Source organism: Phyllostomus hastatus, unplaced genomic scaffold, assembly GCF_019186645.2.
Source record: "Phyllostomus hastatus isolate PE091 unplaced genomic scaffold, TTU_PhHast_1.1 phas_contig_58, whole genome shotgun sequence".
In the NCBI taxonomy this organism is placed as follows: Eukaryota; Metazoa; Chordata; class Mammalia; order Chiroptera; family Phyllostomidae; genus Phyllostomus; species Phyllostomus hastatus.
In genome coordinates, this window is record NW_025333916.1 from 2,510,664 (window position 1) to 2,582,752 (window position 72,089).

General features: G+C 39.7%; 1 protein-coding gene and 2 pseudogenes across 3 annotated transcripts; 1 reads left to right on the forward strand and 2 right to left on the reverse strand.

Annotated features, from left to right (window-relative positions):
- Positions 1-2,379: 2,379 nt before the first annotated feature.
- On the reverse strand, positions 2,380-29,402 carry RGMB (repulsive guidance molecule BMP co-receptor b). 3 transcript variants are annotated; one of them, XM_045848049.1, is made up of 6 exons: positions 29,276-29,402; positions 28,907-29,147; positions 27,887-27,962; positions 24,521-24,780; positions 18,941-19,449; positions 2,380-5,468 (listed from the first exon to the last, which is right to left on the reverse strand). In XM_045848049.1, exons 3-6 carry the CDS (start codon positions 27,889-27,891, stop codon positions 4,800-4,802), a joined length of 1,443 nt encoding a protein of 480 aa, XP_045704005.1. In that variant the 5' UTR covers positions 27,892-27,962; positions 28,907-29,147; positions 29,276-29,402; the 3' UTR covers positions 2,380-4,799. The 3 variants fall into 3 exon arrangements, with proteins under 3 accessions (XP_045704005.1, XP_045704004.1, XP_045704006.1); XM_045848048.1 differs by lacking the exon at positions 29,276-29,402 and having other exon boundaries at positions 28,907-29,164; XM_045848050.1 differs by lacking the exons at positions 28,907-29,147; positions 29,276-29,402 and adding an exon at positions 28,274-28,439.
- A 24,687-nt stretch (positions 29,403-54,089) lies between these two features.
- Positions 54,090-54,402, forward strand: LOC123824986 (annotated as a pseudogene).
- A 15,505-nt stretch (positions 54,403-69,907) lies between these two features.
- Positions 69,908-70,601, reverse strand: LOC123824915 (annotated as a pseudogene).
- Between the last annotated feature and the right edge of the window lie 1,488 nt (positions 70,602-72,089).

Genomic DNA, 72,089 nt, shown 5'->3' on the forward strand with positions numbered 1-72,089 from the left:
AGGAGCGTGTGTTGAGCACTAGGTCTGTACTAGCTACTGTGCTAAGAACTCTAGATATAGTAACACATTTAACTCTCACAAGGAATGTTTGAGGTGTGAGGCTTTATTACTATTCTTGTTTTAAAGATGAGGATGTGTCTTGGCATGTCAAAGGCTGCACAGCTGGGAAAGTGGCTGGACTTAAACTCAGAGCTATGCAATTTCCCAGTCAGTAATCTTCACCACTATGCTGTGTTACCTCTTCTAAAGTATATAGAAAATGTAATATAAATATTCACGTACAAATCAACACTTAATACTGGCTTTATGGCCCCAAATTTAATCAGTCTGCATTCTGTATGTCATTCTGGTTTGTGAGCGCCCCCTGTCCTGTGCCACCCTTCCTCCCAGTCCACTCCCAGGTGGACTTTCACTTCTTTCCCAACCACTAAATGTTACCCCAGTTTCCAATTTGACTGGATGCTGAGCATCTTATACTTTGTGCCATCCCAAGTTATGTCACGACTCTTTCTTTTTCCTTCTTCTCAAGGAGGAAGATGAACTCTTATGGCGACTGTGGCTCAGAATCCTTCCCTTGTACTTAGAGCGAGCCAATCAATAACTCTCCCCACAGCCCTCGCTGTACTGATTGCCCATGATGAATTCGTTAATGGCGTTGCTCTTTGGCAGGTCAAAAGATGGTCTTTCTAGGAAATAAATTTATTACCCCTCTCCCCTCCCCCTCAGTGACTCCTACTTTACTGTTTCCCATAAAAGGCTCTGGAAGCCCTTAGCGCTGTCCAATAACAGCATGGAGATAATGCTGGTTTTTTAAAGTGTCATTTATGGAAAATGCAGTTTCTACTTGGTTAATTTACACATGGTCAGTCTTGTATATTCAATCTGGTAGCAAAATGCTTACATTTTTTCCTTCCTCTTAAGTTAAAATAAAAAGTGGGTCCTAGAACTATCACCCATGAAAAATGCCAAATTAGAAAATAAGTCTCTGTTGCTTTCTTCTTGCTGGAGTTTGATGGACTGACTTTAATATATTCTAGAGGACAGGACTGGTTTGTTCAATTGGTTTGAACACCATTCTGAGGAGGCCGAGTATATACTGCATCTCTGCAGGATGTGAGTACATGTCCTTGGGCACTGGATGTCCCAATCTCCCTGTAAATCTGCATAAGGGGGAGGAGACACAGACATTCCCGCTCCAACAGACATCATGTGCTGGGTAGAAGGCTACTGTATATTCTACTTTGTTGATAGTGTCACACATCTTGCTTATTGGAGGTACTTAGGGGAAGATCAGTCAATTCAAAGGAAAATACCATTTAAACAGTAATAGTATGAGTATGAGTCCACTTGGAAGACACACAGAAAACGCATGGAAGCAGAAACAGTATGGTGGGCAAGGCAGTGAAATACCAGTGAGCTGGCTCCTCTTTCTTCAATGTCTTGATTACATTTTCTGTGGGAAGAGGGATGTTCTTTGGTTCACAAATGAATGTAAGGGAATGAAGTTGGGGAGGGGGGCACTGTTCAAGCTCTCTTTGCTCAGGACTGAAGCAACTCAAGACTTATTACATCTGATTGCAGGCAACAGAATGCTGCTAGAGGCCTCCCTTTTAGGATTTTGGACAGTTGCTCAAGTTTCAATCTTTGAAATTCTGGACATAGAATATGTTAAAGAATATTTTCCATTAAGCATAGGCTTCATCATGTTATGTGTTATTCCTTAGTGTTCGCTCAGTGCAGACATACATATGAGGTTCTTAGTGGCTATGGCACCGTCATCTTTGTGTGGTTCAGCTGACGTAATTTTCCGGTTTCATTTCTTCTGGTCTGCATAGCTTTTCATTTAAGATATGATTACATTTATGTTTCCTCTAATCAAAATTTGCTCTACCTAGTAGCAGTAACAGGGCTTTCCTGTGTCTTCAGTTTGGGTTCCTTTTTCAAGCTTTTCTACCCTTTGGCATGTTTCTTAAACTTGTAATCTTGTGGTGTCTCTTTTTAGAACACCCAAGAAGCAGGGATTTCAAGTTCCAAAGCTAGGAAATCCTGCCCCCAAGGTCTTCCCCGCCAAGAGTATGTTGTTGCCTTCTTGCTGCCTTAAAAGAACCAAAGAGCAGGTCCCATGTCTCTGAGTCCCAAGACAGACCTTCAGGATAACACCAGTGGGCCAGGCTCACAGATTCTTATTTGCAGTTGCTTAACAAAAGGAAAACAAAACCCTACAGTAGTGATATAGTTGAGAAAATAAGTGAGTTTGTGGGCAGCTGGTACAACTCATTGTCAGTAACCACAGGATATTGCACAGTCTCACTTCCATCCTTCTGCTCGTTTCTCAGCTCTTCCAGCAGGTGTCACTATAATCACAGAACAAACATTCCATAGCATGGTATGTAACTTTATTTTTCTAGCATAATAATTTAAAGTATTTACACACTGCACACTCACAGTTTTACACAGATACTTATTCATATACCTATGAACCACATCTAAAGACTCAACACACTGGGATTTCCAAGCATAAAAAGGGGGCAAAAAATGTTTTTTAAGTCTTTTAGACAGCCATTTGGAGCATCTGTGAAAACCAGTGTTTTCCTCCAAGTTTTAAGCTCCCCAGGAGACCTTTGAACAGCTACAGCCTATCCATGTGTTGCTGTGACCCAAAACTCTTCTAGTTAAGGAAATTTTCAAGAACCAACATGTGCAAGTAGCATTTTCTCTAGAAATCCTAGAAAAGAAACAGGAGATAATAAAGCTGGCCCCTCTCCAGAGAAACACCTGCATTGCTGAAACAGTTACATGTGAGGACTCTAAGTATGTACAGAGACACTAGTTAAGGGAGAACAGCTAAACACACTAGTACCAATCCAGTGATGGAGGACGGTTTTAAGCATCCTTTCTAGCTAAATGATATGACAAAATGACCTGATTTTCTTTTCCCAACTATTAGTAGAGGTGGATGTTCTCCTTTCCCTACAAAGGCCAGAGGTAAGACCATACACTCTAAACCCAGATACTATAGAAATTTCTACCCTTGTATACTATTTGCACAATCTTTATTATTTTTTTAGACTGGGCAGAATATTCTCTTATATAGCAGAAGGTGGAAAGGTTTGCTACCTCTGGATGAATTGCAGTTGCATCCTATGACTGGATGATAGATCAGTTCACTAAGATAAAGAACTTCACCAAATGATGTCCTTTTGTCCTGCCAGCCTGGGCCTGTGGTAGTGCTACTAACCCATGGCACACGGCATGGGGAAGAGCTACCTGGCTAACTAAAACTTAGCACAATCTTCACCCAAATTACTATAGTATTTAAAGCTTACTCACTCTTGTTTACATTAATGTAAACTTAAGGCAAATAACAAATTCTACCACTTTTCTTGGAATCAAACACACTTTAGATATAACAATACAAACCTAGCTATCATGGAGTTGACTTTCTCAGTTACCATGCTTCATGTCATTGGCAGTGTTTTCCTTTTGCAGGGGTGCTAAGGGAATTAGGGAAGTAAGATTTTTTTTTACTTTATAGGGACTTGATGAAGTTACCTAAGTAGCTAAATAATATTCACCTACAGACATTGAGAGGGATAATAGCTGCTGATTAAAGAGAGACCACCTGGGGAGCAACACTACTTAAGGAAAATGTGTAGATTAAGTAGCACCCAGAGTTTAGCCAGGCTGAGGAAGTGTTTGTCATTGACACCCCGGTCCACTCCATCACACAGATAGACGTGTCCAAGATTGCCAATGCTGTGGAGTGGAAAACTTTGTGATGGGATCTGGGCCTCAGTACAGAATCTACAACCCCCGGTGCCCGAGGTGGAGGCGGGCGCACTGCGGGGGGAGACAGGGTCAGTGTTTCTGGGCCTGAAGAGTCAAGGAGGGAAGGCTAAGACTGTGGGCTCGCACAAATTAGAGACAACAGCAAGCATGATCACTAAAGTTACGTTTTTGTGTTTTGTTTGTTCAATGCAAGATAGTTAAAAGAGGAAAAAACTACAGTTTAAACAGGGGTATGGGGTGAGAAAAAGACTGAGAGCTGGCGGAGTCTAGCAAAATACCTGGTATTTACCTGTGAAATTGCCATCACTAGCCCCTTCTGACCTATATAAACAGCAGTTTCATATGGTTCAACTTAATGCACCAGAAGTGCTCAGATACAACAATCTTAGTTTAATAAGGATTGTGGTAGTATTCTCTCCACCCTTGGGAAAAGTGACAGCTGCTGAAGAGGGTAAAGGCTTCCTAGACATCAGTCTTTAACAGCCAAAAGCACCTGTAAGGTGGAGTGAGCTATCCTTCCGAATCAAGTGAGGACAGTGAGGACAGAAACACTGGGGAGGCTCCACCAGGAGGCAAGTGTAAGCTGCACACCGTGGGAATCAGTAGCAATGAAAGGGTGGAAGGGAACAGCCAGGAACAGCTACAGACATCACCACTGTTCACGTCCAAAGGGGACGCTGCATGTGCTGTCTGTGTATATGTACTATACATACTGAACAGGTACACACATAAATATTTAATATATAAAAAATAAAGTGCTTTCTAACAGGTCCCCTGGCACGGACATTATAAAACTTTTCACAAAACTGCAAAATAAAATTGATACAATCAAAGAACACTACATCCAACATATGTAAAAACAATCAAACACAATATGTACAATCTGGTGGGTGTCCCAGAACAAACATCCTGTCATATACATGGTATATACATATATACTCTTTTACTCAATATATTATGACAATATATATTTTAAAATTTTGTTATAGACAAAAAATAAAAGACAACCCCTACAAAAACACAATACAGATCAAGCATGTGAGCCCCAGGCTGAGAGACAGGTGGCTGCCTCCTTGGGGAGTCTCCTGACCGCTGCTTGGGAAAATGTGCCAGCGTTCCTTCCTCGGGTGCAGCGCCTCCACGTCCGCCAAGGCACTGTGGGCTGCTGCGGTGAAGTTGGCATCACCCGTGGTGAGCAGGTCGAAGACACAGGACTGGAAATAGATGTCCTTCACTGGCATCTTCTCGTGGCACTGAGCGTTGGCAGTCTCCAGTGTGTAGCCAGGCCAGGCCTGTGCCAGGGGGGTGTGAGGCAGGGTGTGCCCCAGGATGGCAGACACCTGGCCCTGCCCGTCATCGATGCGCTCGCTCAGGGGGCAGCCATTCACACACAGCTGCAGGTCCTGGCTCTCCTCGTAGGACATGGCCAGGTCCTCGGGCATGCGGACGGCGAGGGTCAGGTAGCGACCCAGCTGCCGCACAAACACTGTGGTCCCTATGTAGCGGGCGTGCATCTCCACATAGCGGCCACTCTCCCTTTCCACGATACGTAGGCTCTTGGCATCACTGTCCCCGCCGCTGGTACTGCCATCCACAAAGGCAGCAGGCAGGTCATCTGTCACAGCTTGGTACACTTTCTGATCTGTGCACTCACGGTGGGCTTTGAAGATGATCGTGATCTGTGGGAAGGAACGTGCATGAAGTTTAACACTGTGGGAGGGAAACAGGGCAGTGCCTCCCCCGAGAGCTGAATGGCTAGAGAAAGAATCTCCAAATTCAACCCCTTTGCTCCTGCTTCAGGAATGAATAGTGCTGCTGTGAGGGAAAATAAAACAGTCCTATGTATTGCCCTGACTAGCATGGCTCAGTTGGTCGGATATCATTTCACAACGCCAAAGGTTGCAAGTTCGATTCCCAGTCAGGGCACATGTCTGGGTTGTGGGTTCGGTTCCCCCGTTGGGGCATGTACCAGAGGCAACTGATCTATATTTCCCTCTTTTTCTCCTTCCCTTCCCCCTCTCTCTAAAAATAAATAAATAAAATCTTAATAAAAAAAAGTCCTATGTAATTAGAATGAAAATTCAACACAAGTCCAGGGAATGTTCATCAGAAAAAGAAAACGGTCTTTATTTTGCTAAGATCGGACATTGTTACTATTGAGATATAGGCAATTTTTATTGATCATTTATATCTTGTCTCATTCCAAAAACAGATGAGCAAGTGGTATAGCTCTGAGAAAAAAATATTTCTTTCTAAGTTATGCAGAAATTTTAAGGGGCTTAATTAACAACATACCTACCAGAATGCTGATTCCTAAAAAGTTCCTTCATTGGACTGTAAAAAAAAAATACCCCACGACTGGTCACGGCACACCTGTGAACACTGAGGCGGGGACGCAGCCGAGTTGAGAAGGGGGCCTTCCCGGGGCAGCTCCCAGTCATGTGCCTCAGGAAAGAGTTCTCTAAGTCTCTTAATCAAATGTTTCACATGACTGGCTAATCCCTGTGACAGGGAAATCACTTGGCAAATATAGCTCCCAAACACTGGCAGAGAATAAATACCCTAAACCTGGTTACAGCAAATGTTTTCTCCAAACAGCACATGGCCCTTCAGCTTCTCAGAATTTCTTTTCCCCAGACAACCCTCAACGCTCCACTCTCTAAATTAAGCAGATAATTCATGGAGAAACAAACTACTGACAATACAAAAGCTTGCTTTTAGTGAACCCACTTTCTTTTTTTTAATAATTAGAACAATTATTAAAAAAAAAAAACCAAATCCTGAAACTTTGAGCACCCTGGCCTCCAACACATTCAACATCTCTGGTGCAGGTGGTGGGAGGAAGGACTGTGAAGAGCCAGGGCCTCCTGGGTACACAAGGTGGGAAAACTGTCCCGAAGGAAAAAAAAAAAGACTACATTTTGAGATTTGTGTTATTGTCAGTAACTGAGGTAACAGCTTATTTTTCTTTCTTCTTGGAGGAAAAAAAAAAAGTATCAGGTGACTTCAGTCAAGGAGGAGGTAGACAGGCCAAACACTCTACAAATTACTCTGGATGGAGGAAACCACCTCCTGCAAGGGAGCTAATCAAAACAATAGACCCTTGTTAAGAAAGGCCAGAAAATGCCGTGGCCCCCCTCCCCACCCCTCTCTCTACAAGTCCTCACCACCACCCTGAAGTTTATGTCTGAAGTTTTTTCCCTCAGCTCGGCTAGTATTTGCTCACACTAATTCCACATGTTCCCACTGGTGTTACTTGACTGGAATTTTCCAGCCATTTCATTTTACTTCAGCCCGTTTTAAAGCCAGATCTGAACCAGCTGCACTGTGGCAACTGGTTAAATTCATATCCGTTGTTTGCAGCTGCAACCGAAGGCCAGACAATGTACTATGAAAATGCTAGGATTTCTCCTTTCCTAATTACCCTGAGCCACAATTTAATTTCACTACCAGCCTTCTCACATTTCAACACCTTCTTAACAACCCAGAGGAGGTGCACCAGAGATGATTTCAGGAAATTTGTTGTGCATCGAACCATAGGACCTTCCTGAGTGAATGGGATTTTGAGCTAGATTATCTAATGGGACTATAAAATAGATTTATTCAGTGGCTCTAAAGACAGCTTCACAAGTTTGTATATTTGTTTATTTTTAAAGAGAGCTGGGATTCCTTGGAGGTGAAGAGATTAATTCAAATAAATTCTGCACCTGAAAGAGTTGAAAGTTAGTACAAATGGCTAAAATAAGAGTTACTAACAGAATTTTCATATAATCACTATCCTCATTTTCAACTAGAACATTCCCAAAGATTCCACAAACTCTTCTATAACAGCTAAGTAATGAGATTTTTTAAGTCTAACAAACCTCAAATTTAAGCCCAGTTGGCATTATTTATAAGAATTAAGAACTTTTTTGTTCACCTTAGGAAAAACAAGGAGGAATTAGTTTTGTTGGGACAACAAAGAAGAGAGATCCAATTTCACACAGGTTTCCAAAAAGGCAAGCAAGGGTCAATATTCAGGTGCGTGGAGTCGTTGCACATGCCTCACCAAGTCCCTGCTGTTTTCACTGCGCACGCCAATTCCAACCCTGGACGCATTTCAAACCCTCACACATGGCCCTCCTCTTCCATGCTGGTGACACACCTTTACAAGATAAGTGCAACTCAAAGCCTGACCTCTGCACTGGCACCTACACTTACAAAGCAGTCCAGCTTATCCAACAGATTTTTATGTCTGTCCAATTTCCTGGGAGTGATTTTCTCTACAAGACAATGAGGCTGGTATTTCTCTTGTTGTTCCTCTTTTGGGTGAAATAATCCTCCCAGAGCTGATGTATAAAATTAGCCTAGGAAACAAAATGCTGAAGGTGATGAATTGATCTCAAAGCATGAGAGGGGTTTCCTGAGTGGTCCTCTGTAGTCTCAGTATGTATCTAGAGATACCATCGATGTAAATGCAGAAAGCGCTAGGTAACAGTGTCACATGACTGAAGTTTTGTAATGTAACTTCATTCCTCATATAATTACAACACATACTCTTAAACAGCAAACACTCAACCATAAAGGGCCAGAAATTCATTTTCAGATTCTATCTCCCACTTCAGAAAAACAAAATTTACCCATTCTTATTCTTACTAATTCTTACTTTTAGAACATTCAAAAATTAATCAGAATTTTTGGAAATTCCAAACATTTTTGTGTTTCCAACTAGCAGCTATTAGAGCTTTGTAAAAAGAGGATATTCAAAATTGTATTCTAAAGCTCTCAGACAATTCAAAAACACCAGCTATGCTGCTTTCTTTTCTCCCTCTATGAACAGATCCATATGCTGTAATAACTCAATTTGGCACATCTGCTCTATGCCACACCATTTATTATTGATGGATGGCATTTCTGTGCATTTAAAACATCAATGCCTTTTGTTAACCCTCCCCCACCCAGGCCCTCTCAAGCCCCACTTCAGACAAACTGCTCCAGTTCTCCTCATTCATTTTTAATGTTTCACTCCCTGAGATCTTTACTGCCCACAAGGTCTATTAGGAGGAGAAAGATAGCAGCTACAAATCAACCTTTCCACAAGTGAAAGACAATAGGATTTAAGGTTTGCTGTGAAATATCAAAATTTAGAGGCATCTGCTTCCTCTTTCCACCAGGAAGAAAAGAAAATACATGAGAAGAAAATGAGGTAGCCAACAAAAAGGAAAACCCAGGCACTGTCTTGCCAAGGTACAGACATTATCTCCCTGGAGCTCGATAGCCTTCTAAAGTGCTGTGCACAGGTTTTCAAACAGCAGAATTCCCCAAAGGCTGCGCACTTAACTATTTGTGCTTATTGCATTTTGGAAGAAACATTTATCAGTGTTTAATCAGGCCGTTTGGCACTACAAGTGCAGGACTTTACTGGAATCCTGGAATACCAGACCTGGACTTTTAGATCAAGGGACTCACACCTCTTGGATTAAGAGTAGCCAGCAAACTGAAATGAAATCGTACCAGAAATTAACTTGGAACATGGGGAAACAGTTTTGGTATGTACCTGGTTAAAATTCTGCTTGTGTTAAAGGGACCTAAATGCATTTTCTTTTATATAATTAGCTAATACATCCCCTTTGTCAGATCCGTTGGATGCATTACAAGGTGAAAAAGTAGGGGACTCAGGGAGGATAAGAGATCTCTGTGCTCACAGTCCCTTTTACTCTGACAGGTCAGTGGTATATAGCCTCTATATCTTGTCCTGTGCAGTGAACAAAAAAGAAACCATTCCAATAAGAGCACATGCTCCCAAGAAATACAAAGGCTCTATCTCCAGCTCTTAAACACCTAATCTTTACTTCAGAGGTCAAAGCCTAAGAAACTTGCAGGCACCAAAGGAAGTAGATGATTTTGAAGGCCCCTTCCTGCCCCACCACCTGACAGGGAAACCCAGTAGTGTGGATCCTGGCTGGAGCTGAGCCACCCATCTATGCTGTGAGGCAGGTGCCTCGCCTTTGGTTACAAAAAATTGAGAGAACTCTGTGTCTCCTCTATTTTTAGAAGTGAGGTGCGGTGGGGTGGAAGAGCATATTCATCTAGAATAACTTTCTGCTTGAACTGTTTCAAACAAAACGCAGGAGAGTATTTATATGTACCAAATTTAATTAAATGTTGGGTTGGTTAATAACTGATATCACTGACAATTTTGCTTAAAAGTAAAGAAAAAGAATTTTCTAGGAAGCTGTGAACTCAATGCACTGAAATGTACTTTTTACAATCACTAACTCAGCCTATTTATCAAATATCTACCTGTAGGAAGACTGAACGTAAGACCTACAAAAATATATTTTGTTAAATACTTTTATTGGATAGAACAAGATACTAAGAGAAGACAACACAATGTGTTTAAGAAGAGCTTACCCCTAGACTCATTTTAGGGCTTGAATGAGACTAAGAATCTGCTACCTTCAAAAGAAATATCAAAATAAGTTTCTCTGTCCTCACAGTCTCTTTCCACAGAGCTCTGTTCTAGGAACACTTACAGGAATCCAGAGAAATGGACTGGATCAGCCTTATTTATTCTTCAGTGTTGCCCCAGGTAATACATGCAGGAACAAGGGCTGCCTTGGCTGCTGGAGGGCGTCTTGGCAGCAGCAGGAGAAGGAAGAAACCAAATCAGAGGGAAGGACACCCACAGCTGAGGCTGCTAGGGTGGTCCAGGGGAGAAGCACGAGGCTCAGAGGCTGGAAAAGAGCTTGCCAGAGTGAAAGGGAAGCAGGCCCAGGGATGACACATAAAAGGGACAGGCACACAAAAGTCACCATCCAAAGAGTAATTTCTGTGCACTTAAAACAAGGAAGGCTGGAAGTATAAATAGGCTCAGTCAGAGACAGGGAAATTGGCTAGCTTCCTTGTACAGACCAGAGCAAGGCTGTGCTGGGCACGAGAAGGAAAGGCCTCTGGTTCTTCGAGTCCTAGCCACTCGCAGAACGCTCAGGGAATGTCAGACTTTGCATTACATGGAACCCAGCAAATGCAAGAATTTGCTGTGCCCTAGATGTGAAGGTACAGGTGTGGGAACAGAATTACAGGCCTAGGCTGCCCTTGTGCTTCAAGACTAGAGGCTAAAAGTATTTTGCAAGATGCCCTGTTACAGCCAAAGGCGTAGCTCTAGGGGCAGGAATCTGCCTTAGCAGATCTGGCCTTTGTCCTCATTGCCCTCCTCAGGTGGTGTGGGGGCAGGGTCACAGATCCTAGGTCCCTGTTGTCGCCGGGCAAATGCTCTGGGCCTAGGTTCAGCATAGCTGTTTCCGGAACCAATGGGGATTAGGAAATCACAGCCTCTTTCATCATTTTTTCAGTTTGGGGAGGTGATTTAAAAAAGTAAAAATGCTGGAAGGTCTTCACAATGCACTCACACTCTGTCACTTCTAGGTTCAAGTTCTCGAGGCTTAAATTTAAAAAAAGCCTACTCAGGAGCAAGGTGGTGAGAGGCCACGACCATTTAGTTCAAGAAGCCACTTCACTGGAATGCTACAAAAAACAATATCCTTCCGTTTTCATTTTCCTGAGGCAGGGAGAGGGGCAGACACAACACCACATAGCTGTGTGTGCACACATGTGCGTACACACACATCCTAAAATGGAAAGATTCAAATCTGACCCCCACTTCAGGGTTTGTGAAAGTGTTTAAATGCTGTCATATCAATTCTATCCACAGTGTATGTTCCGACACTGAAAGAACCCCCACAGAATTAGCCAAACATGCTTTTTGGCTCTCTAACTCTTTAAAGTAACCAGCTAACTGGGACATTAAAAAAACAAACTCCTATCTTCACAGAACCAGTTTCACCTTAAGTTCTTTCTGGACCCAACGGACCGTGTTTCACGGCAAGGCTGCCCTGTGAAATTCCGTGTCTCAGATGCGTGTGGCTATTCCTGCTGGTTATCACCCACTGACAAGTGGAGCAGTTTAAAAAGTCCTTTGAGTTACCCAACCCACAAGAACAAAAACTCAGAACAGTGGAAGAGCAAGTTCTACTGCAGTCAAAACAAATAAAGACAAAGTGGGTAAGGCAGCATTTTTCATTGTTCGATACTGTAGGTAAGCCTTTTTACTCGCCACATTCCGCACAGGCAGAACTGTTTGGTTAGCACTAACTGAAGCCAACAAAAAAAGGACCAACTATCCAATGTTTCCTTCTCGCCCCTTCCTCTCAAAATGTTGACTCAAAGAAAATTTCACAGGGCAGAGAGAGACATTTGGAAATGTGACAGAAAAACAAGTTCTAACTCTCAGCCGTGTATCAGACTTGGCCTTGTGCCTCTGCGTTTAAACTAGGGAGGCGTGTGGATTTGTTTCAAAGCAGCAGAGGCCGGCAGCCCCATATGGAACCCTCCCTGCCTGGCTAGGGCGAGGTAGGCATGGGGTTAATTTCACTTACAAATGGGGAATTTTGAAGGTCTCCTCCTCCTTCCAAATCATATCTGGGACACAGTGTCATAGTCTAGGAGATTCAACATAGAGGTCTTAAAAGATACACATACAGCTCTGCAGGGGAGGAGGTGGGGGAATCCAGCAAAAAAGAAAAAAAAAGAGAAAGAACTCATGGACACGACAAGTGTGGTGATTGTGGGTGGGGGGGTGTATGGGGGCAGGAGAAGGTATAAGGGTGATAAATGATAATGGAAAAATACAATGAAAAAAGATACGCAGATACAAACTTTATATGATTTTAGACAGTTTCTACTAACATCCTGCTCTGTCTCTTCATTCCAAATAGAAGATGGTGAAAGACTCATTCCCCAGAATATTTTAATGCATATGGACAATGTAAAGGTGAACCTTATTTGGAAAATGCAGCACAAATTCATGTTACAAAGTGATCTTTTATACTTACATGTACATCATGGAGCTAATCATTCCTGCTCCTTTCTCCTTCTTCCCCTACATATACTTGGAAATCCTTTTACCTACAGCAACGTGCTGCAACTGTGTACAGCAACGCTGAGTAGCTCCTGGGCCTGAGACCTTACAATCCAGCACACACAAGGCGTCCACAGGAAACAAAAACGGCCTAATACCAACCCCACCACCTGGAATTATAGCTGACTTCTGCTCTTCCAAGAAGGATTCTGTCATATTTCAATAATTTCTATAATAAATAAAAAATCAAGGAGGATATCTAAGACACGCTTTCATGAATTTTAAAGATGAGATGGGATCCTAAAAATTGAATTAAAAAACTGATGATTCTGATAGTCAAATTCTAGAAAGCTTTTTAGATTAAGTCAAAGACCAACAACCTTTCAGAAGTGGCAGCCAGGACTCTAGCTTGTCGTGGTGTGAGGAAATGTGGGTGTGAATGAGGGCTCCTTTGACCATGGCTGGTTGGAAAGGGAAACTCAAATTCCAGGAGTCAAAAAAGTGACCCGTGACAAGTGACCAGGGTGGAGGAGTGTGCCCTGTGTACAGAAACCCATCTCTCTGGCCCCTCTTGCCACCAGCAACAACTTGCTCAGTCTTAGCAATACTTGGAGCCAGTTTACAAATGCGGGTCACCAATGTTCAAAAACAGAACCCTGAAAATGGCCGGTTTTACACACAAACCCTACAATTCTCCACTGACTCCTGCAGATTTTAGTTACGTGCTTAGCATGAGGCAGAGAATGCATTCCTCTCTGCATCTCCCCCACACAGTAGGTCCTTTAATGCTTGCTGGTTGAAATGCAGCACTAAATCAGCCATACATTTTATCAGAGAAATGATTACACTGAGCAGGGAACTACAACTACAAACTTCTATCCCATCTGTTCCCTAATATACCACAACTAGCCTTGTAACTTTTGGGGGGTAATTTCTGCAAAACATGGAGGACCAAGACAAGGAGCAAATCTTTTCAAGATGGCAAGAATTACCTGCATAAGAGTTAAGTCATAACAAAATAAAGAGCAATCTCAGATTTTAAAGACTGGTTACAATGTATCTGCAAAGCAGTTGTGCTCTCTGGGAGGAAAGGGCCTTACACCCTCAAAGAAAATGCCATGCCTCCTCTAAATACGCTGCATCTGCATACTCAAGGCACAATCCTGCTAATGGGAGGGTGTGGCATCTTCCTTACCCCACAGTGTAGCTCACCCTGTCTCCATAAAGACACTAAAAGCATAATGGGTTACAAAAACTTGGCAACAACGGTAACAAAAAAAGTGTCCTAGGCCTGGGGTCAAGAGAGAACACAGATTTCCAAACCCTGATCCAAAGAGATGCTTAAAACGGCAGTTTAAGCCTTCACAATGCTGGCATGTCTGTCTCTGATTTTGTAACCAACAGAATGATTCACAACTTCAGTTTACCATTATGGAGTAATGGCTACATGCTAGGAGGTATCAGAGAGAAAGAGAAGGCATGGAGCATGCTCTAGGACCCTACAAGCAAATAAGGCAACACCCTGGGTTTACAGTTTGAGGAAGACAGTGAGCAACCATCAACCAAATGAACTATGTCTTCCTATAACTCTGGTATCATCATCTAGTGGAAGTTTTCAGGACTTTCCAGATAGTAGCTGGAGTTTAAGAATCAGGGATAATTATAAACTGTTAAGTATACATAGATACCTGTGGGTAGAGCCTCTTCCCAGGCTTGCACAGCTGAGTGCCACTGCCCTGGAATAACCTGGAGCTGGTGGCCCGTGGTGGCAGCAAGAACTTAAGAGGTACCTCAGAGTGTCCACTCACCTGCACAGTCATCTGGCTTGGTCAAGCACAAAGAACACACCCCTTTCCCAAATGTAAACTGCCCCGAGGTAAACCATGCTCTCTCACTGAAGGATGAAGCACATAAAAATCTGTAATAGAATATCTATAGAAGGACTCAGCCACCCCACGTTACCCTCCCACTTGTTATTCTGTCTCACAGACTGAAGGATAAGAAAGCTACAATGATGGGAAAGGCCCCTATTACATTAAAATAAAAGCAAAAATAAAGTGCCAATTACTTGTATAAATAATTTTTAAAATATTGCCATTACTTAGGTGTGTAATAAATGAATTCCTGAAATTTTTTGGAAAAAGGAATCATTTAAGTGCACCTCAGAAACTGGTGATTTTAATATATGCTATTAAAAATATAGCATATCTGCAAAGTTCAGAATCCTTTCATAAAATAATTTATTACCAAAATCACTTTCTATAGTAATGGCATATACAAATCCTTACTGAGTCCACATAAACAGAGATCCAAAGATACACAGAAATAGGTCCATAAGTTGAGAATGTGGGGCTGGCTAAGGAAACGTGGAAGAAAAAGTAGAGAAGTCACGCATTATCACAGATGATCTGGTTTATTTATTTGTGAGGCCTGGGAGAACTACTACTTGTGTCCTCTCTGGCCTGGTGAGAGCTACCTTCTCTCCTCAAACAAAAACTACTTTTCTTTCCCATGTAGCCAACCCTGCCAGTTCTAAGCCTGTCCTCTCACCTCCCCCCACTCTCACCCTAGTGCCTTCAGGTCTGAAGTGCCTCTCACAGCCAAAGGTGGGGAAGATGGCCCAGAGCTGATGTGGATCTCAGCCCAGGAGTGTAGGTGTGCCAGACACCCCTGCAGCCCCCGGGGGAGAGATGAAAAACCAGCCCTGGCCTCAGAACACATCTACCTGGCAAGGTGGCCAACTACACAGACTACTCCTAAGACAGGGAGCCTAACAGGCTGGCGGAGGGCATGACAAAAACCCAGAAGCCCGGAGAAAGCATGCGTGCACTCAGTATGACAAATGGAACACCACCCCATAGTTCCCAGGGATGGGGGACAGGAGGTAGCAAAGAGGAGATGGGGCCATGCTGTCCAGCACTGCAGGCCCAGTGGCCCTGAACTCACTGCCTGTGAGTGGATGCACACACAAAAAACATCTTCTGAGAAAACTTTTTAAAAAGTGTTGCATAGACATCAAGGAGAGAAAAATCAGATCTTTTTTTGTACTTTTTGCTTGATACTGTTTTTTATTTTCATTAACATCATTTTTTTATCGCTTAGAATTTTTTAAAGGTTTTATTTTGGCCCTGGGTAGGTACAAAAAAAGGAAATTGTACTGCAAAACAGGCTTAGCTAATAAATGGCCCCTTGAGTGCAAATGACTTCCCTTTCCTTTCATTGTTGTTTAGACACCCCCCCAACCCCGCCGCCCCCCGCCCCGCCTCAGTTATGTATTTTTCTGAGGACGGAAAGGTAGGTACTTAAGGCCAGGCAGAGCTCACAAAAGTCAGCTTGGAAGTGGCTAGCTCAAGAAGCCAGCTTCTCAGGATGAGTTGTTTTAGGGACCTCATGGACCAAAAGCCCAGGTCTAATGGTTAGTTCAGTGCTGAAGACATGTAAACAAATGGATGCTTAACTACAGTTTTAGCATTACAGTGGGCCAGCCTGTCAACACCACTGGGCAGTCTTTAAAGCTAGGGCACTGAGCACAGGCCATTAAAGGTGCTGGATCAAGAGGATGACAGTGTCTGCAATGTGCAGTGCTGGGTTACCCAATAGCTGGTCCACACATGCTCTAAGGTTTCAGGAGAGCTGGGATGCACACACAAAAAACATCTTCTGAGAAAACTTTTTAAAAAGTGTTGCATAGACATCAAGGAGAGAAAAATCAGATCTTTTTTTGTACTTTTTGCTTGATACTGTTTTTATTTTCATTAACATCATTTTTTTATCGCTTAGAATTTTTTAAAGGTTTTATTTTGGCCCTGCGTAGGTACAAAAAAAGGAAATTGTACTGCAAAACTTTAGGCCTTTTTTTGGTTTCATTAGCATAGGTCATACACCATCACTGAGACAGACCTTCAACGGTAACCTTCCAGATGCTTCTGGGGGCTTTGGAGAGAGTTACAAAAAGAAGGAAAAAAACTATTTGAGGTTGTGAAGCCATAGAGTACTTTGTTGCTGAACAGCATGGTCACCAGATGTGGAGAAATACTTTCCAACAGTGCAATTAAAGACCAAGCATTCTCATCGTCAGCTACAATTTATGTCAGAAGACAAGAGCTCTACCTCCCTTTTTGGAATAGGTAAAACCTTTGATCCTTAACAAACTGAGAAAGAAAACAAAGTTGTACCTTTTATTTACTAATTTGCTAAAAACTATGATAGTTTCAACCACAACTGAAATGGAATGATATAAATAAAGTACTTCAGTGTCTGTCAACTATTCCACCGAACCATTATTTTCCCACGCACACAGCACTTATTAATCTTGACAGTACGGTGGGAAGGCAACCCCTCTAAGCCCTCACGTTATTTGCACAATTGATGATGATTTTCTCCATTCCCAATGGAACTGCCTTCTTGAATTTCCACTGTCATGTTTTCCCAAAGACTATTCTGGGGTTCTGTGACCTGACTGCTGCGGTGATGGATTTTTGGCCATGGTTTGTCTTAAAACTTCATAATTACACAACTTAAGATCATAATATAGCATATATATATTTTAATATTCAGCTAGAAAAACTGTTGGCATACTTATAAAAGCCAGAGGAAGAAAAGTTTATGTGAGACGTAGGATCTGGAAAGGCCAGCTTGGGTCTGTGCTGGAACTGAAGTGCGAACATGTCTGAGTTGCCCTAAGACGGCTGCACTACTCTCACCTTCCTTGTTCAGAGCCATGACATCTAATCTCAGATCTGTGACACCGCTGGGTGACTCCAGGTGTCTCTGGAGGTGCTCTAAGACTCCCTCCACAAAATGCCAAGTGAAGTAATTTAAATTCCCTTTAGAAATATGCCACATGTGTTCAGAGGCAAGGGAGGGTGTCCTGGAATCGAAAGATCAGTCGTTAAGTATTACAAAAGTTTGATCTTTGTCAATTATATTTTAGTCTAAACCAACTAATGAATAGATAAAATAAAGAAAGAAATTTAAGCAAGGTGAAGTGGTCTGTAATATGTGAGTTTGTGGCTGGGGGAGACAGGGAAGGAGCAGTTACTTGGAACACTTACTGTGGAAAACCCTTTTGATCTCTTCACTCACTAATGAAAGAATTAGTGCTGACTGGCAACTGAAAACCCAGTTCATCGCTCCTGTCCACCCACTTGCACAAGACAGTCATTTTCAACCGGTGTGCCACAAGGATTTTTAAAACACGCAATACCTGGCTATTTAGTCAAGGGCACTGATCTCTTTTCCCTTTGATTGTCACACTAAAAAAATGACAACAGCCAACACAAGCGACATCTGGTATGAATGAATCAAAATTGTAACTATTTTTTTTTGTCAGACTGGCAAAAAAAAATACTACTGTTTTTTGATGTGGTGAAGAATTTTAGTAATTAGTTTATGTGTGCCATGAGATGAAAAAGGTTGAAAATCATTGCACTAAGACATTTGCATCTTAAAATTGACTGAAAGGATTCAGTATTAGTTTCTTGAAAACTAACCAACCAACTAACCAACCAACCAACCAACCAACCAACCAACCAAGAACCACAGACACTGGAAGCTAGGCAGGGTAAACCTAATTTTGTTAGTTTTTCCCTCAGCTTCTCATTGTTATCCTGAGATTACTTGGGGTTATACATCACTGCTCTGCAATATTCAATTCTAACTTCCTTGGTCACCACAAAGATAGTAACTGAAAGACTTTTTGCCACTGGGAAGCTGGCTTATAGTCATTGTCTCTTACTACAGATTGGAAATTTCCAATGAAATTTTTCCAGATGGGTTACTGCCCTCAGGTTCACAACTTTCTTTATTCAGACACCTGTCAGAACACTGTCAGAACACTGACACCTACTTATTAGATATCAGTCAAATCTAATAAATTGAAGCATGAATTTCCTGAAGAGTTACACACATATGCACTCCCCCCCCCAAAAAAACAAAAAACCCCACTAAAAAAAGTACAGTTTTTCATTAGATAGGGCTGCCTTTTCCCTAGAGAAGTCAACTTTACTGTTTACTTTTTATTTTTCATATCATTTCCTATTTAAATTTAGATGCACATTTTTCATGGGCCCTAGAATTCCAGCATGAAATTCCTTACTAATTCTCATTTAATCCTTCATCTACCCTGTTAACATTGCTTACTAAAACAGCCAAGCAAAGTTCCTTTTAAACTAGGTTTTTTGTATCACACTTCCAAAGTTTTCTGAAGCCTCAGACACCTGAAAGGTAGAAGAACAAAGAAAGTATTCTTGCCTTATTTGTAGCAGTAGCACTGGATCCAGGGACCACAGGCACATTCGTCACTTGAACTGAAAGATAATTATTATCTATGAGTGGCCAGGCCCCTTCCACTTTGCACGTCTGGAAGTGATCCTTGAAAGTTCTAAGGTGAGGATCTCCGAACAAGCCACAAAAAAGGTAATTAGGAGGGTTCTGGTCCCCTCCCCTGTGTTCTCTGGCTCCTGCATGGCTGTGATAGTTACAAGGGTCATGGGTCACTTCAGGGTTGGTAGAGGATGTGGGTCCATCCTTGGAACAGTTCCTCTGGCTCATGAGGTCGCTGATACCCAATACAGCAGAATGGTATACCAGGTTGCCACGGCAGGCTTTTGAAGTTCGCTGGGTGCAGCCAGCATAGGCACGCAGGGCCTTGCAAAACTCAGAGTCAAAGCCGTCAATGGCAGAGTTCAGGTGTGAAGTCAGGGACACAAAGTCCGTGGTACATTTCTGGATTCGACACTGGGCCGGTTGTTGGCAGTCACCTATGGGAAAGAAGATAAGACCACACATTTCTTAGACGCTTCATAACTTCCTGAGCTACATGAGAAAATGACATTCTCCTCTGGGGACTGTTTGTTCTATTTCATATACTCCTATTTTAGGAAGGCCTTCAGAAATAGGGCTGCATTGTGCTTCTGTGTCTCTACAAATTAAGACACTGGGAGAAAAAGTTGCATGCACTTAGCTTAAAACTTTAAAGCATGGGCCATTGTAAGTGAGTATGAATCTAGTGCAGTGTTCTTAAGTTAATACTACAGGGAATGGTAAATGACATATTTTATCAACTTTGCTATTGTTTATGGATTTTGAGAAAGATTCTTTTGCTCTAAAGCCAAGCAAAAGATGTGAATGTAGTTTTGATTTTGAAAACTGCGTAAGTAATTTGCTTTGGAAAGCACTGTCTATGCACAAAACCACAATTAAAGCATCCACAAATCAGGTAGGGGAAAGCCCCTAATTATAGCATGATTGGTTAAAACACCTTTACCTAATTCTAGCACAGCTAACAGAGGAAGAATAACAAGAAAAAAATCTAGGTATCTACCTTATTCTGCATTTGTGATGGATGTTTATCAACAAACTATACAAACTGACACTTAATCTCCTGGATTTTGTGAAGTATAAATGTTCTCTTAAAAAAATAAAGTGATTCATTTGACCAAGCTATGTATTCACTTCTCCTGTAACATCCATCACCCTAAGATTCCAACTCCCAAACAGTTCACCAGTGAAAGTGCACTAAAGCAAGAGGACATTGAAATTATGCTGCAGAAACAGATGATTCTAACTATGTTTTTCAGAAACAGAACAGAATTCTTAGAATGTATATAAATTATTTTTCCTTAAATCAACAATGCATATGAACTTAATGACCGAAGCAAAGTAATGAAATGAAGTAATGAAAAACCAGTGCCCCACTATTTAAAAACTCAATTTTCAAATGATGTTTTGCCACTAGCTTCTCACATAAAAATTTACTAAAACCTCTCAAAGTACAAAAATCATAAGAATTGCCAATACTAGGTCAGTCACCTGCACCAGTTTTTTTGTTTCTGTTCCATAAAGTGGGAACACCAGAATTACTAAAAGCAAAACCCTTTTATCATCCACCTCAACTTTTATAGACATGAACAGTAGCACGTATTTGAGTTACACATTCTTATAGGTCTCTAAACTATGAACGAAGGTCTCAATCTCTTCAAGTCTAAGGTTCTTCATCTGAGAAATGAGGAAGTTTTCCTAAAATAAACTTTCTAACATTTTTCATGCATAAAATATCTTATTCTAGGTGGGAGGAAAACAGGCAGTAAAGTACTATTAAATATGTAATTATTTAAAGATGTGGACATAAACTTCAGGATAAGATTTAGGACTTCATCTGATAAAGACTTATTAAAATGGTTTTTAAATAAAAATAATTTTAAAAGATATTTTAATCTTTTCAGTAGTAAACTGCTTTTAAATCTAAATTAAGTAGTCTGTAATCTCTGTCTTTGGCTTCAGTTGGGCAGAAAACGGTAGATGACCACTTCTCAGGACACCACCCCAACCACTTTTATATTTTTAAAGGCCAAAAAAAGAAAAAATGCTGTAGTCTTGATTGGATATTCACTTTAACTTGAGTAAAAGAAAAGATTAAAATATTAATCACAAAACCATCTTCATGTGTTTGGCCTCTTTTATGTTTGATCGTTGCAAAGTTAAAAGCAGCTCTGATATTTACAGAATTCCTCTTTCCAAAGTAGATCAAGTCATTTTCAACTATTTTTACTCAAAAAAGCTAAACAATATATACATAAAATCCAACCAATCAAGCAAAAAACAAAAACAAACAAACAAAAACAAACAAAAAAACACCTCAAAAGCCATTAAAGCCATTTAACAGATGGAAAAAAATCAAGGCAAAGGGATCTTTCAGGCCTTGTCCTGGCTGATCACACACAGCTAGTATGAAGCCCAGGAAGTGGTGCCTTTCCTCCAATCCCATTTTCCTTCCTCCACACATCACATCCCCTAAATTCCTGACTCTCAACATGGTACTTGATATCTCAACAAAAAGATTTAAGTAACTAATGTATCAATTTCCCCCTTTTAAGTCAGATTCACAGCAAGCAGAAAGCAAGGAAATAAAAACTGGGCCAAATCACTCAGTAATGAAAAGCCCTCAGACTACATATAAATGACAGCGTAAAAACTTTCTGCTAAACTTGTAGCGCCTATTTTGTTCTTTTTATGGTCTATAAAATCTATCTGAGCACACATTTTCTTATAATTATTTCAAATAGTCATAAAATATCAAAAGTAAGAACAGTATGGAAATACAGATGCAATTGTTCAGAAGGGAAGAGAAGCAGAATTTAGATGCCAGCTCCTTTTCTGTTCCTTCCTCGTTCTCCGCTCACCCTTCTTTTATTCATAGTAAGTACATGCTGATTCCTTTGAGAAAACAGAACTTCTTGGGTTGTTCTGCTTTGGAGGAGATTTCTAGCAGCCTTTTGGAGTAGAGATAATCGGAGGGAAGAAGGCTAATTAGAGAGAAAGTGCATTTGGGTCAGCAGTTTCAGCCCCTTTGCAGGCTCCTGTAGAATGACTAATTTGTAGCGTATACCCAGAAATATCCAGCCTTCATGAATTTATAATGACAGCACACACTTTGCCTGTTACAGGCGGTAAAGTAAGCCTCCTATCAAAATGCCAAGGCAATGAGGAGCGGAAACAATTTCAAGGATGTAGCCAAGTAGGCTATGAAGTGTACGAATAAGCAAGTAATCCCCATATTGCATCTCCAGCCAGGAACTGCAGAGGTTTGCTTAACAGAAAAAAAAAAAAAAAAAACAAACCAACAAGTACAAGTACTGTTTTCATTTCTCGAGAGCAGAATTAAAAATCTGCAGTTACAGATCTCTATTTTTTTAAGTCAGATTATCTGTGATTGGTGTGACAGTATTTTCATTCCATTTAATTTAAGTGCTAAAGGATTTTTGGGTCTAGAATTTTCCTTAATGATTGAGACGTAAAGATCTCACCATTTAAGACAGTTTCCTCAATGCCTAGACTGCAATGTGTGAATTTGCAGCATGGTCACCAGTTTATAATAAAAGAAACAAGATAAGCTGAATTAAACGAAATGTGAAGCCATATGGTTGCTGAGGGAAATTATATGGATCCAGGCATAAAACATATGGTAGCCCATCTGCAAAGGGCACTTTGCTAGGCTCCCTGCTCTGAGTAACAAGCCCTGAATTTCAATAGCACTGCTCTTCAAAGAAATCTCTCAAAAGGAGCTCTCTTTTCTGTAATGAGATTAATTGTTCCACTTCAATGAATTGTCCAGAGAAATCACCACAGCCACTCTAGGTAGAATCTGATGGTGACTCTAGTGAGGGCATATTAACATACTGAGAGGAGCTTCACATTCCAAGTTTTGAACTAAGTATGGCACCTTGATTTTCTAAACATTTAAACCAGCTTCTTAGGTGTTTCATGGGCCAGCAAAGAAATCTTCAGGGGCTACATTCCAATCCTGTCAGAGGAAACTATAGCAACTAAGGGAAACAATATCTAAGCAGTCAAGGACACAGTCCCACCTAGCCCTTCCATTTCCATTTCAAGAAACCCATACTTGGACATTATGGACACATTTTTCACACAAATCATCTGAGTATATCTTTTGATATGTCACAAACAATTTTCCATGTAACTGTAAGCAGACTGAAATTACTTTCTAAGGTTCTAAAGTCACTAACTGAAAACCTTAATCATTCTAAAACTTGCCATTACATTCCTTATTAAGACTTCAGTTTATGTTTTCCCAAGTGACAGTGTTAAAATGCAGCTGTTACATCACAACACAAAGTTACACAAGGTAAATGAAGCCCTTTTTTAAAATACTACATTTCCCCCCTTACTTAAAAAGAGCCTCAAATTTTGAGCAGGGGCTGGTATGACTCAATGAATAAAAATTACTCCTCACATTTGGATGACATTAAAGTCCAGGATTCTCCAGATCACAGCATGGTGACTTCTGTCATACTAATAAGGGACAAAAAGATCGGGAGAACAATTTATCTAACACTCTAGTTGTTCTCAAACTAAAAAAATAATTTAACTTTCATTTGGCATTTAAAAAGTTCTTTGTCTAACAAACTCCTTAGAAGTGGTCTTGTTTGTAAAGAGCATCCAATATTATCCTCCCATCTTAACAGCGATTGCATAGCTGACATTTAACATTGTATTAATGAAAGAATTTAAAACACAAAAACATAGTATTACAGTCTGGGTGGGTCATTTTCAGGCTTATTTTTCTAAGAACAGATTCCTCACTGCTGCTTCCATAGAGGAAGCGCCGACATCCAGAAAGCAGCATATCTGTCAATCCGTCCTGGAACACGCGGCTAGCCACAAAGCATGAGTTTTTCCAAAGTTGAAAGCTGAATTAAAAGCAGCTTTCGCAAATACGAAAGAAATCCCGATTTAAAGAAGTTTAGTTACTTCAAAATTAACCTCCCAGTTTACAAACTCTGGTGAAAGTCTTTCCATCTGGTGCGATTTCTTCACCTCACCACCACCCCCAACTCCAGAGTAGCAGCACAAGGCTCCTTGTCTCCTCTCCTAGTAGGCGGCGGCGGCAGAGGAAACCTGATCCCCGCCTGACTTGCAGTAAACACCAATGCAGAGAGCAATAAAGCATCCGGAACATTTGTCTCAGGCGCGCAGCTCCCGCCACCCCCCCCCCGCCCCCGCCCCGCTAAATCTTTGATAAGCGGCTGTTGGGGGTAAATTTATCAACGTTCCGAACCGAAGACGGAAGAAGGCCAAAGGGAGGGACGGGAAGAGGCCTGAGCCCTGTGTTCTGGGCACGCCGCAAGGTCGGCGGGTGTGTTCTTACTGGTGCCCTGTAAGCCCGACTAAGGTGCACGTCATGGGCTCAAGAGGCCTTTCCAGTCTCACCACGCAGCCCTTCCACCCTGGCCAGTGCCTTCGAAACCCTGGGGTGTTTGGGAACAAAGCGCAGGGCCCTGGGGCTGGCTCCCTCGCGCACGCGCCTCGTACCTGCGTGGAGCAGCCCAAGGCTGAGCAGCAGCAGCAAGAGCAGTGCCAGGGGAGGCGGGCAGAGCCTGGGGCGGCAGCGCTGCTCAGCCCCGGAGACGGCGGCGGAGGCGGCGGCGCAGGAAGGTGCTGCTCTTAAGCCCATGCCCGTCCATGCAGGTCGCGTGGGCTCCGGCGAGGGCTGAGGCACGGGCGCCGTGGCGGGTCCGGAGCCGTGACTGCTGCATGGGCCAGGGGACGCACCTCGCTTCCTCTTCTTCCTCCTTCAGGCCCACGTTGTAGACGGGCCGCAGCCACCGCCGCATCCAGCAGCGCGCCGCGGGCGGAGCGAGTCGGTGGAGGCAACCGCAACGGGGTGCAGCAGCATTGCAGCAGCCGGAGGTGGCGAGAGGGGGGAAGGGGCCGAGAGAGAAGACACAAAGACTGTGAGCGACTGCCGACTCTGGCCCCCAGGGCGGGCGCCCCTGCCCCGGCCAGCGTGGGCTCTACGGCCGTGGAGCACGGGCGTGGACCAACAGGAGGCGCACTCAACCCTGGTCTGCGCCTCGGAGATCTCTGCGAAGCGGCCCCCAGGTCAATCAATCTCAGCCCCACACTGCTGCCCCGCCCGCCCTTCATTCACCAATCCACGTTGTCCACACCCCTACCTTGCCCCGCCCTCCCGCTCCATTGGCTGCTAGAGTTAGTCCGCTGGGCCCTGCCGGCCACTAGCAGGGCCCAAAGCGCCTGATCCCCGCGTCTTCTATAGCCTTCTGCGTTTTCAGTGTAACTCGAGTTCCTGGTACTCTTACTTTGGGTTCTGTCCCAGGAGCCCGGGCCCAGACTCTCTCGCTCCCTCTTCTCTCCCCCGTCCACCCATTCCGGGATTTACTGTTTCTTTTAACCAAACTGAAACAGGCGGTGGCTGAGCCACCGGCCACCGTTACAAAGGAACTGGCCTTTGACCTCTCCTTGAATTTAATTAATGTTATTGGAATCAACTTCCCTCAAAGGCTTTTTTTTTTTTTTTAACGATCATTCCAATCTATGTCCCTTCACCTCCAGCTTTGGCTCCGGCTCTTTGGAGGAAGAGCCAACTCCCTTCGCAGCCAATCACATCTGCAGAACCGCATTTCGAGCCTAGAGCCTATTGCGGACGTTTGCTAAAGCTAGCATCCAGCCGCTTAAGAAATCGAATGTGACCCTTGGTCCGGAACAGATCAGTTAGGCTGGGAAGCTACCCGCCAGCTCTCTGCGGAATTCGCAGGCCCCTGTGCGAGGCTCTGGTGTTCTTGTTTCTTTGACATTTGCCTTCCTGAAAGCAGCTGGGAGGGGTCTGAGAGTGGGAGAACTTCAACGTGTTCAGTTACAGTGTAATTAGATTAATGAGGATAGTCGCCTTTTAATGCAGTGTAATTAAGGCATGATTTGTTATTGCTCAGTGGCTTTTGCACAAATTTTCATAGTCTAATAGCACATTAATTCAATGAAAGGTCAGTTTCTACCTTTGCGATTGGATGGGTCCAAAAATGGAGAAAAACTAATAGTCAGAAAGTAGGGTAATAATACGTTCCAATTTGTTATCAGTTAAGTGTGAAGTAGTATCTGATGTCTAGAATGGCGTCAAAGGCTGGGAGCCATTTCCTAATGCCCTCACCTTTGCCGTTACCCAAATAGCTCAAGGTCGCCATTTTTGGTTCACTTACAGCATACCGAAATCACAGTAGGCAGTTCTACCCGATGCATTATTCAGAATCTCTAATCAGGAATTTTGTATCAGCCGTGGACATGTAAATATTCCACAAGTTACAATGTGCTAATCAATGGACCAGGATAACTGAGGGCAAACCTATCACTCTAGCTTACTTATTAGATTCATTATGAATTGCACAAACCCTAGATCCTAATGAAGGATGCCTATTTTTTTACTGTAACTTTTCATTACTTACCACATACTGTGATGACACAAGTGGTAAACACACCTTTCACTGCCCATGATATAATTCAAGCCTTGGACATAATATGCATAATAATATCTTCAGTGTTGCCTGGAGAAGTGACTTTTTGCAGGCAGTTACCTGATACAAATTTTAGATAATACTATGGAGTAAATACTATGAGGCCAAAATTTACTTGCTTGCAATTACCACATACTAACAGTGAAATAATGATATATTGGTAAACGTCTTTTAAAACGTCTTTTAAACATCTTTTAATTAAATTGAACACTGTCAAAGTACAGTATTTTGCTAACAAAGACTACACTTTCCTTTTCTTTAACCCAAGATTTAATTCAAACGCTATGAAAGAAGCATCCTACTTAATTGAGCACACTTCAGAACACACCACCAGTTGATAAGGATCATATTCCGTTTAGTTTTTGCCTTTTCGCCCGTGACTTTCCACGATTTTCCCCGTCCTCTACTTCCCCCTTCCACCTCACCCCTATCCTGTTCCTGAGAACACCCGTGCTCTTGATTTTCTAATCAATAGAGGGCGCCCTCCAGTCGCTGCAAATCCTGGTGTGAAAGGGAACTGCTTGAGGAAAAACTTCATTTCTTCTAAGGTGCTTTATTGCTCCTCTGTTGTAAAATTTGACAAGCTCAAGATTTATAAGCCTAACAATTCACTTTTTATTGCTGCATAAGTGTTCAGCCGTCTAGAGGAAAATGTTAATTTTCACAATTAAACCGCAAGTTGGTTCCTACTTTCAAGATTTTAGGTCAGTTGACACACTCGCTAGGTAAATTTGGCCTGCTAAGCAGGTCCCGAATCCGCTTGGAAAGAGAGAGCGTGGTAAATGGTCGCTTACAGAGCATCCAGTCCTCTAGCTCCTATGCTGCAAGTTAAGCAGGATTTTAAGACTCCACAAAGAGAAATCTGGAGAGGGAGATGGGACATGAACACAAAATTGATGACTTAGAAAATTTTTACATTTTAATAAGAAAAAATATCGTGAAGTGACAGCTTGTACAACTCAAATTTACACACTTTCTTGCCACTTGTACTCTTTCTCCCTTTGTCTTTGTTTTCGAGAAAGAAAGATGAGGCCAAAACAGTACAATTAAGGGACTCGGCAAAGCAACGCTATGAATGTGCAAGTGGACAGAATTCAAACACATGCCAACAACATTATTGGATTCTAAACAAGATGCGTTTTCTTTTCCTGTCCTCTCGTTAATATATCTCCATTTCCAGAATTCTAACACGAAGGTCTCCGCTTAACAGCTCAACCGGGGTAGAGGAACCAGGAATCAGACCCGAGGTTGCGATTTGTGCAACCCATTGAAGAGTATGAGCTTCCCTGCCGCTCCCCAGGCTAAAAGCAGGGGCTGAAATAGCCTGGGAGTCGGATAGCCCAGAGGAAAGCTACTCACAGATTGTACTTACATCATTCTTAACCCTTCCTCTCCTGGATGGGGCTTGGCGGGATCAGGGGGCCGCCGAGCTCCGGAACTCGCAGGACCTGTATGTGAGAGAAGAGCCCCAGGGCTCGACGTGAGCGCAGCGCCCCCGGTAAGAGAGGGTCCGGGGCGTGCCTGAGGCTCATCACCCGAGCGTACACCACGGGCCCCGGCGATCCCTGCGGGCTCCGCCGAGGCTCGCACAGCTCAAAGCGGCAGGTGCAAAAAGCATTTGGGAGCCGCTTGCCAGCGCGCGGAGGTAATGCGCTTCCTGTCCATTTATCTCAGGAAACCAGCGCAGCCTTCCCTTCGAAACAAAATTAACCTCTCATTAGCCAGCCACTCACTCCCGAAAAGGCCTTAAAAGCTTTACCAGCTTGCTAATGTATTTAGGCTTTTCTTCCAGGCAAACGCAGCCACGACCGTGACTGCCATCAGCTCCTGGGTTCCTCTGGGTTCCTCCAGGAGCCAACTGCCGACCTCCCAAAAGCTTCAAGTGTGGGACACTCTGGCCAACCGGGATCCCTGTTTGCAGTACTGGGCAGATCCTGAACCGACTTCATGCCCAAAGCAGCCAAAACAAGTTTCCGCTAATTCCACTAGCTCTCCTCATATTAAAATCTCAGCTCCCCTGCCCTCAAGGGGAGGAACTTCCTTGGCCAGCTGTCCCTGATTCTTGACGGCTGATTGCCCTTAGGAGTGACAGACACCCCTGTCCGCAGCGGGTGAGGGAAGCTCTGACCTGGTACATGGGGTAGTTTAAACTAGGATCTAGCTGATTCCAGGAGTGGAGAATCAAATGTGGTTCTAGATCTGCAAGTGGCAAAAGGGGGCCTTTTGGAGCACCTGGGGTTTTCTCACCCAGGCCCCCTGCCGTCCTGAGGCTGGCTGATTTATACCACACAGGTGGACGGAGACCTAAACAAAATAGTCCCGGCCTCTGCCTGCCGCTCGCCCCCCACGTCCCCCTGGCCCACCGCAAACTTCAACAAAATAAACAACTCACCACAGGCATTCCCTTGTCTGCAGCGCGACGCTTGCCAGCTGGGAAAATAAGCCGCAAGCCACGCGGCTCGAGCGCACAGGGAGGGCTGCGCGGCGCCCGCCTCTCCGCTCCAGGTGGGGGCAGCGGTACGCTGGGGCAGGAGGGAGGGTCCGCTTTGGGAGCGGTTCTCCCCGCTCCCCAACACCAAGTGAGCACTGGGAGAGGGGCTGCACCCTTCCAGCCAGCGCGAACTCTCTGCCACCTAGGAGAGGGGTCGGGGAGGCAAATCTTACAATTCCATCCTACTTTCCCTTCCAATATCAAAGAAGACCAAACCCAGAGGCCTCCACCCCACCCCTCCAGCACCACACCGCCCCCTGCAGGCGCTACCCGGATTTTTCCAGCGCCGATGAGGATTGGCGAGTAACCGCGTTCCGGAGCCCCAGTTTCCAGGTCCCGGCTCCGGCCTTTCTCACCACCCCTTTACCCCACCAAGTCCCGCACAAAGACTCTTTTCACCCTGCGAGCGCCACCCTCCGAGCCGCGCTCCAGGCCAGCCTGTTGCCTTTGCCCACCCGCGACTCCACGGATTCCCGATTGGTGATCATGCCCGCCCTCGCCAGGGCAGGAAGGTAGCAGACGGAGGAGGGCTCTCTCCACTTCGTGCCTCCATACAGGCACAGATGCAAGCCCCCCTCCCCCTTTCCACCCTTTCTCTAGCTGTCCAGCGGCGGCCACAACATGCACCCCTTCCTCTCCATAAAGGATCTTTGAGGGTCTTCCCAGTGTGTCTAAATGGGGCTGGGTGGGTGGCAGGAATGATCCTCTGGACTTTCGCCGAAATAAGGAATCCAGTGATCTTTTCTGTCTACCTAAGTTACCAATGTGGCTTGAGTTTACAGGTTAAGAAAGCCCAGGATAACAATTTAGGAATTATGAGGAGAGAGGATTGAAAGACACCTAAAACACAGGTGAGGAAGTGTGTTAATAAAGAACAAGCCCACGAAATGTCCAAGGAACGACAGTCACTTGGATAAAAGTAGGCGTGGGGGGCAAGAGGAAAGCGTTTAGCTTTCTTCCCTAGGCTTATCTTCCAAAGTTGACAATAAGCATCCTGGGTTTTTAGAGGTAGCTATTGCTCCGTGAGCGCATTGCCTGGGACGAGCAGGCTGTTTCTCTTTATTCGGGCAACTGTTCAAGCACCCTGACTCAGGTTTTTCACTTTTTGCCCGCTGAAGAGAGTATCTCTGATGCTCTCCCACTGTTCCTTATGGTTTCTTGGCCTAACGCTAGAGGCAGCAGAGGGCAGTGTGAAGATGGCGCAGTGGGAGTCCAGCGAAGAAGGTCTCCTACTGACTTTCTGAGTAGGGGTCTGAGGCAACGGATTAAATGTCTTTGGACCTTGAGGTCACAGTCAAGAAAGAGTGTGCTACGGGCAGTGGCCGGGTTCCTTCTGGTTCTGAAATTCTGTGACAAGGGACGCCTCCTCTCACCCTTTGTAGATTCCCTTTTAAAATGTCTCCCCACTTGCTTTATCTTCTTCAAGTGCCAATCAAACTGAAAAAAAAAATAGTGGAGATGTTTTAGGACGACTGTAACACACGTTGAAAATGTTCTGTTTTTGCTACTGAGAATTAAAAAACAAAACAAAACCAAAAAACCCTCAGGTCCTGGTCCACAGAACAAGGGAATTGTAATGTTCCCACTTGCTTTTCCTTTGGAAAGCCACTCCAACAATCTGCAGAGCAGCTCTTTGATTTAGAACCCAAAGGCATTCTCTTGCTTTTCTTTTCCCTTCCACCAACACAAAGACAAGCTGCCACATAAAATAATGATGAACAGGAGTTCAAAGCAAGCCTAGAGTGCCAGCACAGAGGATGCTTTCTGAGGCAGCCCCAGTCCTTCCCCACTCCCCTGCTAAGCTGGCTTTGGACAGCACATCAATAGCAGGCACAGGCTCCCAGAACATCCTTTCTCCCTAGTGCTTCCCATAAAAATAGGGCTGTGGAACTTGGCTTATAACTTGCCAATCATCATGTAAATGAAATCGTCAGATCAATACATTTAATTTTTCCTTAGCATTAGGATGCTTTCCAGGATTTTTGATTCACCACTGGCTTTGGAAATTTGAGCCTTAGTTATCACTCTGGACAACCTTTCTGTTTTTTTGTGGAATGTTTTCTGAAATCAAGATAAAAAGACTGATATTTCATAGTGAAATATAAATTTTTAAACTACAAATGTCTTGCTTCTTCAGTTTCAACGAAAGAGTTTCAGAAATGCTTAGCTTTCACAGCAATTCACACTTTAAAATTTTGTCCATTAAGGAGAATTCTGAAGTAACACTTTCTTTGGGAAAGAAAACTTTCTTCAAAAAATAGTGGTAGAAAAATATTTTGAGCTTGTCTAATTCTGTTGTTTTTATTTGTATTAATCTGCACTCCTTCCCCACCCCACACAATGCTAAAAACATTTATATTTCTAATTGAGACTTCGATGTTCCAACTGTAAAAAAAACATGGTTTATATTTTTCTTCACAGTATTCTTTATATTGCTCAATGCTTCACAACTCTTTTCTTTTATCTCATTTTAATCTTTCTTTTTTCCCCATACCAACCAAAATAAACCAAAAAAATGGGAATAGAAAAGGAGCAAGAAATCACTTTTTCTGTAACATTGACTTAGCATTTCTCTGTTGACTACAAAGAAACCTTCTGATGATCCAATGTGTATTTATACCATCTTCTAAATTTCCACGGGAAGGTGATAGAACTTCAGCTTCTAAAATGTTCAGCTAATGTGTACATCCACCTCTTCAGTTGTCAAGGTCATAGTTTGCTTATGTTTGATGTTTCTAAGTTTCTCCTTTTGTAGATTGGGGGAGTCAACTCAATTTCAAGCAGCATATGGATCTGTTTTCTAGTATTACTTATTTTAATTTTCTTATATGTTCTGTTGAAATTCTTCTCTAGTTTCAGTGATGCCTAATTTAATAATTCCTTTATTTACTCATAATGTGAGAATAATTATTATTGCTAACAAATTACACTATTTTAAGTACTACTAGTACTAATAATAAGATTGGTAAGGAATAAAACATTTATAAAATAATACTAGGAGAAAATGCTACTTCCTTTTTTTTTGTTTTATAGGATCAGTATTTAAATTGAGTAAAAACATAAAGGACCTAAACCCTATTTCTATGTTTAAAAGGTTGAGAATTTGCTTTGCTTACTTTTCCTCTGGACAAAGATGTAAGGCAGTTAAATCATCAGCTCAGATAATGATTGAGGTAAAGAAATTTGATACATTGTAAATTTAAAAAATGATACCTCTAGACACATAGCTAACAACAAGGACAAATTTTTTAAAAAGCACTTCGTTTAGAAAATGAAAACTATTGCATTCTATCAGCAATGAAAGCCTAATTTTCTAGGGATGTCGTGCAATTTGTGCAACCCTAAAGTATTCCTATGCATGTACACAATAAAACAGGTAAATGAATGCATATTGAATAAATAAAGTCAATATAAAAATATGTGGTAAAAAAAGAAAATAAATAATAATCTCCTTGAAGGACCTAGGGGAAAGCAATTGTTTTGTTTTCTTGGTATTAGGAAAGTTCTTGTTGTGAACTTTTTAGCCATTCAGGACAGCATAAAATAGCAGAATGCAAAACACCAGGGACGGCCCTTTTCCCTATTGTATTTGTTGATTATTTTAGTTTCAGTCATTTTAGGTACACACACACACACTATCTTTTCTAGATCTTATAAGTTTTTTTTAAAGATTTTATTTATTTATTACTTTTAGAGAGGGAAGGGAGGGAGAAAGAGAGAGAGAGAGAAACATCAATGTACGGTTGCTGGGGGGTGTGGCCTTCCACCCAGGCATGTACCCTGGCTGGGAATCGAACCTGCGATACTTTGGTTCACAGCCCGCGCTCAATCCACTGAGCTACGCCAGCCAGGGCTTAGATCTTATAAGTTTTAAGAGGCAAAATATATATCCTAAAATAGTCACTCTTTTATATTACATTTGCTCTATGAAAAGTAAACTTCAGGAAACTGGAAAAGAACCTTTTTAAGGAGGTAAGTAACTGTGAAGTTACTCTTATGTGCAATAATTTAGACCTACCATGGTAACCTAGGGTTTTGCTTGGAGACAGAATCTCTGTCCTCACACTCATTTGTGTGCACAGTGGCAAGAACATGACAGAATGGAATACACCACAATCTTTAACATTCCATGAAATTTGTTTGAGAAATTGGATACCCTAGATTCTAATAGCAAAACTACCAATTAAGAGTTTTAAATAATAAAACTAGATGTATTCTAATATATAGATAGTATATGTCTATATTGGGTTGGCCAAATAGTTCATTTGTTTTTTTCCATGAGATGGCTCTAGTAGCGCTTAGTTGTCTTTAACTTCATTTAAAACAATTTTGTTAGATTGTGTTGTGACAGCTGTATTAAAAAAAAACTTACAAAAATTGCTGAAGTTTTTATATCCACTTACTATTAATGATGGAAGAAAATATGCAACATTTTCAGCATATTATGGTTTACCATTTCAAGAAAGGTAAAAACACAACTGAAACGTAAAAAAGAAAGATTTGTGCAGTGTATGGAGAAGGGGCTCTGACCGATTAGAATGTGTCAAAAGTGATTTGTGAAGTTTGATGCTGGAGATTTATTGCTGGATGATGTGGCATAGTCGGGTAGGCCAGTTGAAGTTGATAGTGATCAAATAGAGACATTGAGAACAATCAACATTATACCATGTAGGAGATAGCCAACATACTCAGACTATCCAAATCAATAAAGTTATTGGTGAAAATGAAAAATGTGTCCTTTATTTTATAGAATAAAACTAAATGGACTTTTTGGCCAACCCAGTATCTTACCAATATTAGAGAAAATTCCAAGGAGATATATTTTAACTCATCTTAATGAATTGAAACAATAATGGGACCAAAGAAATCAGTGTTAAAATAATCACAAGTACAAAAATAATAAGTATTCTCCTCTTTCTTCTCTTCTCTTGTTCCATCATCTGTGATTTCAAATTGTCCATGTCATGTACAGAAGCTCAGGTAGTGTTCATGCCAGAAGCAAGGTTAGATTCAAGCTTGAGAATGAACCCAGAGAGGAAAACAGTGCATGTTCATCAGAAGTTTGAGTGAAACAAATCTGGCTGACTTTGAGAGTGGGACTTTTTCAAAAGAAGAGTAATATAGTACAGGAATAGGAAAGGATTCTCAGAGGTCAGGCTCTGGCTGTTGAGTTGTTAATGTGCTCTTCAGCTGTCCCAGCTGGGACTGTCCATCAACAAAGAATTCGAGGAATGCATGACTGGTGCAGGGCTCTATGTGAAATAGATGAAGTTTCCTTTTCCTGTCCCCTGAGGGTCCCCTCAGGGATAGAGAGTACATGGCCCCCCAGACCCTTTGGCAAGCAATCAGCATCCAGGATACTTGCTCCTTGTTACAGAAAGGATCTGCTATTGACCTATTCTCAAATGCAAATCCTCTCCTTAATTCTTCCATTAAGCAAACTTTGAGCACCCACTAATGAGCCTGGCAATCTTCTAAGTCCTGGGGATACTGCTGTAAACGACTCAGACAAAGATTCTTAAGAATGTACATTCTGGTGGTAGGAGAATAAATAAGTCAACAAGTCAATAAACAAAATAACTCTAATGTTATAAAGTTTAAGGAATAGGAGCCTATGGTAGAGAGTAACAAAGATGAGGAAAAACCATTAATTGGAAGGACTTTCAGAGGTATCATGTAAGGCCTGGAAATGGGGTTTCAGGCAGAGGTCAAGGTCTCAAGGTATTGTTAACATTTTAGAAAAAAATAAAATCAATAAATCACTGAAGTAATAATTGGTAAAAATTTATTGTGCACACACCAGAAAGACAGTTGGAAAACCATGAACACACAAACAAAAACATGGAACAAATGAGGCTCAGAGGTATATTACCATATACCATATATGGTATATTTATATTATAAATATAATGTAAATATATTATAAATATAATACAATATAAATAATATATATTTATACTATCATAAAGCAGTTTATGTAAGGGCAGCAACTGTTCATTCTTCACAGTGATTGGTTACAATATTAGATTTTTCTTTTCATTAAAAGATTTAATTTATTTTTAGAGAGAGGGGAAAGGAGGGAGAAAGAGAAGAGAGGAACATCAACATGTGCCCCCTCTCATGTGGCCCCTGCTGGGGACCTGGCCCACAATCTAGGCATGTGCCCTGACTGGGAATTGAAGCAGCAAACTTTTGGATTGCAGGCCAGTGCTCAATCCACTGAGCCATACCAGCCAGGGCAGAATTTTCTTAAATGAAAGAGAGTTGGTGTTAGTGGTTACCTTATGTCAATTTTGGGGAACATTGTAAATTTCAACTTATGATTTTCAGAAGCATAAGCAAGAAATGACCCAGGTTGGGTTAGCCTCGCATGTTTTGCAAAATAAGCAAAATTAAGCTTTCCTTGTATGACAAAACTTTTCTTTCTGCTCAGGGAATTTTCAAGTCTGGCCTGTTTGTGCTCGTTTTTTAACAGTGGGAACAATACTTGAGTGTTCAAGGAATAGACAAAGCTATGGCAGAAAGCACCACTGGAACATTTTTAGCAATCTATAAGGCAGAGTTCTTTAATTTCCAGTTGGCATTTGAATGAAGACTTTTTGGTTGTTCCCAAACCTCAGGAAGGCAAGAAAAGCAAGCAGTATTTATTTATTATTAAGTCCGACACCAGGTGTCTAGCTCACAGGGGTAATCTAACTGCACCCTCACAATTTTCTCTGAAGCACAGATTATCGTTATCTTGTTATAGAGGAGGAAATTTAGGTTGAAAGATTTAAAAACCTGCTTAAAGGTACATAAGAAATAATACAGGATTTTAACTGAGTCTCTCTGATTCCAAAGTCCAGTTGTTTCTTAGATTTCATTGCTCTGTATTATTTATTAGGAAGTTCTGGCATTTGAATGCACAGAGATTCATCATAAAGGTTTTGAGCCACTGATAAATAAAGTTAGATAATTAATAAGGAAATTGAAAATGAGCTGGTTGGGAAAAAACCTTAAGAATTGTTTTTAGAAATTTTAAATGAAATCTGTGGTTCTCTTCTAGTCTAGTCAAGACACTCTTCTCAATAGTACAGAGAGCTGAAGAGTCTCTTATTTCCTCAACTTAGTACATTCTGCTGCTCTTCTCCTGTGGCTTGATTGTGGGAGTGCAGGTTTCGATACATACTCCTTCAATGGGAGCCCTCCAAGTTTCTAATGAATTCACAGCAGCATTATCTTAAGGATATACTCTAGCCTATTTGGCAACTTAGATTGTGCCATTTCCTTATTTAGGGCTGTGTGCTTATGGTAATGTATTAAGGGTGTCAGTGGTACCAGGTACATAGTAATATTTGTGGTTTCCTGCCACATTCAGAGCCAGGAAAGAGAACTAGGAGTAATGATGTGGAAAAAGTCCAACAGAATCATAATGGAAAATAATACAGATCATCCATGCATAGCTTCATTACTGCACAAATAATAACTTTAAACAGATAGCCAATATTATTATATCCACTTATTCATTCATTCAGTCAGACACCTGTTTAGCCAATCAATCTTTCAGCAAATATTTATTGAACTATCCACTATGTGCCAATACTCTTCTAGGCACTAAGGATATATCAATGGAAGGGAAAAGCTATGTGCCAATACTCTGCTAGGCACTAAGGATATATCAATGGAAGGGAAAAGAGTTAGGAACTAAGATATATATATATCAATTAATAAAATAAAAAATCTTCCTTCTTCCTAGAGGCAGAGACAGACAATAAACATGAAGACATTCCAGAGTGCAATAAAAGGAGTAAAGTGCTCTGGGAAAGGTGGAGTGTAATAGTGAGATGTGGAATGCTGATTTGTATGTACAGTTTTTAAAAGGGTGGCAAAGGTGGGCTTCACTGAGATGACATTTGAGTGAACACTTGGAGGTGTTGACCTATGTAGCTATCCGAAGGAGGCGAGTTCAAGGTGGAGGCCAGAGCCAGTGCAGGGATTCTGATGTGGGATTGTGGCTGGCATATTCAAGAAAGAGAAAAGAGACCAGTTTTATTAGAACAAAGTGACAAGGGGAGAGTGATAGGATATGTATGATTTTAGAGATATAGGGATCCAGATCACAGAGAACTTTGAAGCCATTGTAAGGAGTCTGACTAAATTTGGGAACCTGCAGAGAATTTTGAGCAGAGAAATGATATGATCTGAATTTTAGGAGTTCTTTCATGTTGCTTGTTGAGAGTATACCACAGCCAGGCAAGAGTGGAAGCTGAGAAACAGTAGGATGGTTATTTTAATAATCTATGCAAGAGATGACAGTGGCTCAGACCAATGATGGTAGCAGAGAAATTGTATCAGTGGTTAGATTCTGGATATATTTTGACATTTAAATCAACATTTTTAAAAGATTTTATTTATTTTATTTTTAGACAGAGGCGAAGGGAAGGAGAAAGAGAGAGAGAAACATTAATGTGTGGTTGCCTCTTGCGTGCCTGTACTGGCCCACAACCTAGGTATATGCCCTGACTGGGATTTGAACCAGTGATGCTTTGGTTCACAGGCTGTCACTCAATCCACCGAACCACACCAGCCAGGACTCTAAAGGGTTTCTTTTTTTTTTTTTTTTTAAGATTTTATTCATTTTTATTTTTAGAGAGAGAAGGGAGGGAGATATATATATATAGAGAAACATCAATGTGCGGTTGCTGTGGGTTATGGCCTGCAACCCAGGCATGTACCCTGGCTGGGAATCGAACCTGCGACACTTTGGTTCACAGCCTGCGCTCAATCCACTGAGCTATGCCAGCCACGGCTCAAAAGGATTTCTTGATAGATCAGATGGAGATGCTTGAGAGGGAGAGAAGCGACAAAGATCACACTTAGACTTTTGGCCTGAGCCACCATCCGGATGGACTGACATCAACTGAGCTAAGAGTTAGGAGAGGTTTTTGGTGTGTGAAAGATAAAATGCAACACACAATTAAAGAGATGATTTTATTCAGTCTATTGCAATAGGGAGGAAGTTTGTTAACGAGGACCATCTCAAAGCAAAAGAAAGGGGTCGTGGGAGAGAGGCAGGTAGACAAGGGAGACATAAGGTTGTCCTATGGGAATCCTGCGGAAGGATGGAGAGAGCTCTTATCTGAGTCATTGAAGAAAGGTGAAGGTGAGTTATCTTGAATATTTAAGGGCAAGGTGGTGCTTTGTGGTTAGCAATTTCTTTGAACAGAAAATAATGGGAGCAGAGGTCTCCTGTAAATCTAAATCTTGTCTGGGGAGAATAGCAAAAATTTGGTGTTGGACTTAATAGGTTTAGGTTTGGACTTATTTCTGTTGAGCTCCCTAGTTAATATCCATTTAACATTTCTTTACTTGGTCCTGGCTGGTGTGGCTAAGTGGACTGCGTGCCAGCCTGGGAACCAAAAGGTCTCTGGTTTGATTCCCTTTCAGAGCACATGCCTGGGTTGCAGGTCATGTTCCCAGTTGTGGGCATGCGAGAGGCAACCAGTTGATGTTCCTATCACAGGTTTCCCTCTCTTTCTCTCTCTAAAATTAAATAAATAACATCTTTGAAAAATTTTTCCTTGTCTAATATCACAAGGTTTGCTGTCCCCAGCCCTGAATTCTCACATTGCTTGTAAAAATATGAGATTTTAAGAATCAATTTCATTTATTAGCAGATGAAGTCTAGATTATTTTCTTTTTTCTTACATACATATTTTTAAAAGCCTTCACATTACTAACTGATTTTTATCAACATGGAGACAGGTCTTCTTTCCTGTGACACTTCAGATACTCCGTGTTTTGGTGGTGGGATTCAGGACTCATGAAAGACTGCTGGATAGGTCATACAGATGTCCAGTGAATTTGAAAGACCATAACTTTCTTTAGTAAATTTGCCTAAAGCTACACAAAACCCTTTTTTTGATAAATATCCAGGGTCTGGCCTAAGTAACACCTACTTGAGTATGGTTGGTAGGGTATGTGAATGTCTCACATGAGATGGACAGCAATTTGAACATTTTACCTAAAATGTCATATGATGTGCTTGAGTGTGATACTGTTATGTTACAGAATTACATATGATTTTGTAATAAAATATTTTGTGATAAAAAAGGGGTGTTATGTGTGCTGGACCCTGCATATTAGAATATGTGAAATAGTGCATTTAATTATAGTTTTACAGGTTATTTGTCTACATTTTTCCCAAATGTCCTACCAACATCTCTCAGAGTGCCTCACATTTTATATGCAAATTAGGACATCCAAAATTTGATCAAAGCAGTCAGACAAGTGATAAAAATGTGGGCTTTTTGGTGAAGAAACTAGAAAACAGTAGACTCCAAATTATATGTATGTGGAATAAAAAAAGTGAGGATATATAGGTTTTAGGTAGAAAAGAACATCTTAAATATAGAAATCTTAGAAGTTAAATTTAAGGCACAAAAGAAAAAAAGATTAAGAGCAAACTGTAGTTTTGCCCAAGAACAAAAGGTACTACTTGTGAAATGGAATAAAATACTATAAACAAGTTCTGTTTGCAGGTTTGAGGAATCTGATTTAGACCATTCCCTTAGTTTTTGGGAAAGGATGACTTGGTTTTAAAATAATCTATAGTTGGGATCTATTTTAGTATTACAAGCTTTGGCCTCTAGAAAATCATAATTGTAACTAAATTCCCTTAATGCGGGTGATGTAAATTGCATCATTATCTCACTTAATTTTTACTGCAATCCTACAGTACTAGATATCATTTTTTTCTGCATTGTGCAGATGTGGAAATTTAGAAGCTGAGGTGCCTTACTAAGTCATGCTTTTTTTTTTTTTTTAAGGAACAGAAGAAAATGGAAGAAGTAGGATTCAAGCTCAGTTCTATGACTCTAAAGTCTCAACCATTATACCTAGTACTGCTTTCCATTTATGTATTAAACAAGAGTTCCATCATTTTTGTTTTGCCTTTTTACTCTCCCACTTCTAACTTTTGCAGTGAAGGGATTTCTTTCTTAAACTTTTATTCATTATTTTCTTCTTAATGATATAATTTGTGTATTTTTTATTACATAATATTGCTAGAATGAACTTCAGTTGGTACTAGTGAAAATATTAAAATGTAATTCATTCAATTGTGTTAAATAACATATTTAATGAAGAATAACATGAATTATAGAATTTTAGTGTTAGTGACACATTATTGACACCTGCCATTTTTTTCTCATGCTCTTTGGTGTTCTGATCTCATTAGTATTTCTCAGTACTTACTGTTTTCTATGAGAATCACTTCACATTTTTCTGTTATTTGAATGAACTATTTTTTATTGTTTTAAACCCATTTTTCAATTTCTCAGGCTCATATTTTATTTTAATATTAATTTTAAAAAAATTGTAATTCTCTGATGATTTATAAATTTGATTAGTACTAAATCTTTACTCCAAGCTTTTAATAAAAATGTTGAATGATACTGGCTTAAGGGACTTGCATAGAATTATAGGTAGCATTGTCTTCCAATCATTCTTACATTTTTAATTTACTTTCTAGGCTTGTTTTCCCCCCAAAATGGCATTTTTAAAGCAATGTTGCCTATCAATAATTTAATTCTAGTTTCTCCCATCTCTTGTCACAGAAGAAATTACACCCACTTAGTATTGTCCTGATTAATAATAACTAGGTAGAGCTACTTTGGTTACAGGTGCTTTTGGTCATTTTGCTTTCCCAGCTGCCAAAATTCTAATTGTCCCCAAGGGTTGCCAGCAATGGGTAATTCACTTTGAGAAAAAAAAAAAGACAGTGCACCTGCAATACTAATAATCAACTTCAGGAATGCAGTTCCAGCTGTGGATCCTGAGCTGTTCAATATGGGGTAATCTAGTAAATGACAATAAAGAAGTTATGAAACTGGTTGCATGCTATAGAAAAAGACAATTGCTTGAGAAACTGCATGCCAGAAAAAAAGACAATTCAAAAAATTTAGTATATCATGGAATTCACTGTCCAAATTTACCTTTCTGACATTTACCACAGAGAATCTGAATCTTGGTATATCCTTTGTTTTTTCTATACTTCTTTGCATGGCACTCCATGCTAACTCACTGATTTTCTTCAATTGTCAAGACTGATATAAAGCAAGATGTCAGTCAAATCCTATTTTCCAATGTGAAACTTCTAGTTTCTGTTTGGGTTTCAGACAAAATAGACTTATTATGAGCAAGTCTTTAAGTCAGTTTTTCTCTTTTATTTTCTTAAAAATAACTCAATAAAATGGAGCTGGAAAGGAACTTTTTCTTTTTTCTTTCTTTCTTTTTTTTGGTGGGAGGGAATTATCCTTCAAAGGGTTTCTAATCAGGAGGGTTAAAAAAATAATCTGACATTTTAAGTTGAATAGAAAGAACTCTGTTGTGTACCCTTTATTACCATCCTTTGTTGGGAACCTCCCTGCCTGGTATCAAAAGCTGTAACCCCCGCCAAAGCTAAGGCTGAGGGAATGCCCTTGGGCCGTAAGCCACCAAGGAGACAAAAGCTTATGTCCCTGGCAGGAGCACTGCTTTAGCCCCTTTTACTTCACCCTGCCTGGCCTCCAATGCTTGGTCGGTGAGCCAATGACGGGTAAAATTCCCCAAGGGGGGAATGACCTAGGACAGGCACAATCACGTGGGAGGTCCCCAAGGAAGGACTTTGGGGGCTACAGCAAAAGGGGGTGATGAACCCTTGCCCCTCAGCTTTGACAAAGCCTGAGTCCTCATTGTCTGTGAGAAAATCTCCTAATCTCTTGGCTGCCTTACTTCCCTTGCTCCACCTAAGCCTGAAACAATGATAGAGGGTGGTGCATCCCTGGGCTGGAAAGGGCGGGTTCCCCGGGTGATCAGGCCTAAGAAAGAATATGTAAAATCCTGTGAAACCTGCTTTGTTTAGAGTGCTCTTAATTAAATGATAAGGGTCCAAGGAAGAAGTAAGTTTGTTCCTTAAAGTTTTTTACAGCTCTTTAGCTATCTGACCCTGACTCAAAATAGGCCCTCAGAGTTTCTTGTTATTTGATCCTTACTTCCCGGCAATGAGTAATGAGCTTTACCTGAATTCCTGTGTAAACGAACCCAATGAAAGCCATTGAGGAAAAAGGCTCTTGGCCCTTCTCCTTCGAGAGACTGGCTACCTTTCCTCCCCAAGCAGATCATGTCTTGGTAGACTTATTCTCATCTATGGCAGATGGGGGGCTCTGCAGACAAAGCTCCCCCACAGTCCTTTGTTCTGAAAATAGGTAATGGATAGAACACTGGAACGTTCCAATCACTGATCCTGCCATGTCTGGTTTGACAAGTATTCAGTTTGCATCTTCATACTATAATCTAGAGCTGTAAGAATTCATGCTATTTTAGAGCTGAATTGTGCTGCAGTTGTTTTAAGGTTTGTAAAAAAACTTTTGATTGTATCATAACTCTATGAATTCTTAACTGAGCCACATACAAGTGCTAAGCTGCGTAGGCTTTTATATCTATATTACAGACAATCATTATTTTGTAGTTCCTGGACATTAACAAAAATTTTATTTATTGAGTAAACAAATATACAGGGAAAATAGAGACTTTCTGGTTTAATATTTTAAATACACAAAAATGTTACACATAAAAATAAATGAATAATGTCATATCAGAAATACATATAACTGAGGAAGTGTAATATACTTGTCAACTTTTTGGTATGTAGATGAGCCTGGAGGAAAAATATTATTCAGAAAAATGCTTACTAAGAAACACTTGGTGCTGGAGGAGCAATTCACTTTATTTTCTCTTATTACTCAACTCTCATCACTTTAGTAGCATATATTTTTATTAGTTTGCATTTCAGGGAAGGTAATAAATAAGAAAATAGACAAGTGAAGAAGGTAATTATAGATCCTAGTAGGTATCAGGAAGAACCTAAGTAGGCTTTTGTTCCAGAAAGGTACTGGGAGGGACTGAGTAGATAGGAAAGGCACCTTATCTGAGCTGAGATGGGAAAGTTGAAGTCTCACCCTTGGAAGTCAAGGGAAAAGCACTACAGGCAGAAGGAATAGAGGGTGAAGTCACTCTCACAAGAAAGCTCTCAGTGATCAGAGAACATAAAGGGGCAATGGTGGCTGGAGAGGGTGAGAAGAGCAAAGGATTTGAGTTGAGGTGGGCGATGAAGGCAGCACCAGATCATGAAGGAACGTGGTGCAAGATTTCTTTCCAAATGCAAGTGATAGGCATGGCAGTGATAAAATCTGATTTACATTTTAAAAGATCATTCTGGCTGCCTAAACATTACAAATTCCTATAACCATTTCTCACAGGAATGATTTGTGTTGATTCCCTTGGTCCTAGTCTCTCTAAACATGCTCTAGCTTTGCTACATTCTTCTCCACAAGGGAGTTGAGAGATGAAGGTGGTGTTTTGGGTTTGATCTGATCATGAAATAAGGACCTCTCTACCTAGGCAGGTCTTCCATTAATGCAGATAAAGATTAAGATTTCCTGCAAGGTTGGAAGTCATATAAAGAAGCCTATTATAAACAAAAGTAAATATATTCTGTTTGAGGATTTACAGCAGCAGTTCTCAACCTTGTCTGCCCATTAGAATCACTTGTGAAGTTCTGAAAAAATCTCTGGTGCTTAAACTGCATCTCAGACCAGGAAAATCAGAATCTCTGGAGGTAGTCTTTTAAATATACCCAGGTGGTTTCATTATGTACCCAAGGCTGCAAACCATGGCAGAACAGCAACCCCGTGCTTCCCAAACTTTAACATGCAGAGGAATCACCTGAGGATCTTGTTAAAATGCATATTCTGATTCCATGGGTCTGAGGCAGGGCCCAAGAATCTGAATTTCTTCATAGCTTCCAGGTGATACCTCTGTTTCTGGTTTAAGAACCACAAGGCGGTAGCCCCGAAATTTGAATAGCATATGCCAGAATTACTTGGAAATCTTGTAAAAGAAAACCACAGGTTGCTGGACCCCACCCTCAGAGATTCTGATTCAGCAGATCTAGGGTGAGGCCTGAGACTGCATTTCTAACACATTCTCAGATTTTGCTAATGCTACCCATCCAGGGACTGCAATTGGATAGGTCAGAGCAGAGGTCCCTGGAAAATAGAACACCAACCCCAAATCCTGCAAAAGGTGGGGAATGGTGCCCACAGATAGAGCAGTCACAGCCTTTGAGGCACATTGCATAATAAAGGTAGATAAAACAGCCCAGGATTTCCTGAAGGGAAGGGCTGCAGAAGAAAGCTGCTGCCCAGGGCAAATTGTAAAGAGACTGAGAATGTGTACCAGCAGAATGACATGTGACATAGCCAGTCTGGGAGAGAGATCATATGGCACCTGGGTAAGCTGCAGGTGTTGGATGCCCACCCTAGATGCCTGTGGGTGACTGGGAAACTCTTGCCCTGATCAAAGATGGCAGCCAAAAGAGGGTCAGACACTGAGGAGCTGACAAAAATGGCAGACACTGTCGTACCATAGGAAAAGCCAGATATTCAGTTGTGCAGGAGTTTCTGAGCGGAGCATTTAAATGGCAGCACACCAAGAAACATGAGGTCTGTAGGTCCCTTGGAAACACCCTCAGCAACCCTCCTGCATAGAAGACAGCAGCAGAACTGGGGGTGCAGGAGGCAACCTGCCTGGCCAAGCACACAGGCACACTGGTAAGCTGATGGCTGCAATAAAGGTAGCTCTGGGGGAGAGAAACTGACACTGTGGGAAGGATTCAGGTGGGTGCATACAGACTCATGAGAGATGTTCAGCTTAGAGCTGAACAGTGACCAGGAATGCTGAGCTGCAGACTTCTGTGTCTCTGAAGGATGGTATTTTTTTTTTTTTAAGGTTGACACCTCTTTATCTTGTTGATTTTTTAAAAAGATTTTATTTTTTTTATTTTTAGAAAGGGGAAGGGAGGAGAGGGAGAGAGACATCAATATGTGGTTGCCTCTCATGTGTCCCCTACTGGGGACCTGGCCCACCACCCAGGCATGTGCTCTGACTGGGAATCTAACCAGTGACCCTTTGGTCTGAAGGCCAGCACTCAATCCACTGAGCCACACAAGCCAGGGCTGAAAGACAGTAATTTTGAGTGGCATATTCTGAAACTGATCTGACTTGGCAGAGGGAGGCAGGACTACTCATTTTTGAGTGTCTCTAAAGACAAGTGCCCGCTCTCTCTCTCTCTCTCTCTTGCTTGTGTGCTTCATACAGAGAAGTTACTCTCTTGCTTTGGAGCTTGGTGCAAGCCCTCTCTCCAGGCTTTTAGCATTTGGACATTCTGGGCCTCTGGCCCTGCTGCCTGCACAGACAGGAGCACTCGTATGACCAGGAGATGCTAGGCCCAGCAGCGGCTTAGACTCTGCATGGCTGGTAGCCCACTCCTGGAGGCAGAATCCCACACAGGAGTGTGTGCCTCCCTGGGCTCCAGCCTCTGGGACACCATGATCCAGTGTAGCATGGTGTGTGATTCCTGGACTGCTGCATGGAGCCTGAGAGCTGTGCAGGCCAAATCCTGAAAGAGAAAACTGCTGCAAGAAGATGGTGACTCTGAAACCTACAAGTGCACATTCCAGACAGGACAGAGGTCTGTGTGTGACCGGCTTAAGGACAGATAAGGAAATGGGAATTTCCAGGCATGGTTTTGGCTTGTAGTCTTTTGGGGAGCAAGGGAATTTCTGGGTCTCATGGGAGAGAAGAGCACAGAGCAAGAGGCTCTCAAGCACCTCCCTATCCCCCAGGTTGGACCCCTGTTAATAAAAACCTGTTTCCTTCAACACAAATCATTGAGGCATGTGGATTAAAGGTGCCAAGTGGCCAAAACCCAGTTTGCATGGGTACAGAACCACACTTTGAGATCCACTGGGTTTTCCAAAGGTAAGGAAACATATGAACTGTAGGTTCTGATGTTCGGAGTACAGACCTCCTAATTTTGATTTTTGTTACCCAGAAACTTTTTATCTCTTTTCATTCTCCCTTGAATTTCATCTAGGAACACTGTTATGTATATTCTCCACAGGAAAATACTATTTTGAATGATCTCTTTCTCATAGAATGTGATTTTCATGAGGATAGGGACCTTATTGGTTTTATTCATAACCATAGTCCCAATGTCTAGAGCAGTGCCCAACACAAAGTAAGGAGTAAATAATGAATTTACATTTATTGAATGAATGAAAAATGAAGGAAAAGAGAAAAATTTGGGTACCATGGTAATTATTTTTTAATATTTAAAGAACTGTGATTGGAAAGGAGTTTATATTTGAATGGCTTCAAGGGCTTTCAGTAAACCAAAAAGGAAACTTTGTAAGGGGACAAATAGATAAGAATTTCACAAAATTGAAAGGAGTCACAGTCAGAGGAAGAAACAAGTTGTCATAAGTGGATAGGTCAAGAGTGAGCTGGATGGCATTTAGCAGAGTTGTCAATGAGGTGCCTTGAGCATTCAAAGGTGTTCAGTTTCAATGATCACTGATGTCCTATTCAGTCTCATAACTCTAAAAGAATGAAAATGGAGGAGGGCTGCTAAGGACAGGTGCATTGTCAATAATGAGAAGAAAGAGCAGGCAGCCCTACAGCAATGGAGAAGGGCAGAAAATCTCAAAAGTTAGGTACAAGACCTGAAAAGGACAGTAATAGAGCCTGGTGTGTGTGTGTGTGTGTGTGTGAGAGAGAGAGAGAACAAACAGCTCCATGCTCATCAGTAGGTCTTAAGGTCATCACTGTATCATTGCAGAATACCATAATTAATATTTTCATAGTAATATTTATATTTTTCTTTCTTAAAGTGTGACATGTTCATTGCTATTTTTACTTTGTAAAAATATTGTAAATGCATATTTATCTATACTATTTTAATGGTTTGGGGTGTGCATTTTATAATCATTTATGTAATCAATTTTATATGATTATCCTTATAGTAAAATCTTTATGAACCTTTATGATAATGCAATAAAGATACACTTCCAGTAATGAAAATATTAGTTTAAATGGCATTTGAGTATTTCAGGTTTTAATAATTGTTATTTATAATGATAAACTTGAGTCATTAATAATTTTCATTTAAAGAGTCAGGCAAGTGATTTATTATGGAAAGAATTCCACTGAAGATACTTAAAAGTATATGTAAAATTATGAAATCAACTTTCAAAAGAAAGCCAGGCATCCAGAAGTATCCATTTACCAAGTTCCCGTAATCAAGATGCCACATTCTCTGTCTAAATGTGTGTACCTGGATTCATACTGCTTGAATAGAAATGTAGTTACTATTATAGATACTCTACATATAATCTCATTGGCCTTATTGGCACTGTCCACTCCATCAGTGGACATGCATCGTCATAATTAAGCTTAAGTGTCTTCTAGTAATGAAAAAGAGATTAGTGGGCTAAGATATTTCACTCATTGACCTGTATAGTATTCATGTACTGAACAGATGTTTCAACCTCCATTTTTTTGATATTTAGACTTATTCCTGAGGTTTCCAGTCATATATTTCATCAGAAGAGTTCAGTGGAAATTTTATAGGAAAGCCTGGGACCTTAAGTAATTAGAGAGAGAATTGTACCGACTAAATTCTACAGTAACTTTTGTAAGGTGGCTCTACCTCACCTGGGATATTCAGCTGTTTCCTTTTTGCTGTTGCTGTATGCTGTGAGTTATCATTAAATTGTTTATCAATGAGCCCAAGGCCTATAGCTAATTTGGGCAATTAACTACTGGAATGATTGATGGAGGCCCTGATAGAGAATTAGAATCTGACTAGTCAACATGTTCACAGCAGTTCAATTATGGTTTACCATTGCTACCACGTTACATTGTTAGAACCTTGAAAGAGATTTCTTAACCAGCTGATAACATGGTCTGTGCTTTCTTTCTGGGTCATGATAAGATCATCACTGGTCTCTCTTAGTCCTCAAATTTTCTAGGTTACATTTAATTATGTGTGTTCTTTATCTATCTAGACCTTTCCCAAAATTTGTTTTTACTTTATGTCATCTAAATTTGGCCTTTTTTTCTCCCCGAAGCTATAGTCCTCTATCACCTTCTCATTACTTCCTGTTTGAAATATCAACTTACACAATGTTTAATGGGAATGGAGTTGAAAAAAATGAATGATTATTGAGGACTTTCCATAACTAGACATCACATAGACATGTATTAAACATTTTAAATTTTCACCACGGTCATGACAGTTATTATTACTGTTTTCTGTATGGGGACACCGAGGTACTGAGAGGTTCTGTACTGTAGAGAGTGAGCTAGTGTGAACCTGGTTGTGCTTGCTTTATAGTTCTCTCCACAGCACCATACACACTGCTTTATACTTAGTGTAAGTACCTACTATGTTCCAGAAATTAAATTGAGTAGGCTCTGTGGATATGAAGTTAATAATTCCTTTCCTTGGAGAGCTTATATTTCAGGAAGGAAATAGGCCTACAAAGAAATAAGACAATTCTGGAGCACAAGTACATTTGGAAAGGAATAGAATGAACAGACTTACTGAAAATAAGGAGGATGGTTGTGTTAGGTAGGATGGGTAGTAAACTAAGGCAGGGAAGAGGAGGGAGACATGTCTCACACACTACTCAGCAGTCCTGAGCCCATTCTGGTAAGATTGCGGGGTGTTCCGAATATCACAGGCAAAGATAGCGCTGAGGAGGAAGTGAGTCCTTGAAACTCTGTGTACTGGGAAAGGGAGCCTCTGTAGCAATTTCTAAGACAAAAAAAGCATTTACTAGCTGAGAAAGAAAGCCTTTGTACCTGTACATTATTCCCAAGGTTTAGCAAGGGAAGAGGGAGAGGTACCTAGAAGCTGAGTAAAGTATATAACCCCTGAGACCCAAGAGTGGGTAGACTCAGATTAGCTGAGGGCCCACTTGTAGCCTCAGCTCAAGTGTATAGAACAAACTTGCCAACAAACTTACTAACTTTATTTCCTCTACAGGTTGGGCATTTACACTAGCTGGTTGGCTGCCTGTAGTTTCCTGCTCATGTGTGTTTCATAAACTTGCTACCTCATTTCCACTATACTGTTGTCTCTCAATTGACTTCATCTCTTGCAGGCAAGACAAGAACTGAGAAGAGGTGTGGAGCCCCCTGACTCAGGTCTCCCTGGTAATACTTGTGAGGACCAGAACTCCTTCATGGAAGAGTGAAGAAAACAGGAAGCAGTTTATCAGTGAGATCCTGCAAAAGTGGAGAAAACTAAACACTGTATGATACAGAGAAGAAAAAAATCCCATGATTCCTTTTCTTTGCTGAAAGTTGTGTTTCAAAATAACACTGTAAGTTAGACATAGGTTCTGGCTGGTTATAGGAACTCAATCAATGCCATCTGGAGTGGGGGTTTCCCTTTCAATCTCTTGTCTCTGCATTGTCTTGGTCGATTTTGACCCCAGGAGGGCTCTCCTCTCATGATCAGCAGAAGCTGTTAATGTTTGCATGGTCTGATCATCAATCCCTCTGCAAAAGATTGAGAATATTTGTCTGTAGATTCCGTAGTTCCATCTGTCCATAGTTCCATCATTGAAACAATCAGTATAGCTCAGGGTTATGTGCCATGCTGATTAGCTTAGGTCTATTTCACACAAGCCCCTGCAGAGGCTCACCTGGAACCAATGTGCTGAGAGGGTGGAAGAACTGGCATCAGAGTAACTATTACCAGGGCAAACATAAGTGGGTGCTGGGTGATGAAAACAAACATTCATGAATCTGATTGTCCTCCACACATGTGGTTTCTCTAGTGTTCCCTTTTCATTTCAGATCCAGTTAAGTACATCAGTGCCTTTTCTTAATTCAATTCCATTCAACAATCAAGTACTGAGTACCTGTTTTATACCTGGACCTGCATTAGTCCCTGGAGGAACAGCACTGAAAATAGACACGTATCCTACTTTCAAAAAGCTCATAGTAAAAAAAAAAAAAAACCCACAAAAAACCCTCACACCCATTTATGGTTTCTTTTCTATAAAGAACAAACTTATATTTTCTTGTATTTTATTGACATACAACATTTGGCCTTCCAGTATTGCCTGCCGTAGGTGGCAGGTACAGAGAAGATAGGCACCTAATCTATTGAACTTGTTTTGTACAAGTTCTCAGTTTTTCCGATAACTACTTTTCAGTGAAGAGTCTTCCAATGGACGTTTCTGAGGGCTAAAAGGATACTGAATGTTCATGACTCTATCTGTTTAGCTACTATCACATATGTTGGTGACAGATCAGAGTAATGGGAAGGAACTCAACAACTGTTGTGAACTGTATTACTATTTAATTACCTCTGTTGTTAAAGCACCAAAATACCTAATTTTTATTTAATCTGTCATATAAATTGTCAGATTTTACATATTTCCCTGATGCAGCTCATTTTGCTTTCAAATTAAAAAAAAAAAAAAAAGCTTCCACAAGTGCAAGTGCCTTGTGGCATGACTGCCTGGCAAAATCCAATCAAAATTTATTTTTTATAAAAAGATTTCAGGAGATATTTTAGAGCCAAGGATTATGTCTGTTTAAACATTGATATCCTGTTCATTTATGAAATAGTAAAAAATGTTACTTGTTTACTCTGTGAGTTAAATAATGCAAACTCTCAAAGAAAATATATATATTTGTTTATATCTTTATTATTTGTAGTTCCTTGGATCCAGATCTTTGTAATCAGTTCTTTCTTTTCTTCTCTCCAATGTCTATCATGACTTTGACAGTTCATTCTCCTTCCTTGCAATTGATTTATTTCCTTCTGTGTTAGCCTCTATACCTGATGAAACCTACATTTTTTTTTTTTTGTGGTGGATCTTTTCTATCTGTTCTTCTTTCTTTTTCTCTCATTTTGTGTCTGTTTAGTATTATATGCATAAATATACATACATACATGCATTATTAAGCTTTATCTTGTTAAAATAAAAACATTGCCTTTAGTAAGACAAGGGTGGATACCATCACTTACCAAAGAGGGAGAAGAATTTAACTGTATGATGTGAGGTCCTATAATTAGTTCCCCAGGTGGCAGTGGAAACAAGTTCTTCTTGGTATATATTCTAATAAAGGTAATTAAAAGTTTTTGCTTTTTATGTTTATGCCCACGCTACTAGGTACATACAACTTCATGCACATTAATTGTTCCTAGTGAATTATTCCTTTTGTTATTATATAGGTTTCTTCTTTATCTTGGTTAATGACTTTTGATCTTATTTTGCCTGATACTAGTTTTGTTACTCAAGCTTTTTACAAGACTAGTATTCTGACACTAGTCTACAAAATTAGTATTTCTGTTTTTCTGCCTTTATTTTCCATTTTTCAGTTTGGCTTTGTTTTAATTAGGTTTTTTGAAAGCAGAGAAAAGGTTGAAATTAAATAAAACCAGTTGATAGTTGCTATAATTTGAACTATTGAAGTTTTTTGGTGGCTATTCATATGTTTGGGTTTATTTTTTCTTTCTTACTTTGTACTTTGTGGTATTGCTCTTTCTCTTTTCACCTTCCTTGCTTTCTTTAGATTAATACAATTTTCTTTATTCTGTTATTTGTAGTATGGAGTTCACAAATACAGGGTGAGGCAAAAGTAGGTTTACAGTTGTGAGTACACAAAATAGTTTATTCTTGTATTATTTATTATATTATTTTCCATTCAAACAACTGTAAACCTTTTTCCACCCTGTATTTACATGTGAGGTGGGATATCAAGTGTAGGGAGGGATGGTATTTGTGAAGTAGAGGCATTATAACGTGGGGTTAAGATAATAGACTGGAGTCTGTGTGGGCTCCGTTCTCGGGGCACAGTGTACTAGCGCTGTGAAGCTAACAGGGCATTAAACCTCTCTAAGTCTCATGAAACTTATCAACAGGTGGTAAAAGTATTTCTATTTTAGCAGAAAATTTTAATTTCTGTTCAGAAAAGACCTTTGTAAGCCACTTGGTAGAGAATAGATGATGAAAACATTAAGGTATGAATAATCATATTGCTCCAGGAAAAAATAATGGAACAGTAAGTTTCTCTGTAAGAGAAAAAAATACACTCCTTTTCTGGGGGTTTCTGTATAGAACATGGTGATGTGAGGCCAATACAGCATGAAGGAGGACCAAGCACTGAATATTCTTCAGTGACGGTGTGGCTGAAGGACACAAAGAATACAACTCATAATGTTCATGTTCACCGCAAAGTAGCTTATTTTCCTGAACTATGATTCTGTCCTGTTTCTACAGCCCCAAAACTCCAGTCTGTGTCACTAAACTTGTTGATGGCTTATATGAGATTTTTGTGTATTTATTATCATTTTTTGTGGAAATGGGATGGTGAATAGTCCACAGACTGAATGAATTGGTAGAATGAGCCAGAGGTGAGGAAGAAAACATACAATCCTTGGGTATTTGTAGAAATCCCAAGCAGGACTTTAGATTTCTAAAGGATTATAGACTATTATATTAATTAGGAGATGCCAAGTTAACAAGAGGTTACAAAAATGAGGTATGGATGGAAGATAAAGAGAGAGAAGCTCTTACTTAGGTGGGAAGAGGCAAAAGATCCACCTTAGGCAACACTTGTTGGTGAACTGAAATAAGAAGGCAGAATATCTCCTTATTCGACCTCAGCTGGGACGTGGCCATTGGCTGACTCACATTTTGTGCTCCTCTCTTCGTGTCTGTGAACGACTGTGAGAGTGCAGCAAATATTAATTTGGGGGGCTACAAAACTTTTCACATGTAGGTGAATTTTTAAGTACAGAATCCATGAATAATGAGGGTTGACTGCATCAATACGTGCCTGGGGCTCAGCAGCCACAGAAAAACTTCAGTTCTACTACTAATATTACAAATGAAAAGACAAAATAGAATATGCTCTTTAATTATATATGTCTATTTAAAACATGGTTAGAGAAAATAAGACGAGCAATTCTGCGTCTTTTAGAGGTTTTGCTTTGTGCAAAATGTGCATCTACTTCAGAAAGCAATGTACTAAGTTTCAAAAAATTTAAAGCTCAGTAGTTAACTGCCCTGTAAGTTCTTCCTAACTGAGTAAAAATTGTAGAAAAATTTGGAGTAATTTGATCCATTAAAATCAATTTCACTGTGTATTTCCGAAAGTCCCAGTTGCTTTTTAAATTTGAGCACTTAAAAACATTTATAGACTACAGTAACTACTAACAGAGTACATAAAAAACTGCAATTACTAAAGATTCCTCTTTTGTACCCTCAGTTTCAAAGTAAGTCAAACAGGTATCTAACTCAACAATTCTGACAACATTGACTGGATAAAAAATATAATATTCACATTAAAAAATTTTAAAGATATTAGTGGTAAAAAATATAATATTAAGTATCTAACTTAAGAGTAAGAACCACATTTTTAAAACTTTGGCAACCAGAGTCTATCAACTGTTCTGGCATCTGTCTCTCTTTACTTTTATTATTCTTAGGCAACCAAGATTCATCCAATATAAAAATTGCATACAGCATCAGGAAACACTCTTATTTTTTAAGAGTGTTTATATGTAGTATTTATATGTAGAGGGATTAGATCCCTCTTTATACAGTGTCAGCATGAAAATAAGACTATTCAGCATAAGATAATTGAATAGTGACTGCCTTTTAAGAGTTAGAAATGAAGCTCCTAGGTCCTGCCGCATGGGTGGATGTCTGAGTGTGGTAGTAAACAGAAGAACTTTTAATCTGACTAAAGTTTTAAAATGCTCAGAGTTGTGGGCACCTAATTAGTAATCAGAATTTCTCTACCAGGGATGTGGAGGGAAAGGGGTACTAGCTCACCCTGTAGGGTTCATGCCTTCTTTTGTCTAATGGAGCCATGACCTCTTACTTGGTATTCCTTTTCTCCAAGGAATAGATGTCTTTCATTTTGTACTTCCAGGATTAGAAAAGTACTCTGTGATATAATATAGATAATAGAGCTACATTAACTGGACCATTTGGGAGCTTGATTTTACAAACGTGGCCTCACTAGCATCATGCTTGACCTGAATAAAGTAAATGTAGCACCTCATACTCTTGTCTGCACATGCTTAAAAGTATAAGCAGTAAATATTTGTTGACATGAATTGAAGTGAATACAATATATGGATGAAAACAAAACAATCTCTTTGGAAACGCATCAGTCTGAGGTCAAAATGGTAAGCAGATCTGCCATTGAGGCATCAAACCGGTGGCTGGAGAGTGTTCAAAAATGGTATTACAATGCTGCAGGGTCCAATAAACTGGGGTTAATTGTGAAACAATACAATGCCTGTGGATGACAATGTAAAACAAGCCATATTCAAACCTGTGTAATGATGGGGTGCTCTGCATTAAGAGAGCAGTGGACCTGTCCCTGAGGCAGCAGGTCTTGCCTAAGGAGCAGTGGACAAAATATAAGGATAAAATTACCTTGAACCATATCTGAAAGAAGCTATTCCATAAAGAAAAGAATGGGCAAAGAAATAATCATGTAATCAAAATCTATGGATGCAGCTGTCCTCAGTATTTTAATGACATTGGTAAAACCTGAAATGTACAGTATAGAACCATCTGGGCTACAGATACATTACTCTAGATAAATGTCAATTATTTTTAAAGAAAACCTATGTTTTAATTTATTTACCATTATTTGGAGTATTAGACACTAGACTGGATGACCAATGAAGCATTATTTATATCTGCAGGTAAGATACTAATTTATTTAGGACTTTTGATCTGTTGGGAGGCATGACCACATACAACAGTTTTCAGAAGCTCCTTTCAGTAATGTGACTATAACATTCACTGTATAGTTGGAGATTTATATCTATATCTCTCCATATATATCTATTCACATGTAAGACATATACAGATGTGTCTATATATCTCTCTATAAATAGATATATAAATATATGTAGAGATATATAGAGATATACAGATATATATGGATATAGATATATCTATATTTATAAGAAGTGAGTTTGATTAGAAATAAAAATTGATATAAAATAAACAAGGACACAAATGATTAACTCCTTTACCTTATTATTTACCTTACTCCTTTGTTTCTAGCCTAGGATGTGGCTTTTTAAGGATTCTGGTTGGAGACTGTCAAAACTAACTGGCCCAAGGGCCACAGGGACTGTTAACAAATACTAAAATACATGTTTTGACTTGGTTAGAAATTGCTTAGAACATTAATCACACTTATATCATTTGACTAAATTGTCTACTTTCCTGTTTTATTTCAGTCTCCATTTGGTTGTCAATAAAGAGAAAGCATCCTGCAGTGCAGTTTATTTTCTACTTGCCTGACTTCTCTTAATGCATTCTGCTTTGTCTTCAACAGATAAGTGCAGAAATTTGCAATGATTTAAAGGAATAGAGAAACTTCCAGGCCAGAGTCTATACTTCCCCTATGTGACCTAGAAAGAGGGCAAACCCATTAATGCAGGATTCTCTTTTCTAACAGAAGCACCAGGCTTGTTGAAGCAGACACTTACTCATGGTAGGTATCACTGCTGCATCAGGACCCTCCCACACACAAATGGCAAGAATAGTTTAACTTTCTTACTTGCAGTCAGACATGATACCATTCCTGGTCACACTCAGCACTGACTCCTTGTTTCCTGCTGTGGGAAACTGGTCAATGGTACCAGTAAAGGCAGCTGTGGAGTGGTCCAGGCAGTGATTGGTATCTTTGAAAAGAATGAAGCTATCAGACATTTTGAGAAGGCACATAGGTTTGTGTCCAGTAAGTCAGGTTGTCAAAGTCTTCCTGAGGGTCATCTCCTTTCTAGCCAGCCAGAAGAAGAAAGAACACAGAGAAGAATATCTGGGAGGTTTTTATGAGACACATCACTTCTGCTCATGTTCCATTGACTAGAACTCAGCCACTTGGCCACATTTAATTGGTGGGAGGCTGGGAAATGCAGTCTAATAGTGTACCTAGAAAGAAGAGGAAAGCATGGGTTTTGAGGGGAATCTGGCATATATGCTATATATTTAAGAAAGTGAGGTCTAGAGAAATTGAATGCCTTGCCAAAAGTCATCACAGCTTAGAGTCCTACTTCTCCCTGCAGTGATGTGCTTCCTACCTTTTGCCTCACAAGCTGTCTGCAAATCTGTGTGTATGAGCATCCATACTCTGTTCCAAACATAAGAGCTGACCTTTTTGCTTGGTTTTAAAAGGAAAGTATGGCCCTAGCTGGTGTGGTTCAGTTCATTGGAACATCATCCTGTTGTGGACCAAAAGATTGCAATGCAATTCCCAGTCAGGGCACATAACCAGGTTGCTGGTTCAATCACTGGTCGGGGAGCATAAGAAAAGGCAATCAACAGATGTTTCTCTCTTTCATCGATGTTTCTCTCTCTCTCTCTAAAAGCAATAAAAGAAAGTTCTTGGGTGAGGATTAAAAAAAAGACGAAAGTATGGCATTTAGAAGGTACATTTAACAGACCTAACTATATCTTACTTCATTTGGTATTTTAAAAGAAAATCTGGAATAATGGGAGAGGGCTCAATTTATACAATTTTAAAATTGAAGTTAACAATTGGCTGTTTTAACTAATAAAAGTAGAGAACTTCTCGCTTGACATTTCAGTGAACCATTAAACCAAAACACTCAAATTATGGCTCCTCTGTCATAATAAAATGTAGGTAGGTTCTTTATTTTTCCCAGTCTTTGAAGAAAAGCAAGGCATTCTAGTTTACCAAATGTGAGTTAAACCAACCCAAAATATATGGCCACAAACAAATGTTATAAACAAAGTATTTCAAATATTACAAAACATAAAGTAAATAAGACTTTTTCTAATAGTTCAGAACATTGGCTAAACCTCAAAGTTGGGGTCAATGGACAAGTACTTCATGATCTAAATAAATGTGCCAGATACATCTTTGTAGCATGCACTTAGCAGGCAGCCATATAGATCTGTGAATATCAGTTAACTCTAGTCTGCATTAGAGGGGGCTGGAGATTTGTGAAGTGGATTCTTTGAAGGAAATTTTTAGGAGTAGAGAATACTATGGCATTTATTTTCTTCTTATTCATGGGAAAGAAAGGGAGGATAGGGGAATATTGACTTTTCCTCAATCCAGGTGAGGGGGTACTCAAAAGAATGATCTAGAAAATTAAGAGCTATTTGCAAAATGGAGAGATCTGTGGTCACGTCTTGTCTGGAAAACTCTGCAGGAAGGACTCAAACTGGTGTGTTTCCTTTGCTGATGAGGCAAGGATTGAGCTAGCAGTTGATTATGCTGTCCTTTGTAATTTGGTGGGAGTCAAACATTTATGACTGGTTCTTCAGGCCAAATGGGCACATGGAGAAGATAGCTAGGCTTGAGTTTTCTCAGCACCCAACCCCATGTTACTGAGTATTGGGGCAAGAGAAACCCAGCAGAAGGTCTTGTGTCAGGAAGTGTGCTGGGCCATGGGATATATAGAGAACCCTCCAATGTACCCCAAGGAGGCTGTAGGTATCAGATGTCTTTCCCATCCTCCTGGAGACGTCCTGGTGTTTCAGACCCTGTTCCACCAGGCCTTCACTCCCACAGCCCTCATCCACCTTTCTCTTTCCAGTTGTCCTCTGTTTCCTTTCCTTTGTTTCTGGAGGTAGAAGAAGTAAAAATTTAGGAATTCTTCCACATAATTCTCGTGCTATTTAAGTGCAACAAAAGCAGATGATTTTCCCATAAAATTTTCTAATATCCTTTCACCAGGTTGGTTAACCTTTTAATGTGTTTTTATTTCTGCCCTTTCTTATTCAATTTTGCTAAGCCTTTGCAGTGAGTACAATTACTTTTGCAAAGTCTCTACTGAGTTTCTCTTCCTTTTAAGTGAGACACAGAAACAAATTGGTGATTTAGGGAGGGTTTTGTTTTTGTTTTTTTGTTTTTTGCTTTTTGGATATGTTATGATCTCTCTACTGTGGGGCAAAGGATTTCCAGTCTAGGACAATCTACATCCTCTGCCTCATTAGCTTGCTTTCCTCCTCACCAGACCACATCCTTCAGACTGGAGGTTGTCAATGAGATTCTTCATACAGTCATACATCGGTTCTCGTCAAACCTTGTATTCGTCACATTTTTTGTTATTAAATCATTTTTTATTGTTATTCTATTACAGTTGTCCCAATTTTTCCCCCTTTGCTCTCCTCCACCCATCCCACCCCCTGCTCCCATAGTTAGTTCTCACACTGTTGTCCATGTCCATGGTCATTCATACATGTTCTTTGTCTAGTCCCTTCCCCTTCTTTCCACCATTATCCCCCTTCTCCCTCCCCTCTGGCAACTTGTACTCTGTTCCAAGTTCCCATGCTTGAGAAAAAAAAAATGTCTTAGCACTTGGTGCTTTCTTGGGATTCGTTGTACTTGCTAGAACATGTGAGTCATGACACTGCCCCACAAGAAAAAATGCTTCATCGTTAGGTACTTGCCAGTTTTGGCACTCATCACTAGCTCTGGAACAAATTAACAAGGAGTACCAACGTACCACTCTATATTTGTGACTTCCCTCTTTTCAGTGCTGCTTGAGGGAGTAGAGAAAAAGGAAATAAATCACTCCCAGGGTTCTTTACTTTCTTAAATATAATAGGGGATCATCATTAACATAGCATTTTTAGATTCATAATAGCACCTGCAAACAATTGACCCACATTCAATTTGGGAAAAAGGCAAACTAAATCCAATAAAAAATTCAATCATTTTTTGCCCTTTTAAGATTAATAGATGTGAATAGAACTGTTTAACTTTGAAATGATTTAAACTAATGAATTAAAATTGCCACTCGACATAACATAGTGAAGACTTTTTACATAATTAAAATGTTCTTTTCAGAGAAGACAATTTGTACATTTGCAATTAAAAATGAAGAGGAGTTTGACTGAGCTCTGGTGAATACGCTAGCTGAAAGATAAACTGAAAACCTTTCCTTCTATTTGAAACATTCTCTTTGGTAAGGAAAATCAGGTATTTGAGATTTTCTCCATCTTCAGTTCTTTTAATAATGTATCATGAAAGAATATGGAAATTGTATTCTACAGAAGTTCTCTGTATGACTTGAAAATAAAAAATAATTATTTACATGCCTTTTGAAGAAGAATACTAGGAAGATGTTTGAGAAAAATCTGTTTCATCTGACTGTTATACTCTGGACTTCTATGCACACATAGAAAAGAGCCACATCTGGAGGCACTGTTCACACCACAGTCCATGTGAATGTTGTGTCACAGAGTTGTGTGGTGTGGTGTGCAGCCTGAGTCGCATGGCTGTGTGTGGAGACCCTGCTGAGAATCTCTTTTATCTTACCTTTAGACCACTATTACTAATGGTTATAATCATAGGATAATTCTCCTCATGTCCAGTAAATTTTAGCTTATTATCACTGACATATTCATATGTCAGTTAGGTAGGAAATCTCAAAAGGACTGCACCTAAGAGTAAGCAGGGAGAGCTGTAGGAGGGGCTGTTTGGCTTATAAAAATAACTCAGGAGGCAAAGGATATGTGTGGGCCTGGCTGGAGAAGAAACAATACTACCTGTGCCAAAACAATGACAGCTGGCATTCTGGGGGGGGGGGGGGTTGCCATGGATGAGAGTACTCAGAATTGGGCAGCTCCAATATTTTCAATTATGAGTGACAGCTGGTCAGTTGCTGATTGGTCTTGACCAGATCCTCAACCGATATACATTGTTCACTATTATTTTTAGTTCTGCTTTCCCCCATGCCCTTCTCTTTCCATGATCCTAATATTTCATATTGAAACATGGACAAGAATAAATGAAGAGTTACCGGTAGTTGGCTGGGTTGGTTTTTCCTATTTGGCTTTCATGTTGGTATAAGGAAGAGGAAAGAAAAAGTTACACAGACTTGTATTAATGTTTATGAAATGGAGGTGGTGTAAATTCAAAATGTAAAATATCAACCTTAAATAAACAACTTAAGATTTAATATAATACACTCTTTTCCATTTGCAAAATATCCAAGCCAGGCAGACTTTGGTTTATGAAAATGTTATTTGTCTTATTTTTCTTTGTGCCTCAGACTAAGTTTCCTTGCTTAGGGTTTAGTTTTTTAAAGTCTTTGCTACTTGAATCTCTTCAGTAGTGTTGGTTATAATGGTTTCTCTCCCCCTACACAATGTTTCCTCAAAACTTCCTGGAAAGATGAATTGGGGATGTAGGTATAATTTCATTTTTCAGAAATAATGGACTTGTCTTACTATTGCTATTTCTAGCTGTATTTCTTCATATGAAAGTATTATACAAAAACCCTGTTTATTTTTGCTGAAAATACATGCAAAATGGGGCTTTTTGTTACCATAGATTTAAACAGTGTAAAGATGAAGTGTATCTTTTGAAAGTTGCTTTTGCAGAGGAAATGATACATTTAAAAATTTTTAAAAATATTTACTCATTTTTAGAGAGAGGGAAAAGGAAGGAGAAAGAGAAAAAGAGCAATGTCAATGTGAGAGAGAAACATAGATCAGTTGCCTCTTGCATGTGCCCCAACAGGGGGCTGAACCCATGATCCAGGCATGTGCCCTGACTGGGAGTCAAACCTGTGATCCTTCATTTTGTGGGATGATGTCCAACCAACTGAGCCACAATGGTTAGAGTGAGATGATGTGTTTTTATGGAACTCACCTTTATTCTCTAGTTGTACTTCTCTGTTACCAGCAGGCTGTGTTTGTAAGATGCTGGGTCCATGAAAGTCTAGAATTCCTGGTATTATTCTCTGAACCATTTCTTTTGACAGGCTATCTTAACTGCCTTTGGCTTGACTGCTTTCAGGATTTTGGATTTCATCTAATTGCCATTCTAGCTCAGTTGTTTCCTCCCCTTAGAACTTAAAAATTCTGTAACCCTTGGCTATTCTTAGCTAAACTACCTATCACTGTCTGTCTCATGATTTTAAATCATCCTATACCATTTTTAAAAATTTCTAATCCAAGTCCTAGCCTATGCTAAATTTGTTTATAAGAGTGTAAGAATTCACATATTGAGAAACGTATCCATATTTAATTTCAGTCACAGCTATATAACTCCCAGGTAGAATCAGGGAACAGGCCCAATTCCTCCCCAGCTATGTTCCAGGAAAGAGAAGTAACTATGCCCTCCTTAACTGGAACTTTCCCACTGCTGGACATTAAGTGTTATCGTGATGCAGACACACCAGTAACTGCCCCCCACCCCAGAGCTCTTTTTTCATTAATTCTCAAGATAGGGAATGATACAAACTATTTTATAAGAGATGACCAGGAAATCATTAGAAATGATCATTTAGGAAATAAATCAGTTGTTTTATCCACTCATGAACTGATGGACACTGGGGCTACTTCCATATCTCGGTGATTATAAATGATGCTGCAATGAACATAGGGGTGCTCATGTTCTTTCAAATTAGTGTTTTGGGTTCCTTTGGATATATGGGACATTTACACAATGGAATATTACTTGGCTGTAAAAAGGAAGAAGTTTTACCCTTTGTGACAATATGGATGGAGCTGGAGAATATTATGCTAAGCGAAATAAGCCAGTCATAGACAAACAAATACCATATGATTTCACTCACATGTGGCATATCTAATGAGCAAACTAAACTAATAAGCAAAATAGAGACAGACTCACAGATAGAGGGGAGGATGACAGCTAAAGTGGGGAAGGGCAGATTAGGGGGTGGAGGGATTGAGCAAAAAGGAAAAAAGACTCATGGACATGGACAATACTGTGGTGATTGTGGGGGGGAGGGGCTGGAGGTATAAGGGGACTAAATGGTAATAGAAAAAATACAATAAAATATATAATATAATTTTAATTACCTTATTAAGAACAAAATAAAATAAATCAAGCAGGAATAGCTGGGCAACAATGTTCAGGGAGCCAGCAAAAAATGTAGGAGGAGAAACATTTGGCCCAAAAGAAAACAAAATAATGATACTTATAGACATAGAAATAATGATAATTATAGACAAAAGGAATATTTTCTCTTTGTTCAACATTTTTAGAGAGAAGTTCAAAATAATTTACGGGCATACATTAATAATTAGTTCTCCACATACCCACATTTTTTAAATTGAGGCAGATGGATGCTGATTGACTTATTCAAAGCACTCAGCACATCAGTGGTTGAATTTTGTTGAGATCCCTCATTTACTGTGGACCACACTGCTTCTAATGACCTATGTATAATTCATCTCAGCTTCATCCAAATTAGGAGCTGACATTTTTGGGTAACACAAATCGTAGTTTCTTGTTAGTAAGAGAACCCCAGTGGGGAAAACTCAGACTGCAAGGAGGCTCAGTATCCTGCAAACTTTGTTGTTTTTGTACAGATTAGAGAGAATCTAATAGTTTGCCACCTTTATGTTGGCACATGCATACATATGTTTATTGATGAAGCTGATTTTTCTTCAACTCAGGTATTTCCTGGGCAAGTAGGAAAGAAGTACTTTCTGAGGATTTTCTCCTGGGTGGTTCAAAATAAATTAACAATAACATGCTTTGGATTCAATAATTTTGCAGTAATGATCTGGCAATGATAACTATGAGTCCAGAAAACAGAATCAAACTGTTTTATTTCAATTTTTAAAAACATTTTTTTGAATTTTAAAAATCTTTTTCCTCTGAGAGCTGTGAGACCCTTCTTTTCTTTAAGTTTCTTCCTGTTGCGAGAGTGAATACCATGCTCAAAGGCCCAGTTTTGCTTCTGTAGTGTGCAGAAGTTGTGGACAAGACACTCTGAGATCAAGCTGAGTTATAAACATACAAGGTCTACCACAAATAGCGACACTTTTTATTACAAAATCTTTTATTACAACATCCTAAGCATGTAATGCTGTAACACAACAATATCATGCTCAAGCACACCATATGACATTTTAGGTAAAGTGTTCAAATTAAAACTATAAATTATCACACCCATATTATTACCCTACCAACCACACAAGCTGACATTACATCTGCTGGGCCCAGTATGAAGGGAGAAGAGAGCAAGATCCACAGGAGGACCAGTGGTATTGGAAGATGTATTTAAACTTTGATTCCAAATGTTAACCAAAGCTTTCTTATTATCTCTCTACAACATGAGAAATAAATTTTCTAATATGTCTTGACATGGATAAGAATTATGCAATGCCCTGAATACTAAAAATTCTAGCTATAAATGGTTTAGATGTTACATGTCACGTGTACTGCATAATACTCTCTTTGAAGAAATTGGCTGCTCATTCTTATAATTTTTTTCATAGAATAGTTTTTTACTTGTATCCTAAGAAATATCTATTGTTAAATTCTGCTTAAGTTTAGGAGTCTTTATACACACTAATTAATTTAGGGCATTTTTTGATACTTGTTTTCATATATTACAAAATAATTTAAGTAAAATAGATCTAAATAGTGCAGGTTTAATTATGCTTAGAGTTTTTCTATGATAAGATACTGGTTTACATAGCCAGGATTCTTAACGAATGAGGATTTTAAAATGTAACTGTCTTTTCTGAGAAAGAATCAAATCAACAAAGCTGCTATTAGGGAGTAAAACTTCAAAATCAACTTATAATACTTGCCTTGATCAGTACATGTCCAGGACTGTCTTCCACATTTTTGGTATTTATCATTCTCGCTAAAATTGTTTGTGTTGACAGAGAGAAACCTGATGGCCTTGAACATGCAAAATCAAAAGAAAGACAATATAATATTCACTTACATTCACATGAATATTAACATATCTTAAAATCTATTTAAATAAAAATGATTGAAGTGGGGAAAAAGAGCTAGGTTAAAATTAAGATAGTGGGAAAATGTAAGCAGTCATGAACATCCATGACCTAAGCAGTAGGAAAAACTGGGGTCCAGCATTTGCCAGGTTTCTTTTATTTTTTTAGCTCTCTAACTTAATAAACAGGTGGTTATAACAAATAGTAAAACGGGCTGGTCTGTTTCTTACAGTGTCATACAGATGGTCTAAAATGGTCCCAGCTAAGAGCAAGGAAAAAATCAATCAATTCATTCAGGGTCATCTGGTGTATTATTAATAGAGTATAAATAGCATTCAAAATCTATCTTCCTCATTAGAACTTTTTCTAAGGATCATTAGGAATGCTACCATTTTATATATGTTAAAAGTCATAAGCCAAAAAAGTCATAAGCCAGTATATAGTAGTCAAAATCAAATGCTAGCCCAATGACACCCAAGAAATTACACACATTATTTATTGCACTGGAATTTTAGTATTGCTTGAAATAAGAAGGCTGGAGTTTAAAAATATTTGCTGATAGTGCAGAAATTATTGTTGAACTCACATTTTAATTATGGCATCTAGTTATTCACAAGTAGAAGTTAAATAGTTTATATATTTTCAAACATGAGTGATTCGTAAATTTCATTCAGCCATTCGCCATTTCACCCATCTATCCAGTACTGAGAGTTTGCACCGTATATACTCTAATACTGGTAAAAATGTTCTAATATTGAGAGGATTATGAATGCTGAGATAAACATTCAGTGTTCTTTTACCAATCTTCTAGTATGCTTATTCTGTGCTCGGCACTAGGCTTAGTATTAGGTATATAATATGAAGCAAAAAAAAAAAAAAAGGGACAATTCCAAGGTAAAAAAATCAAATTCATTTCTAAGAATGTAGAAACAGGGATCTGATGATGCAAGACATTACCTGCATATGTTTATGACATGAATAATTAATCCAAATATTTGTGTGATTATTTCCTATTAATTAGATAAAAGAATAAATTGTTCTACTTTAGGCAGTTGAAGAGGATTCCTTAGGACAACCTCATGATTTAAGTATTGAACTTGTGGCCTTAATTAAGCCAAGTAAGTCTGGTAGTTGAGTAGATACATAGAAAATTGTGCATAAACTGGCTGTCTCCCCAACTGCATTAAACTCGCTGTTGGGAAACAGAGATGGGGGGTATAGGCAGAGAGGACAGTACCAGTTACATCTCAAAATGCTTAATAAAGAAGCATATTGCAGGATGATAATTGATGACTCTTTTAAAGATATTTTACACATCTGAAATATAACAATTATGAGCATTGATTTTAAATTACACAAGGCAATATGGTACATTAACATCAAAGGTAAGTGCTGACAATTATTTTTGCTGGTCATCCCTACACTCATAATTAAAGATTTGTGAGTCATAATTAAAGTAAAATGTAAAGTTGTTTACTGGTAAGTCAGGTTGTCATTGCCTCTTGTGTTTCACCACAAAAAGTACATTGATCATATCATAAAATATTTAAAAGTAGAAAGCTTCAAATAATTTTTATTTTGTCAGCATGAACAAACATGATATCAACCACGAAGATATATAATAGCTTCAAATTAGACCAGAAACTCAAGTTAATACATATTTATTGAAGACCTTTTATATGTAAAAGAATCTATATATACTGAGCACAAGTCAGTCCTATTTTTTTGTTGTTGACAAAGGGATTTTGAGTATCTATAGATCTAAGATAGATAAATTTTTATCATTTGATGATTGCTTTTCTTTTTGCTGTCTATGAGGTGTAGCTACCATCAAAATGAGAAGATTCACATCTGCTAAATGTGAAAATAGCCCACGTGAAACCAATAGGAAATACATGATGTAGTTAAAAAAAAGGGGGGGGCTCATTTAAACTTTTTACTAAATTATTTTTTGATGATGAAATCTGTTTTTCTCAGTTGCAAAGTGAGTTTGTTAATATCCAGTATCTCTTTAATAAATTTTATTTTATAAATAGATGCAGGCAGAAATATAAATACAATATTGTAAATTTTATTAAATTTTCCTTTATTTGGTTTTAACCCATAAATAATCATTATTAACTTCTCACCCAGTATTTTCTACATATATGAGATCTGTCCTAAAAAACTAAAGCCATTGTTATTATAACAAGAAAGGTTTGTGCCATTAGTGTAACACTGATGTAACCTGGCAGCTGAAGAGAGTGGATTAGAATGCACATGTGTGAACAATGACAACTTCACTGTACTAGTCACTGGGGGTGGTAGACACCACTGAGTGAACCTGTGTACTGTGTGGGTGTTGCATTCAAAATGACTGAGCAAGTAGAGCAATGGATCTACATCAATTTTTGCATCAAGCTTGAACATTCCTCCACAGAAATTGTTGGGATGATTCAGATGGCCACACATATAGGCAACTGGTTATTGGCAGTTAGGTCATGACAACACACCTGCTCATGCATCATGTCTTGTGCACAGTTTTTTGGTGAAATATCAAATCACCCAGGTGACTAAGCCCACCTACAGTCCAGATTTAGCATTTTGGCACTTCTGGCTTTTCCCAAAACTAAAACACCTTTGAAAGGGAAGAGATTTCAGATCATTGGTGAGAATCAGGTAAATGTGACAGGGCAGCCGATGGTGATTAGAACTGTGTGAGGTACCAACGTGCCTACTTTGAAGGGGACTGAGGTATCATTGTCCTGAGTTCAATGTTTCTTGTATCTTGTGTCTTCTTCAACAAATGTCTCTGTTTGTCATATTACATGACTGGACACCTTCTGGACAGACTTCGTATAACCAATCTTCCTTTGTAGCTCCTGGTCCCTCCCACACGTAGAGGCTTTCCTCATCCTACCCATGCTCTGACTTTTTGTGACACCTTATCATGCGATGCCCTACCCACCCTAGTCAGCCCACAACATCCTGCATCATTAGGTGAGCTGACATGTGGGTTACTCAGTAAATAAATATTTGATTGATCAATGTATCTCAATAGCATGATGTCTAGAGCAGCAAGTTGTCACAAGAACAGCAGCTTCTTATAATGCTAACAATTTTAGGTTTTATTTCTGTTTTAAAATTACATTGTATTAGTATCAAGCTCAAGCTATTTCATTCCAGATAATAGAAATGGAGTATGCAAATATATTTTGGCTGATGAGGCTTGAAAAGGCCCAGGATCAATGAAAAGGAAGGAAAAGGATTTTCTGTTGACATTTTAAACCGACTCTTTAATAATTTAATTCTCTTGGCTTGTAAAAGAGAAACAGATGAGGTGTTTGAAGATACAATGTACAAGAATGCAAAGGATACACAGAGGAGAGGAAAGAGATTAAAAAAATATTTGCAGTATTTCCTAGCCATAGCTTTCCATACAGGTAGAAAGAAGAAGAAAGTGAGAAACAATTTATTCTTAATTAATCTTGTAGAGTTTAAGTATAGGCAAAAATGCTTTGCTATAGAAAAATAGTAAGACATTAAGATATATAAAAATATTTATATTATATGATTATTTAACTAACTTGACAATGCTCGACATAGGTTGCAATCACATACTAATAATAAACCAGAGCAACATTGACCACTGTGTTATTAGTGGAATATCAATGCCTTGATGATGGCCAGTAGGTTCATTGTGGGCAAGGGGTTCTAGAATTGTAGATCTTTCATCGGTATCCCTATTTGCCTTATTCCTTCTTTTAACAGATGCAATTTACTTGGAGTACAGTTATTTTTAGCACCCTTTTTAATTCTGGGAAGTGTTTCAGTGAGGATAATAAATTATATGGGTATTCTAACTGTAGATAGAATTCAGAGAGAGAAAGCTAAGGGATCTCAACTCTTCTTGCCACTTTGACCCATAGGAAATAAGGCTATTTGAAGTAAACCATTCAAACCCACATAGGCCTAGTTCCAGACTGGACTACATATAAATGCAAATTGGACCAATCAGTTGCATTTTACCTTGACTGTAACTTCTGGGTGGTCTTTAAAGAACACCCCATTTAGAATCTATTTCAATGATGCAAGGGAAATTTCACAGACTGCTAACATGAGGGTGGGAGGTCTGCAGTGGAAAGAGAGTTTCAATCACGATATGGACAGCAGGAGAAAAGCTTTTTTAGCTACAGCTGTTTGTTCATAGCATTCTACTGTTTTCTCATAATACCTAGATAAATTCTGAACACCGTGTTATTCAAGACGGTGTCATTGGATTAAAAATGTAATTTAGCACTCTTTTTTCACAGGATTCAATGTTGACAAAATATGCTGTCAATGCTGTCTTTTGTGCAATGAAGAGAAAACAAGCTTTAATAGGATTTCATAGTTCAGTTGTGTGATTCAATACTAATACAGTATGCTCAGGTGCAAAATTATTAGTAATACAATACTTTCAGATTGAATATTAAGATAGGAATGAGATTTGTCTGTCAGGATTAACTGAAAAGTTCAAGACTTGTTTATGAAATGTAATATAAAATTTAAAAACCATCTTGTCTGATCAAATCCACAGAGAGAAAATTGTTCATATACAAATAAGGAATAGTTGATGCGACAAGATGTAGTCACAAAGACACTGTGAAATCTTTAATCCATCTTGGATGAAGTGAGGAAAACCATGATGAGGTGGTGTCAAGGTATAAAGAATGAAAAAAATAATTTTAAAGGATGAGAGAAAGAAAAATAAAGCAAGCAAGAAGGAAAATACAGTGGCTGAGAGTCTCCACAGATAAAATAAAAACAGAAGGAAGTCAGAAAGAAGCCTGAATTCCATTGCCCCAATGCAATGGTAAGATAACAATTTGCATTTTCTTGCTTACAAAGAACTGACATTTCAAGTGATAGTTTTGGAAATAAGCTCTAGGCATTTTTTCTTAATTTTGATCATTCATTTGGGGTATGGAAAAACAATGTTAACCAGGGTTACCCATATAATGTATTATATATATATATATTTTCTATGGAGACAGTGATCCCCTTGCTTATGACTTTTTCTATACCTGAAGCTTGTCAGCTGTTCAAGTATCAGACGAGGTGGAGTTTTGGAGATGAATAGGAAGGATTATTTAGGTGTCACTTGATTCTATTCCATTGGCCAAGAAAAGTCTTTTTGCTAAATATGGAAAATACTTTAGAACTAGTGTTTGTTTATATGTTGTCAAACCAAACTAAGAGCTAGCAACACTCTCATTTGAATACATCATGTTATTCAAGTGAGAATGATGCTAGAGTGTGTCTCATGGATTTAGACACACTCTAACAGTGAATTACTCTCAGAAGTTATACTCTAAGAATGGGAGCTTCCTTGCTTATACCTCCTGTTCAAAGAGGTATAGAATCCTAAGACTTTGGGGAGAGGGATCCTTAGATATCCCCTTTACCTGCAGGATTTGTCCGCATGGTATTTATTCCACTATTCCATGAATCCACAATCTTACAAAGTTTGGAGAAACATGAAAGCCCATCACTTAGCCTGTAAAAATTGAAGGATAATAGAATATGCCAACCCAAAATCTGCCTCCTTGGAATATATATTATTTTGAGCTAAAGGCTTTTGATACCAGCAGATTCAAGAAAAGATCTAAAAATAGGCATGTTTCCCTTTTATAAAATAAATTTCCATAAAAATTTCTCATGCCACAAAGACTCAATAACTTTAATCTACAGAGGAGGCATTTATTTAAATCTGCATAACAAACCTTAATAAATGACCCTTGTTACCATACTTTTTTTGGTCACCTTTTCATAACTTGTCTTCCTTACCTAAAGGCTCAAAATACCTTTTTTTTGTTTGTTTAGCCTAAGATGCTATACAAGCACAAGTTCTAACCAGTCTGTTGAGTTACTCATCATTGGGTGCTCCCATGTATATGTGTAATACACACATTAATAAACTTCTGTTTGTTTTTATTGTTGTTAATTTGTCTTCTGCGAGTCTAATTTACAAGGCCTCAGAGAGATAACCTAAGATGGGAAGAAGAAAACTATTTTTCTTCTCCCCTGCAAGATTCACCAATATTTACTTCTCCATACATATACAAAATATGTATGGAGCAAAATATCAGCAAAAAGCTTATGGCCACTCTGGTTGGTGCCCTGCATGGAGCCCATTTGCAGAGACATGGAGGTGTTGTCACACTTGTTGGTCCCCCCCTTGGTATTATAGATGTGCTACCAGGTCCAGGGAGCTGGACATGTTATGCCACATGGCTGGCACACTTGTTGGCACTCATTTGCAGACTGATGGTTGAGTGGTCCATGGGTGACAGAATATGGTCCTTGGGGTCCTATAGATATCTTCTCATGCCATTTACTATCATGCCTGACTGACTGGCATACTTGTTGATGCCCATCTGGAGTCCAATGACACATTGGCCTGCCTTCACGGTGGTGTTATGACGCTTCACTCCTGCTTCTCTGAGTATTTGATGCTGATGACCATGCCACTGAGTCTCGCCTTTGTCTTGTTCCTCCCTGATGGAGCCAGAAGAGGCACCTGCACCTGTGTCAAATTTCCACTCTGGAACAAGTCATTGGCTTGGAACAGGTCTGTGGTGTTCATACCATAGCTGTCCATGGCCTTGATGAAGTTGGAGAGGTTTTCTCACTGGTGCCAGTTTCACATAGAGCAGTCTGTCTTGGAGAATGAGCCCAGCTGCAGCTTCTTCATGAGTGTGCACAGGATAATTCCATCCCTCAGACGCTTCTGGGAGTCTGGACCAATAGACCCATAAGTCCCTTGATCTAGCTGTGGAGTTCTGTTTCCTTCCGAGGGTCATAGTTGGATAGGAGCTCATTCTTGACCTTGGTGGAGAACCTGTACAGGGTCCCTCATTGAATTGTGTGTAGCTCTTGCCAGCAGTTGCGATGGAGGACTGACGGCTTGGCTCATGGGATTGTGGGGGATGTATCACTTTCCCCATTCTTTTAAAAATAATTTTTTTTGTTACCTGAGAATCCACTTTTATGTATAGTTGTAAAATTACAGAGTCTTGGAGACCATCAGAGCTATGCAATCATTATTTCTGTGTTGTGACCATTTATTTTCAAGCCTTGCATGAGATTCTTATGCTTTAATAGTTGTTAATACTCCTTTTAATAATCCATTTTTCCTCCTTCTGGCAGCAAATCTACTTTAATATTGTTTGACTGCTCTATTCAACTACTTTCTCTCAGCTTTCTTTGCTTGTTTGCTCACCCTTAACACCACCTTTACATTTAAAACCATAGTCTTGATGTGCTATATGGTCACAGACTTCACTTACTCATACAGCCAACCTGCAACATGCTGATAAAAAGGGAATGAGCAAGGGGCTGGGGAAGATTCTGTATAGTCATTCCTCACTTCCAAAAAGCAATTCAAAGGTAATGTCCAGTCTTGGGCCAGTGCTATTATCCTCACGAATAAAAGGGCAGTTCATTAATTATTCATTGTTATGCTACTGTGAATGGAGCCAAGTGGTTTCCAAAGAACACACTATTCTCCTTCCCTGATCTTTGGCCACATTATTCTTGCAGTAGTTGTTGCTTAGAATTCAGTTCTGCGTATCAGTTAAGTCAGGTGTAGATACAGTCAGGATAGGAAGAGAGAAGTACAAGATCAAGAGATGGCAGATGCAGAGTTTTAAGCAACAGGAGGTAGTGTTGTCTTCTCTGTTGAACTTTCTTTTAGTAACACCACCTCATCTCCCATTAAAAGGAAATCATGAGGGGTAAATGAATTTTGCCTGTCAGGCCTGGAGTTCTGTGTCCTCCTATGCTGAGGAAGAATTTGACTATTTCTAATCTACTTTAAAATGTTGACAGGGGAGATTGGAATGGACGTTTCCAAGAGTAGGACAAGGACCCTGAAGTTTCTTACAGCCATGTATGATGAGTAGGACTAAAGGATTTTCATGGTTGGGAAAAGGGAGGATGAACAATGAGACAGTATATAAGTAGCAGAACATAAGGGGAGATCTAATGGTAGAATTCAGGATCTGTCTGCTAAGAATGAAAGTAAAGATTGCAGGGTTCATATCAGATGTCACCAAATAGAATGAAAAATTACCAAAATAGAATTACAATGCAGGCTGGGCTGTGTGGTTAAGGCTGGATTACCATGATTCTCAGGAGAAGTTCAAACACAACCAGACAAGACCTCTGTCTCCCCTTTACAGAAGATATGGCACATTTTAACATTTCTTTGTATTGCTCCAGCTTTGTCAGAATGTTGGTAAATTCAACTCTTTTTTCTGAAATTAACTTCAATTAATATTATATTTTTATAATGACAATGAAGATTATCTCTTATTTTATAAGCTTTGTAATAGATTTCTCCTCTTAGGTAAATTCAAGTATGTCATGAGCACATAATACAACAATGCATAATAAACATCTGTTATTACATCTTTATCCTATTCTAAGCATGT

Excerpts from the sequence above, each read along its gene's own strand:
- RGMB (XM_045848049.1), bottom strand. Across the intron at positions 19,450-24,520 it reads CCTTGGGCTGCTCCACGCAG|GTGACTGCCAACAACCGGCC; the intron begins GTACGAGGCGCG and ends TCTTTCCCATAG. Across the intron at positions 5,469-18,940 it reads GTGCTACTGCTACAAATAAG|ATCACGATCATCTTCAAAGC; the intron begins GCAAGAATACTT and ends TCCTTCCCACAG.